Source organism: Pagrus major, chromosome 13, assembly GCF_040436345.1.
Source record: "Pagrus major chromosome 13, Pma_NU_1.0".
In the NCBI taxonomy this organism is placed as follows: Eukaryota; Metazoa; Chordata; class Actinopteri; order Spariformes; family Sparidae; genus Pagrus; species Pagrus major.
In genome coordinates this window covers 2,039,947-2,096,152 of record NC_133227.1, presented here as the reverse complement: position 1 = coordinate 2,096,152, position 56,206 = coordinate 2,039,947, and the positions used below count along the sequence as shown (strand labels likewise).

At 41.4% G+C, this 56,206-nt stretch overlaps 4 protein-coding genes across 4 annotated transcripts; 2 read left to right on the top strand and 2 right to left on the bottom strand.

Annotated features, from left to right (window-relative positions):
* Positions 1 to 2,786: 2,786 nt before the first annotated feature.
* On the bottom strand, positions 2,787 to 5,364 carry LOC141006561 (endonuclease domain-containing 1 protein). The gene is made up of 2 exons (XM_073478765.1): positions 5,127 to 5,364; positions 2,787 to 3,473 (listed from the first exon to the last, which is right to left on the bottom strand). Exons 1-2 carry the CDS (start codon positions 5,310 to 5,312, stop codon positions 2,865 to 2,867), a joined length of 795 nt encoding a protein of 264 aa, XP_073334866.1. The 5' UTR covers positions 5,313 to 5,364; the 3' UTR covers positions 2,787 to 2,864.
* On the top strand, positions 3,350 to 31,119 carry kdm6bb (lysine (K)-specific demethylase 6B, b). The gene is made up of 22 exons (XM_073478766.1): positions 3,350 to 3,422; positions 14,225 to 14,360; positions 17,728 to 17,766; positions 18,724 to 18,847; positions 20,124 to 20,180; positions 20,516 to 20,720; positions 20,848 to 21,093; positions 21,196 to 21,351; positions 21,447 to 21,731; positions 22,488 to 25,117; positions 25,256 to 25,382; positions 25,642 to 25,747; positions 26,272 to 26,477; positions 27,341 to 27,471; positions 27,560 to 27,628; positions 27,702 to 27,850; positions 27,946 to 28,060; positions 28,149 to 28,336; positions 28,904 to 29,045; positions 29,124 to 29,250; positions 29,368 to 29,538; positions 31,074 to 31,119. Exons 4-22 carry the CDS (start codon positions 18,729 to 18,731, stop codon positions 31,095 to 31,097), a joined length of 5,253 nt encoding a protein of 1,750 aa, XP_073334867.1. The 5' UTR covers positions 3,350 to 3,422; positions 14,225 to 14,360; positions 17,728 to 17,766; positions 18,724 to 18,728; the 3' UTR covers positions 31,098 to 31,119.
* Positions 31,120 to 37,399: 6,280 nt separating this feature from the next.
* tmem88a (transmembrane protein 88 a) lies at positions 37,400 to 40,567 on the top strand. The gene is made up of 3 exons (XM_073480075.1): positions 37,400 to 37,562; positions 38,806 to 39,116; positions 39,535 to 40,567. The coding sequence occupies exons 2-3, from the start codon at positions 38,823 to 38,825 to the stop codon at positions 39,820 to 39,822; spliced, it is 582 nt and encodes a 193-aa protein (XP_073336176.1). The 5' UTR covers positions 37,400 to 37,562; positions 38,806 to 38,822; the 3' UTR covers positions 39,823 to 40,567.
* A 2,209-nt stretch (positions 40,568 to 42,776) lies between these two features.
* On the bottom strand, positions 42,777 to 49,733 carry pcolcea (procollagen C-endopeptidase enhancer a). Its single transcript, XM_073479933.1, has 9 exons — positions 49,516 to 49,733; positions 46,986 to 47,094; positions 46,634 to 46,892; positions 44,630 to 44,754; positions 44,377 to 44,513; positions 43,619 to 43,932; positions 43,457 to 43,534; positions 43,203 to 43,373; positions 42,777 to 43,091 (listed from the first exon to the last, which is right to left on the bottom strand). Exons 1-9 carry the CDS (start codon positions 49,602 to 49,604, stop codon positions 42,961 to 42,963), a joined length of 1,413 nt encoding a protein of 470 aa, XP_073336034.1. The 5' UTR covers positions 49,605 to 49,733; the 3' UTR covers positions 42,777 to 42,960.
* Positions 49,734 to 56,206: the final 6,473 nt, after the last annotated feature.

The window sequence follows — 56,206 nt, the reverse complement described above, 5'->3', positions numbered from 1 at the left end:
GTTGAGTCTGTCACAGCCATGTGATTCCATGACAGTATCTGAAATAATGATTATTGGAGTTTGAAATATGTGATGTTTGTTCCAACTTTAAAAGGAAGAAAATAATAACGTGGCTTCTCAGAGAGAATATGAACAAGATGAGCACACAATAAGATTGACAGCTATCCTTTATGACTATCGTCATGGTCACTATCTGTGGTGGTTATTGTCCTAGGATTGGTGGTAAAGGCTTCACAAACTTTTTTGCGTTTGGTTGTTGCTTTAGCTTATAGCTAGCATTCCCATAAAATGTTTGCCTCCTAAATCTTAGCTTTTCAGGATTTCATTTTCTTCGCCACACAATCCAAATCCTGACTTTCACTCCATGAGGTCTTCAAGTTATCTAAAGGATTGGAATTTCACAGCCTAGAATAACTCGGCAGCAACAGTTATATGAAGGGAGCCGTCCTCTCATCTCTGTTTGTTCAGCTGCTGGACACAATAAATCAATATCACAGCAAATACACTGGAACAGACTGATGCACTGGTCCTGTTGGATAAAGCATTTGTGTTAATGCACGGCTTTCCACTCATTCGAGGCCTGAGGTGGAAATAATTGAAAACCATTTTGGTCACAGATCCATTTATTTCTGTAGTGGTGCATACGCTATTTTTAGACCACCTTGCTGCCCTCTTTACCTCTCCAAAGTCACATTTTGCACTCTGATTAATTGTTTGGTTGTTTTTTGTTTGTTTACCCAATTACATATTTGGCATAATAAATACCAGGTAGCGCACAAGCAAAACAATAAAGATAAATAATTTCAATAAACAACCTCTGCCTGCAGCTGTGTTGCAAGTAGTTTTATAGGATTAATGTACAAAAGGAGAGAGGGAGAAGCCAAATGTGACCTTGCCCTAGTGTACAACATTTTTAAATGAGGCTAGTATACGTCCATTTCTCAAAAACTTTTCAATAGTTTTCAACACCAGATTTGTACTTTTGAATTAGAATAACTGGCTTGAGTTATTGCTGCAATAAGAAACAAGTTATTAAACCCTGGTGGGTCTAATAACTCTTCTGGTTAATGTGCACTGTATTAATACAAATCATCGGCGTTATAACTTCACCACATTCATATTAAATAGATTGCACAAGCGTTTAGATGACTGATGCATAGGGTAATGTCTTAGCATTCCTCTTTTGCGCTCAACTCAATTACCTCTGCAGATAATGACACACTGCTGGTTTCCATGTGAGCAGTGAGGACAGAACATATGTCTCCTCTCTCACTAGATGGCAGTGTGCAACTATAACATGTAGAAAGAAAGACAGGGCTCTGACAGCTCGGGAAGCATCTTCCTGTTTAGAATTGCAAATAGAAACGTCAGTCTGAAAACTTTAAAGACGTCAGCGTCACATGAATAATGAAAAGCGAAGCATGCTTTTGTGATGTTATATTCACAGAGGTAATATTTGAACTTTTTTTTCAATTTTTCATTGAATACCAACATATTATTCTGTCTTTAGATAATGAAATATAGATGGTGACTCTATCTTAAGTTTTTAATGTTAGAAACTTATAATTCTAATTCTGCAACAAATACATGACTTCCATCGATTTTTTATTACATTCAAAAGCCTTTTATTAGTAGAAGATTAACTACATGATTAAAGACAGTAACCCTGTCAGACAGCCATAAAAGTCAAATCCAATTTGTATAACTGCACCAAACATTCAAACTCACATTTGCTCAAGAGTACGATGAAAGGAGGCTGTTTGTGAGCTTATCGCAGCTTTACACTCAGGCTTCACAGGAACCTAAAGTGAATGACTACAGGCGAGCTTTACAAAGAAGAGGACTGGTTGTTTGACATTCGCAGGGTTACAAAAAAAAGAAGTAATTTGAAGCAGCCCAGATTGCCCTTGAAAGTGTAGTTTCACTAGATTACAATTAAGAAGTCTCCCTCGGTTGTCTATACAAGCCTGCGGATGATTTGTTTGAATTGTTTAATGCTGCTGGACTATGGATTTCTTTGTTAAGAGCTCGGGTTGGATTTTTCACGACAGTCTACACGATGTAACTTTATGTGTGTTCCCGAGTGCCTCGTCTCAGTGCTTCTCTCTGCGTCGCCAACAGAGAACAACAGTAGCGAACAATAGTTTAGAAATGGCGTCTGTTAACATTGAGGAACTACGGAAGCCCTGAGGGGCAAGTGAGAATATTTTTTTTCTCATGATACATTTACCTCCTGTGTGTACACCAACACTACCCGGTGCTTCAGGTTCCCATCCCGGACCGCTAGATGCACGGCTAACCTAGCTAACTATAGCTTTAGTGTGACCAAGCGTCTTTGGGTTCACTTCAATAGAATAACAAACAGGACGTAGAGATGTAGTGACCAGCTGACAGGATGCCAATGGATTACTTGAAGAATTAAAAATAAATATCATGTCATTTGTATTCAGTTACTGAGATATTAATGTAATCGGACCCAACACTGCACATTTGTGGCTTTTCACTTGTCACTTTCAGTGTGCCATCCCTTTAGAAAAGTCCAGTAACTGACATTTTCAAATGTTCGGTGTGTAACACAATAACAACACAGAGCAGTAAATTAATTTATTTTATTTTTAACGAGTTTCATAACCTCCCAACAGAGTAGCTCTCCTGTAAAATGTGTGTCATGTTTGTCAGGAGAGAAAAGGAAAGAGCTCATTGAACAAAGACGTTTTTTTTTAGAGATTTAAGAGAAATTTAACTTTCACATTTTAGAGGATTATGACATTATCTTATTCATCACCCCTGACTGGGGGAAAAGGCAAAAAAATATCTGACATTATCCAAGTGAACTGGAAAGTAGAAACCCAGAGGGAGAGCTTTCAGATAGTGTGCTGGAGATACAGAGGAAGAGGTGAGGGAGAGATGCAGTTGTCGTAGAAGATCTGGAGGTTCTGGTCCACATCCATGCTGTTCTTCAGGAGGATCTCCAGCTCCTGCACCGGCATCTCGTGCACGCTGTTGCCCTCTTTGGCGTTCTTGGCCATGGCCGCGTGCGACGGGAAGCGGATGCGGACATCGTGCGGGGCGTTGCGGTCGTAGTCGGTGCAGCAGTAGGCGGACCACAGGTCCTCGGGGATGGCCACGCGGTCCTGGTTGTTCCTGCGGATCATGTTTCCTCTGGTGGTGACCCCGGTGACGATGAAGGCCGTGCCGCGGCAGAAGTTGTTGAGGCGGACCCGGATCCGCTCCTCGTACTCCCGCCAGGGCCCGATGTTGAACTCCCGGATCTGCGGGACCACGTTGGTCAGAGTGTAGGTGGCGGCGCGGTCGTGCGGGGTGGACTGGTGCTGGTCTGGGTTCAGGTGACCTCGCTCGTACAGGACCACATCAGAGTAGTCATCCAGGACCGCCTGGCTGTCCTCAAACTTCATGTGCAGGTAACCAGTGGGGAAGGGCAGCATGTTGCCATTTCCATCGATTTCTGCCAGCTGGAGACACACAGAGCAGTTACTACTGTTTGTTTTCTCATAGGATGGGAGACAACACAGTTTCCTCTGGACTCTGGAGGTGGGGTTGCAACAGTATGAGATTTGCACAGCACAGTTGTCATCATAAAATATCTGGATTCACATTATTAAACAAAATTATAGTTATTTTTCCGTCACAATGACACTTAAAGGAACACAAACAGAAAAACACCTCATTATAGTTTCACAAAATGTTGTAACATGTAAATAAATAAGTAGCCTGTTTTAAATGACACCTGTATGGTAGAATTCATTACCGTAGATAGGCAAATGTGGTGCGATAACCGTCAATTTCCATACCACGGCATACTTTGAAACCATTGATGGAATGTTATGAGGTAGATTTACTTAAAGAGTAACTCCACCACTTTTACACAATTTAAAGTGTTTTTACAGGTTTGTTCTAAAGCATACGTGAAAAAAGGTGTAAAAATACGTATGTGACTCCAGAGGAAGCTGCCTGTAATCTGATAACCTGCCTCCAGTGATGTCACTCAATGGCATCAATTTGCATTATGGGTAATGTAGGTGCAGGGTTTTGAAAAGCCTCCTCCTGTAACACTGTTGGACTCATTATAATTACTCATTATGAACAGTAAAAAACAAATAATCAAAATCGATGCAGAACAGAACCAGAGATATTGCCTCTTTTATTCCACACATTCTTCTTCCTTTTCAAATCCTGGTGCCTACATTTCCCACAATGCAACTTAGCGTGAGATCACTAGAGGCAATTTATCAGATTACATGCAGCTTCCTCTGGAGCCACGAAAGGCTTTACACTACTTTCTTCATATATGCATTAGTTCTCCCCAAGACCTGTTGTGCCTTAATTTAGTATTTTCATTTTTTGATACTTTATAATTCCTTTAGAGGCACTTATTTGACTTATTACTCCGATACATTTATTTGATTACTTTGCTTACTAGTTACTTTGCAGGTTACATGCAGAGCCAAAGTAGCACATTTTTAAATAAATGTATTTTTAATATGATAAAAAAAAACCTCTGATACCAACAATCAGGAGAATGCTAAATATTGGATCGGATGATAATTGTTCACCTCATAACTATACAGTATGCATGTATGTTTACAGAAAGTCTGAGACCTCAAGTGGAAATACTTCCATTTTGCATTTGTTTTGAATTTAATACTATTTTTTCATAAAATGATAATATGAGCATAGCAATCCCTAAAAGTTTAATCTTTTAAAAAAAAAAAAATAGTATTAAATTCAAAATAAATGCAAAATAGAGGTTTATTGTACTTGGTCTCAGTCTTTCCGACCTTACCGTATGTATAATTTACTTTTACTTGTACTTTATACTTAAAAACATCTACTGCCAGAACATTACTTACGATAATTAAGTGCATTTAATATCAAATACTTTAACTCAAGCACTTGTACTCATGTACCATTCAAGTGGGTGCATTTACTCTTACTTAAGTAATACTTTAACACAATATCTTTACTTTTACTCAAATATGACTTTGAGGAACTTTTTACAGCACTGTCCACTGCTGCAACCCTACTCTGGAGTAGGCCTATTGCTCACTCCAGCTGCTGCCAAGCCATCTATTTTTTCTAATATGAGTTAAAGACAAGTCTCTGACCTGTGGCTCGTACATCCAAGGGTAGTCCACACGTCTGTCTCCCTCTGTTTTCTTGAAGGTATAAGCTGAGTAAACTGGAATCCTCTTGTGTGAGTCATACAGGGTCACAAAACGAGGTTTGTCAGCGTAGCGTTGGCAGATCTTCTTCAGGCCGGTGTCGATGATCCCCCGCGGTGGTGTGCCCATGTACAGGGAGTCCTTGCATCTCTCTATGTGATTAAAATCTAGGACAACCGTTGCTGACATTAGAGGCAGAAAACATACGATCAAAAGAGCCAAAACTAAAGGTGCAAACATGGTCACGGTCAAATACGTCTCCTCTGTGTCTCCTACTGCGACTTCTGCATTGACAATGAGTTTGCAGTTATGATTTAAATGTCACAGAGCAGATATGCAAAGCAAGTAGTGTGACTCAGAGACAGGCCTCTTAACACTTGTGGGAGTGGATGTGCAGGTAACTGCATCACTCTAACCTACAATTATAAGATCATATTGAATTAAAGCCACTTTTCTCTTGAGTATAATCATCAATCTTTATGTTTTATAGCTTTTATTGCTCTTTTTGGAATATGGCTACTGTAAGGAAAACTCATGGATCTATTGTGGTTAGGTTTAGTACATCATCTCCATGGCTAAACTGACACTGAGTTCTAAATGAGGTTATGGTTTGGTAGAGTCAAATTATGAAGCAACAAGATGCTGGATCAGTGACTCCTCCAGGTTAGCAGTGCTGTATGTCAAGTCTTTCTACAATGACGTATGGCAGTGACGTAAGCATATTCCCACTTTAGGGGAGTTTAGCTAGAAGTGAAAGTCACTCTAACAGAAGCCTGAATTCTGCTGAGTGTGGTGATGGCGATGACACACAGGACATTGTAATGGGGCATTCAGAGACGTGTTATCAACCTGATGGTAAAATGCAAAACTGTCTAATCTGTCACGGTGATGAACAAAAGGCCTAAAGTGACCGGTGTGGCTCAGAGGTACTATGCAGTGTGAATGGTGAAGATAAAACATTAAAGTTTAACTACAACCTAGCGACAAGAGTGTACGTGCACTTAAAACAAGATCTGCCCATAAATATCTGCTCATGGTTGCCTTCACATAACCAAAGTTGACATGTAATAGAATACGTAGACCAATGATACCAATGACCAATGATCAGAAATAATATATATTTTATGTTGTAGATGTTTTATAATATGTGAGATCCAATTGAAGCCAGTCTTGTAAGGATAATGATGAATATGAAGAAGCAAAATAAGAAAATAACCCAGGACTCAATAGAAATTGAAGAAACTTCATTTGCGATGAAGTAGAATTAGTTTTTTTTTTTTATAGCAAATGGTTCAATGTTCTGCCAGAATGGGTGCTTGACCTCTTCTGGCAGCTCACTGCACAGAGCAATTCATCTGAAACTCCCTTCCTGTTTCCAAAGTTCTTTCTGTCTGTACTCCTTCATAACAGCCTGGACACCGTCTTTACTTGAACCAGTATTTGATGACTGTGGCTGCGCTGTTTTCTCCCTCCAGTCCTGCACGGGACACTTGCATGTTTTCTTAATTTTGCATGTATCATTTGACAAGAACGTGTCAGGTGGGTTGGTGGTTTCATTGACCTTTTTATGACAGAAGAGTCACTGACCGATCCTCTATTCAACCACATGTCCTGTCAGTGTCTCTGATCTCATTAAACTGTGAGGAAGATGGTGCGATGGGGAAACAAAGTGCACCATACCACTAGACTACAGAGCAGCTTCTTTCCTCAGGCTTTCAGACCCATCAGCTCATCCTCAGCACTCCACCATAAAGAATAGTTTTCATTTTTATGACTTGTTCAATCCGGATAATTCGGAATCCGACCCAGTGACAGGACAGGCTTAAATAAGAACTACAAGAACTCTGTAGAAATAGTCAATCCTCTTGCTGATAGACTTGTTGGAGAACATCTTCACCAGGGCCAGATGGGTTCAGATTTTCCTCACAACGGTCTTCATATACAATAATGTCAATGATTCACCTACTAGTATGAAGTTACTATTATTTACTGATGTTCAAATTGTTGCCCTAAACGGTTACGACTTGCTCCTCTGAGAGCTCAAGGATGTTGCCGTCCAGGAACTACTATTCTGCTGGACATGGACATGATATTTTTTAAGTCTGAACTTTCTGAACCTTAGACATTTTCTTACCTCCCTTTTACTGATAATATACTCCCTTCTATGTATGGTCAGTTCTTACTAATCCATTTCTTCACCATAATGACTCCTGACTGCTGTCCCATCACCATTATCTCTGCGACACAATACATCCTCGTCTCTATGTTACAATAGATGTTTCTTTAATGCACTACTTATTCTGATTATTGCTAAGTCATCTATTCAAGTTACTGAAAATATTTTCCACTGTCTCGTCTGCTAATGTAGGCCATCAGAATTAAAATGAGACTGCTTCACATCTAGTTAAAGCACCATTATATAATTTTTTTTACCTAAACATAACGGCTTCAAAATCATTTTGATGGCACGGTGTCTTGCTATAGGGTGAATGGTGTCTCTGTCTCAGCCACTCCGCCCCTCTATCACTTGTTCCTGCACTATGTAACTTCAGCGAGAGGGTAGGATCACAGCGTAACATACGTGTTTACTACAACATACAAGTTTTCAACACATAACATTGTTATGACGTAATGAGTTTAGTTTGTAGTTAGCACCTACATTACATCTGACAAATTGTTGCAGACCCGGGATTTGTATTTGCGACAGTGGTGTTGCACTCAGCACCTGTGGGGGGCGCCACAGCGCACAAAATGGCAATTTCTTTACTTGGGTGATTGCTTTTAAGATACATGGAAAGGTGCAAAAAATTGCACAGATGACACATTGAGTCTGCTGTACTTTAACATGCCGGAGTGCATGAAAACCAGTAAAGGAAGTGAGCAGAGAAACTCTTAGGTGCACTAAAAGTCATGCATGAACAAGGCAATCATAATTATGAAATTATCATATCAATATCCACTTAATTAAGTATTATAGTAAGTTAAATCCAATTTAAATGAAGACAATTGGAGAATGACTGATGGGGTCAATGAAAGGGCTCAGCAGCTCATTCTGCAGGGCTGTGGGAGTACTCTGACTCAAGCCACTGATTTAAGTGTCTGAAATAAAAGGAAATAAAAATGTGCTGCAGATCAGTGGCTGCGGTTTCTGCTGCTGTCCCACACTCCCCCTCTTCTTAAGTCTCTCGTATGCAAATGGAAAGTGTTTGTCAGATTAGCCGGAGCAACAATCCTTCACTGCCCTAATAAGTCAATTTGAGTGACTGAGTGTTGTTATTCATCGAGGGCCCAGCTTGCCTCTCTGATCTAATCTTGAGTTATGACAATCATAACTTATGTAGCTGAGGCCGATGATGCAGTTATGTGATCAGACATTTCTCAGCTGTCAGCATTTTTACCAATTAAAATTATAAATTCAGACCAAGTGCAGACCCAGCTCAGCTGCCCTCTGCTGCCTCATCTCCAGTAGCAGAGGGAGAGCGTTTTACTGCTGCTGAGTTTCATGTCGTCAGTTTTTTTTTACAGGAAATGTGACTTCTGGTTATGACTGTCCATGCTACAGATTTTAATTTATGTGTTTCTTGGGGTGAATTAAAGATGTAAATCTCAGATTCTCAAGTCCTTTACACACATAATTGTAATCAATCTTTATAGCTGAGTGTTTCTCAGACCGCCTTTGTAATGTGATCAGCTATTAAATTCAAAGACACGTCAGTTGAGAGACATGTCTGGCTGACCCGGAATCAGCCCATTAGACAATTGAGTGTGTGAGGGTGGTGAGAGATTTAATAACACATTAAAGAAATCAGTGTTTAATTCTAGTACTGCATTAACAGTGATTTAAAAATGTATAATGTATGAATGAATTTTTGAATGAATATGAAGTATTGTTCTTGACAGAAAACAAATTAACAAAGGTGTACTTTATGTTCTCCACCTCTTAAAATCCAGCATCATGCAATAACTTACATTGACCACTGGGCGGCAGCGTAGGCTTGTTTGTTACTTGTTCCCATTTCTTGATCCATGAGCATAAAAACATACATTACAAGTTTTTATTTTAAAGCCCAGCAACATGGCTGCATTGTTGGGATAACACTGTCATTTTTTATTTTACAAGTACTAATCCAAATTGTTAAGTATTTTAATACTTAGTGAGAGAAGTTATTTACATTGCCAGAGAGTTGTTAGGCTGTAGAGTTGAATTCTGATCCAGATTTATGTTATTAGTACTCGACATGAGTCATTTTATGAATTTCTATTTAAAGTTGGCTAAATCCTAACTTCCTGTTCTTTTTTTCGTCTCTCTTTGGTCTTTTCTTGTGCCACTCCGCATACTCATGACAGGATTTCATTAGTACAACCTGTGTGGGTTAATAAGTGCCAAATTCTGGACAAGTCTCAAATAAATCCCAAGTCATGTTATTATTAGATAAGTCAAGTCAAGTTACGGCTGGTGTCAAGTCAAGTGGAGTCCTTAGTTGAGGCAAGTTAAGTCCCAAGACAAGTCACTTTTTCCCTACCCAAGAAACTTGGGGTAGGGCTAGTCTTACCTGCAGGATGTGGTCTTTATAAACAGAAAAGATAAGGTATAAGTACCTGTCTAACAATGAAATTATTTTAAAAAATCAAACAAGAGAAATGTTATGAAAGCTTTATCAATTTCTTCTCGATTAATAAAAAAATAAAAAAAATATTCCCTCCCCATCATTTTTTAAGAGTGAAATACTGACAGCCAGACTACAAAAAACTAAACGGACAACGTAAAATGAGCACAGACAAGTCATTAGAGTTGTAATGTCTCAGGTCAAGTAGAGTCAAGTCACAAGTCATCAAAACAGAGACTTGAGTCGACTTGAGTCCATATCTCTGCAACCTACTGGTGAATAAGTCATGAACAAGACATCACTTTACGATGGGGAAAATATTCTGAGTTGGAAAAAAAATAATTTAGTGTTACTTTACACTATTATAACTTGTAGTTTTGTGTTTTGTTACATAGGAATAGAACATATTTAAGAAGTGTTAATAAGGGAGAATGACTATTCATGTGGTACTACCACCTTATAAGGCGCACACTAAGAAAAGCATATCAGTATTGTACAACAACTTCTTTCCTTAAAATCAATCAATTCAGAGTGTATTGAAGAAAAACTCTTAATTGATGGCCTAGCAGTTGAATACTGTCATGTAGAATACGGCATTAATATGCTACTTATATGTATGTTGATAAGACTCTAGTTAATGGTTAACAGTCTTGGGAAGTAGCAGTAGTAAGTAGCAATGGGATTATGTAATCAGGATACTTTTTTAAGTATCCTGATTACATGGATTACACTACTCACTACATTTTTAACAGGTAATAAGTAACTTTATCAGTATCCATTTTTGAAAGCAACCTCCCAACCCTGATGTTAATATGTGTTCCTGAGTATAAAGTGTTGCTGTTTCTTCTGATGACATCGTAAAACAGTTGCTGTACCATCACTGTATCATTTCATCCCGAGCGTGACAGCTTTTTTGCTTCTCATCGAGACAGAACAGATGCTCCCTTTACTTCTAAACTCCAGGAGACAGTTTCTAAGCCTCCACTGAGCCACCAGGGGGCTCAATTTAGCAGATATTCTCAAGCTCTGAAGCTGTCCCCACTTAGTTCTGCACCAAAGCCTTCTGATTGGTCGAAATACCCACATGGGGCTGAGCGTTGACCAATAGAGTTTGGGCTGATCGGGGGCTGTTGCTAAGGCACTTGAGAGGTAAAGGAGAAAAAATCTGTCAGCAGCCTGCTTCCACCATTTCACTCTGGTCTGCCTCCTCATGATCAGCTCTCCCTCCGTCTCTGCCTCTCGCTGTGCAGAGCTCTGCCGCCTGCTTTTTATTGGCCGCTGATGGGTGAAATGAGCAAGAGGAGAGAGTGGTGGTTTTGCATTGTGAGCCACAAAGAGTAGACCCTCCCTCCATGAACCCAGAGCTGTAGCCCCACCTCCCCTGGTTATCCTGTCACTTGACATTTGAGCTCAGCCAACACTCGCAGCCCTTCTGTCACCATTTCACTCCCCCAATTCATGCAGAAAGATACCTGGGTGTTCAGCAGTAGCACACAAATGGAGAGAAGCCGTGATGTGGTTTAGTGATTCTGTGATCTTTTCCCCCTTTAATTAAGTCATTTAATGTCCTATTTTGGAAAACATTAGCAGCATGATATGTGTGTTTCTATCATTTTGCTGAAATAAGTGTAAAAAGCCAGAGAATGTTGCATTCAAGTGTCAAACAGTTGCAGTATTATTGGGAGAAAACATGTCGAGAAGACTCTTTTACAGCTGTGGAGGGATTTACAATATCTCCTCTACTGTACTGGCCACGTTCCAACTCTCACTTACTCTCTCTCACACACACACACATATTGTATACACACACACACACACACACACACACACACACACACACACAGAGGAAGAGGGAAATAAAGAGCCCCCCCATGCCTCTGTCTGCCGCTTCTCCCCTCCTCCTGCCTCCTCTACTTCACTGCAAACTGTGATAGAGGAGAGATCCTCCCCTCTCATTGGCTCTCCTCTAGTGATTGGCAGCTGGCTGGGGCCCGCCTCGCCGGTCTCCGTGCATGGATCGGTCGGCTGTGAGAGCCCGAGCATCAGAGAGTGGAGTGGAAACAGGAAGAAGGAGGAAGAGGGGGAAGAAAGGAGACAGAGAGGAGAGAGAGAGGATCGGGTGAGAGACAAGGTGGCGAGGAGTGAAAGAGAGGAAAAGGGGAGCAGAGAGGGGCGTGTGGACCAAAGAGGACAAAGAGAAAAAAAAGAAAGAGGTAAAAAGAGAGGAGGGGAAGCTTGACGTGCTATTTGCTTGTGGCTGGATGTAAATGTGTGTGAAAGAAGTGTGTGTGTGTGCCTCCTCTGTTCTGTGTTTGTCTACATCTGTTGATTTTGTGTGTGCTCTGTGTGTGTCATTGTTCTGAACGATCTGTCTTGGCTGAACATACTGCAGTGTGTGTGTCTGCAGACTGTGCTGCACGTTCATGCATGAAGCCCACACACATACACACACACACACACAGAGGCATGCACACACACATGCAATGCTCACATGCAGAGACAGAGTGCAGGAGCAGAGATGTGAAATGGTGAATGTAGTGAAGGGGAGCTGCTGCGGTTACACTTGTGTTGTGGTTACATTTTTGCTTTGTGGAGCGTTTAACTGTTGAATATCAGCCTCTGTGTGTGTGTGTGTGTGTGTGTGTGTGTGTGTGTGTGTGTGTGTGTGTGTTGGTAGAAGGTGTACAGTAGTAAGTAAGCTACAGTGTGGCCAAGTGTGATGATTAATCTCCATTTAGAGTAACGTCCAAACTGTGTCACTTAGAGTACTTCACTCTGCTGAAAGTTCAGCTCCGTCTCTTAAACACCTCTCACACAGGGTCCTTTCGGCTTTGTTGTGTTTTTATAAAAACACTCGGCTCAAATATCCACCTCAGACGCTCGTGTTTGAGTTAAAAATGACTAAACAAAGGCTATATGTGGTCACCATCGCTAACATACAGCATGCACCCAATGTATGCTTTCAGTCGATATGATTGTCACCACCTGGATGTGAGATTCTAGGTTACAGTTCCTCGCACAACCCAGCTGCCTGACGCGCACACACACACACACACACACACACACACACTCATGCGCCCACACGTGCTGCCACTGTCTTCTTCGAACCTGTTAACCCGCTTCATTGTCTCCTGTTCGCAAAAAAACTCTACATATTGCATTGTTTGCAAAAGACACCCCTCTTTTCTTGCTCTTGACCTTGCCTTGGTACATTCCAGTACCCCTCAGAGGGCTGTGCTTTATGGAGCATACACCGGGAGAAGCTGCTATTACAGAGAGGGAGAAGGGGATAGAGCAGGGAGAGGGAAGCGGGGCTGCAGGGATGTTATTTTTAGAAATGTGATTGATATTCGCCTCATACTGTACGTTCTTTCTCTGGGATTGCAGCGCTATTTCAGGCCCCAATCCAATAAAAATCACGCGTGTACATGCGTCCAGGATGTGTCTGTACACTGTCGCTTCTCGCTTCCCCCTCCATCTGTTCTCTTCATGTTAGCTAGCCATAGGAGCCACCAGAGACGGGCCTGGTCTGGTGCAGCCCACCTTTCCTTTTATGGTATAGGATCAGTATCCTTACTACTTACACACACACACACACACACACGCACACATAAGGCTTCAGCAAGACATGCACATCTGCAGTGGCTCTCTGCAGCTAGAAAGCAGTGTGAGATATGCGAGAATGTGACAGGCTGTTGATGTGAGGACACAGGAATTAGAGAGTGTTTGCAGCTCTTCACTCCACTCCAGCATTTTTTCTATTCAGAGAGGAAGAGAAAAATGTGGAAGTGTAAATCAAATCCTATAGACGCTCTACATTTGCCCCCTTCCCTCTGACTTCCATGTCAAAATCACACGCACACACGCAAACGCTCCCCTCCTTGCTTGAGGCCTTGCTCCCAGCTCTGGGCTAAATGATATCATCGGTTGCCAGGGATACAAGGACACAGCGTGCAGAGAAAAGGGAGGGTGAGGCATAGGCAGAGCCATACACATAGCCTGGAAGATAAAGGAAGAGAGGAAGAGAGGCAGGGATATTGGGTATCAAGAAAGAAAAGGAGCCTTGTTGAAACAAGTCGTGAAGATAGCAGAGGTAACGGGGCAGGGCCACGGAGAGGAAAGACCGGAGAAAAGAGAGCTCAGCAGCCTGTCAAAGGTTACGGGCCCATCCTTCCTCTCTTCTCTTTCTTTCATCTCGGTTCACTCTCTTTCTTTGTCTGGGGAGGCTCAGGTTTGCAACAGTGTACATGTGAGTGAAAGCATGTGTTGTAGGACATGAGAGAGGAGAAGAGAATGGCAGCAACACCTGAGGTAGAGGAGAGATGCTGCCCTTGATTTGAAACAATAAAAACCTTCCTGTCTTCTACATCTGTGCACCAACTGACTGTGGTATTTCCTCACTCCCTCTACTATGTGTGTCTGTGTGTGTGCCAGCGAGCGGAGGATGAGCGTGTCTATTTAAAGGGATCCGAGACTGCACGGGTCTGCCGTCTTGCTATTCCTGACTGGCAGCATCATCAAATTTAGACCAGAGTCTGTCTCCCCCTCTTCTCTCAGTGCTCACTGTAAGGTAAGATTGGTGACAAGGATGCACGTGCACACACAAACACACGCACACTTGACTAAAATAATTGTCTCAAATTTACACTCAGCAAGCAGAACTGGTGTGGTGAAACTGTCAAAGGTTAGACAGCCTAATGGGGGTTTCAGCAGAGACATGAATGGATGCATGGCTATCCCTCTGTGGTGACAGACACATGACCAGGGTTTCCTTGGTGACAAGAGGGAGGGAGGGAGGAGTGCAGACAGCAGTAGGTGTCAACTAAATACCCACCAGCATATCAAATTTTATTATTTGTAAAGCTTCTTTTTTTGTCCAGATTTGTCACTATATAAGTCAGGAACAGAATTGTAATAACTTAGCAGTAATACCCACATTTAACTAGTGGTGGAAAAAGTACTCAGAGCCTTTACTTAAGTAAAAGTACTCTATGTGCAAGGTGTTATATATTTATATAATATTATACTATTCTGCTTTAATTGCTAAAAAAAATACATGTACAGTAAGAGCCTTTTAAAGATATAATATGTAACATTTCAGCATTACAATGTTTAAAAAAACAGTCCTTTGTTATTTATTGTGTTGAGTTATGTGCTTGAAAGTGCAATATGTAAGAATTTTAGTTGAAAACACTCAAAAATTCAATAAAATATCAACAGAATGTAAATAACAGCTCTGACATTATACTGTCTATGTATTGCGTTGCAAGGATATATACTGAAGTTAGTATGCTAACCGGCTAGCCCCAACCCATCATGCTCTAAAGCTCCATTGCTAGGCTAACTGAGATAACTAGCTAACTCTCTACAGTTAGTGGGTTAGTCTAGCAATCGGTTGCCCCCAATTTGTTTTGAGTATGAATCCGACAGGTGGTACTTAAATGTAATTTTTACATATTGCACCTTTAACTTTAAGGTTTAAGCTGGAGACAGTTAGCTTAGCTTAGCACAAAGACTGAAAACATTGGGAAACAGGTAGCCTGGGTCTGTCCAAAGGTAACATAATTCACTAGCATCCCTAACGATCTCTAATTAACCTTTAATAAGTTGTTTGTGTAAAGATATATATAACATTTTTCACATTCCAATATCTAAAAACAACTAGAGCTCTGTTAGATGTTTTGTAGAGGTGTGTACTTACATTAAGCCAAATGTTTGAATGTATGAATGAAGCTTTAAAACATTAGCTTGTCCGTGAACACTTTGGACTTCATCAGCAATGGTGGTTGTTTAACAATGAAGACAACAACTTCCATGATCCCACACTGCTTGCGTCTTTTGTTTTCTTTAGACTGAAAGACCTCTCGCTGCAGAAATTAGATACTGTTTGCTTGTCAGTTTTGCTTTAAATATTTTGTATACTACCGGGTAGATTAGTACTGCGTCATATTATACAAGCACGTGATATATAGCAATCAAATAAATGTAGTGAAATAAAAGTACAATATTTCCCTCTGAAATGCAGTGGAGGAGATGTATTAAAGTAACATAAAATAGAAATAGACTTGAGTAAAGTACAAGTGTGTCAAAATTGTACTTAAGTAAATGTACTCACATTCAGGGTACATTCCTGCACTGCAGTGTTTGCTTTTCTTTAAGTTACCTCAGCGTTCACCCCAACAGCAACTTAACCCCTTTATGCGCATGACATCATTTGGCCCTGGAGCTGAATTCCAGATGTATGGAGCTAACCCCGCACAGATGGGTTTAATATTGGAGGCACAGAGCCATTGTTGTGCAGAGTCAAATTTAAGCTGCTGTTGACTGACGGCTCCCCCCACAACACTGTAGTGGGCAACAGGGAGGGCCTACAGCAGATGGTATATCTGCAGCCTCTGTAATGTTGCGCAAATACTCAGAAACTGAGGGTTAAAAGCACAGTGATCTGTCATGTCAAAGAAAGAGGAACAGTGTGTCTACACTGTTGTAACACAGTGAAAACTGTGAAACACAGTTTACACGTTGTTGGCATGGATTAAAAACACAGTGAAGTGTTGTGATGTTAATCTAAGATGGGACACAAACGCAAACATGCACGTCAGACAATAAGGTAAAACACGAAATAAAGCTTTAACTCAGACGATAAAGAGGTGATTTCAGCTGAAGCAGAGAAAACTGCTGTCTCAAAAAAGCAGATTTTAGTGGAACAGGAGGTGATACGAGGATTAGAGTGGATATAATCAGACATGCTGTGTCTATTGTACGTGATGGAGTACGGTGTTGCATGTTAGTATAAAAGCATGCATTCTTCCTTTACTGTAGGTTGGCAGTGTAACATTGTACGCTCATGGAGGTCTTTTGTGTCCTCTTCCTACTCTAAAAATAAATCTGAATGCAGTTGACTGTAAAAAGCCTGAAGCCACAGCAGTAGGAGCCGTCTGGCTTCAGTTGCTCTAGCAACTGGTTGGAAATGAACTCTTGAATAAGTGGCTCACTTAGCTCATTCAGCACTCGCAGAAAGGTTATTATAGCACAGCTGCAACAGTCTCACCACAAACTAACCTGTATGGAACAAACATGCAGCACGGGGGAAGTGGTGAAATGTTGCACAGCAGATCTTCTTCTATTTATACATGGCTGTGGAAGATGAATGCATGTACAGGTGCAACTTATCTCCAGGAGGGCAATGTAAGTTCAGCATGCAAAGTTGATCTTTACAAGGACTTCAGCATACTGAGTGTGGAAGTGTTTGGCTGCAGCAATAAAGACAGCAATGATTATTATGATGAAAGAGATGACTGTATGCAGTCTTTATCAAAGGGAAATAAACCAATAAAAATGAAGGCGTACAGAAGAGGCTAAATGCTATAAACACTGAGCTCACATTGCCTGTAGATGACTGCACTCGCAGCTGATGGACTGGATGGAAGATGGCTGCCGTTGATCTGAGACAAAATTCACCACCAGTTCTGTCAGAGAGTTTAAACTATACAGTGACAAAAGTCTGACAGAAGCCCACCCTGTTTTATTCTCCGCTTTTCTTTGTTCTTTAAGCGAGGTTGCCATGGTCCTTCGTCATGGTCCCATGTTTTTTTTTTTTTCTTTTTGAATGGCCACTGGCTGTGGTGACTGCTGGGTAGCAGTGATTAGAGTGGGGCTGAATGCACAATGCAGCTCTGGCTGACTGATGATATGACCGCTCAATAGATACAGTGCAGCAGAAAAATACAGCATGAGACAATAAAATCTACTAGAGATACACAGAATCAAGCTTTGGTCTGGATGCAAATGACAGATCCACATGGATTAAAGGCTTAATTGGTATTTAGCCAAAACTGTAGCAATATACTGTGTAGACATGCAATAGAAATACGTTTCTCTCGCTATAATCATGTACGGACTGTATCTCTAATCCATGTGCTGTTTCTTGCTCTCAGGTGTGAAGTGGAGGGCCTCCCAAACACAGACCAAGACTGGTAACTACAACATTTATGTGTGTGTGTGTGTGTGTGTGTGTGTGTGTGTGTGTGTGTGTGTAAGCTGGTTTACATGCAGACATTTGGTATGTGCACCCCACCATAGCACTTTACAGTACTTTTTTTTTTAATAAATACAAGTTTTGTAGTGCAGTACTGCAAAGACTGAGTGTCCAATCAAGCTGCTCTGTGAAGGTATAAATCATTGTCATCAATACAGTGTGTGAAAACAAAGTTCAGCAGTTACGCAAATGTCACAGGTAGTAGAATGATGAGACTTTCTTCACCTGATGCTGTAATTGTATTTGACGTCATTTGATTAAAGGGTCCTTCCCCTCCTGTTGGCCTTTTAAGTAATGAATCAGTGAGCAGAGCAGTACTCCGAATAATCATAAAGGAATTAAAGCTTCCCTTAATTTATGTCATACACTGTGAAGATTAAGAATTACTCACAAATTAAAGGTGCAATATGTAAGAATTGGACACCTGTCAAAGTTCACTCCAAACAAGTAGTGGGCAGCATATCCCCAGATAAACTGCTTAATGTTGCTAACTGTAGCTGTCATTAGCTGGTTAGCTCAGTTAGCCATGCAGCTAGTGGTAGAGACTGAGAGCCTGGAGTGGTATTACAAGACAGACCGGGCCAGGGCTAGTTGGTTAGCATGCTAACTTCAGTAAATATCTCTGCAAAACAGTACATAGACATCTTTGATATAATGTCAACAATGTTATTTCTGTTGATTATGTTAGTTCATTTTTTGAATGTTTTAAACCAAAATCTTACATTTTGCACCTTTAATATGATTGTACAGTGCAGAGTGGTGGGCATTATCATTGCATAAGCTAAGATCTGATGAGATAATAGTGGCAGCACTCTGATTTGGTATTCATTTATTCTGTTCATTTATTTATTCACTATCTGTACATCATACGCATTAAACAACATCTGTGTTTCAGGCTGCATGTATCACCCAGCAGAGCTGTACTCTGGCCGTAACACATGGGACTCCTATCCAGCTGGAGGACCTAACAGAGGACAATGGGCTCCTGTAAACAGTCGCCCCTGGAGCCACACACAAAGGTCAGCAGCACTTACACTTTCAACGTTGTTATCTGTAAAGGGTCAGAGGTAAATTCACAGGTGCACACGTATCATTTCAGATGCAGTGGACATAGCATATTTCTTAAGTAATCATGGCATGCAGTATGATGTTTAGTCATGAACACCAACCAACACTACCAATTGTTTAAAACATAATTAGTTTTCAATATTGTTTAAAAAAAAAGCAGATACAACAACAAATAGGTCATGCACACCTAGAGAGATGAAAATATGTCTGAAGTGTCCCTGAAAAATGTTTAAACTCAGTGGGAGTGGACAGTGGAACAACTTCAGGCTTGAACTTCCCCCAAAAGGTCACTCCAGCAGGTGGGGCTCCAGCCTTTGTTGTCTGGGTTGATTCAAGATAAGCACCACTTTAAGGGACCGGCTGATTAACTGAAACTGTGATGAGCATATTCATGAAAAGCTCTTACTTCAGCTGCAGCTGTGAGCATGAGCCCATCTGCAGCTTACACAAGCAGGATTCAAATGAATGAAACTACAAGTTCTTCAGCTGCAGCTGAGAGAAGCCTCAGTCGAACTATTCAGCTGCAGCAGTTGAGGTTGGACCTAATGAATGTGATTCTATCTTTAGCTGTCTGGTTGGGGGTGTGGTAGTAGTGACAGTTGTGATTAAGAAGTGTGACTCCCAAAGAAGCATAACACTAAACTGTAAAAAAAAAAAAACTCAAATAGAGCTGATATACCCTGCAGTGCTGATAAGATACAGTAACCTAGGATGGTATGTTATATGAAGACGCAATCCAATTCAGCTCACAATTCTTATTGTAAAGTCAAATTAATGACTTAAATACTAATGTTTCAAATATCAAATAAAGGGTTATCCACTTGTCTGTTTAAAAAGTTCAATAGGGTCACAATGAAAATATAACCCTCTGCATTGGGATGTGGCCCTTTAACCAGAAGTGCTTTATGAACAAGATATACATATTTGCTTCATATGCAGTGTTCCAACACATGCTGCATTCACCCATTCACACATAGACTGGTGGCAGAAGCTGCTATGCAAGGTGCCGAACTGCTCGACAGTGGTTTCTATACAAAGCTAACCCAGTCACAAAGTTATTGGGAGCAATAAGCTGGGGATTGAACCACCAACCCTGTAATAAGTGGGCGACCTGCTTTGCCTACTGAGCCAAAGCTGCCCCCAGTACACATGAGCTGCATAGTTTCGACTCTCACACTATTACCTTGAGCTACTGCAAATTTTCTGTACTTTTCTCCTTTACTACAGATGCCAAGACGGGCGCAATCAATCGCATCATCCACCATCAAGTCGTCTTTATAATAGGTGAGTAAACCAGGACAAATATCACTCAAACACTGCATTGTAAATGTGTATTTTGCAGCTTATTGCAGAGGTAATCTTTCTTAAATAAGTTATGTACTGAAATGGTTTTGTTACTGAAACCACTTGAAAGCATGGCTTTTTAAAACAGTTGGAGAGCCAGCTCCACTTGTACTTGCCACTGAAGCAGCTGATCAGTACAACACTTGATGGCACCATGGATATGAATATTCACTTGGCATATAAAGTCTCATTTGTGTCCTGCTGTGGCATCATTGTTTTGAGTCAGTATCTACATTATGATACGTGTTCCTTAGTTCAGTGGGTCTTTTCCTTAGGGGGGAGAGAGCAGTGAACCATGTCCAGGACAAGAGTATCTCTAAGGGGCACAGACAGCCTCTACGTCTTTGGGATGGCAAAGAACGGCCGTTTGAGGCCCAGAACTGGCATCACAACTCCACACGCTCATTCCACAACCGAGCTGGCACCAACAACAGTTATCTAACAGGGCCAGGAGACCGCTACGCAAACTGGGACAACAATGTCAGCAACTCTGTGGTAAGCCCAGGAGATCTGGAACAACATTACTTTCAAAGGAGTTTGAATTTTTATTGGAACTAGAAGTGTGTCATCATTAAGATTTAGACTCTTTTCTATTTTTGACCAACAGCATGGAGGTCCTCGCCTGCATCGCAACAACAGAGAACTCCAGTCCCCACCAGAGAGATGGGCCCCCTCAGACTGCCGCAGGAGCTTTCCAGACAGGATGATAAACAACAGACCAGGACCCTGGAAACGGCCAGCCCTCCACCAACGGCGAGACCAATTGCACCAGCACAGTCCACCTCCACAGCACCCTTTATCCCCGAGGGAAGAGTGTCCGCCTAAGAGAAGAAGGGACTCTGGCCCTGATCAGGTAACGGTTGTTGGCTTTTCTGTACACTGCCTTTCATTTCTGTGCTGTAGCACCACCCATTGGTAAAATAGTATGACAGGATATTTATGCTCCTCTGTGTAGTCATCTCATCCTGGATCAAGGCACATACCTTTACTTGCCCATGCCCCATCACCACCTCGCCACCACCGGTCCAACCAAGATGACTGGAAGCCTCTGAATGACAGGGGGGGTCCTTGTCACTACTCGGACCACAGGACCTCAACAACACAGCAACAGGTAAGCTTGTATCATGAGTAAATGATTACTGAAAACTGAGCAAACATGTTGATCGTTGTTGAGTTCTGTTATTGGTTTGGTTTGCAAATTTGCAGGAAACCTCTAAATTGCGAGCTGGAGGACATGGCTTCAGTAACAATAATCCAGCAGCTCTAAACCAGAGTTGTGGCAGCAGACCACCACATCATGGAAGCAGAGGGAAGGTCGACCGGAAAATCTCGTCTTCACCAGCAGACCACACACGTGTGCCTTACAGCCACCAAAACCATCATTATCACTATCAGCGGCACACAGGCCACCCCAGAGCTCTGCAGCACAACCAGTCGCTACACCCTCTTGAGGAAAAGGACTCACGGAGCTATCACCACAAACAAAGCACAGTAAGAATAACACGTTTAAATAGCATGAAAAAAAAATCTGTGTTTTTAGGTACATCTATGTTTTTTTATTCCAGCAGTACAATGCACCCAACCACACCGCAAACAAAAGTACAGGAATGGCTCAGGTAACATGACAAAGAGCTCAAGGTGTCGACAGGGTCACCAAATTCCCTAGATCCCAATCTGATCGAGCATCTGTGGGAAATGCCGGAACAAATCCTCTTCCATGGAGACCTCGCCTCACAACCCATTTCACTCAAAGCCGCCAACACCCTGGTGTCAGACATCACAGGAACCACAGTACACCCCCAGAGGTCCTGTTTCCATGCCTCAGTGAGTCAGAGCAAAGTCTGATCCACAGTGGGGTTTTCATGGATCAGACCTGTTCTGGAACCTCCCACGGATGCTCAAGCGGATTGGGATCTTGGGAATTTCAAGGCCTTGAGCCTTTTCTCCTTCCTCTTCCTGAGCAGCTTTTGCAATTTGGCAGGGAGGGCCACTGCCATCGGGTAGGGCTGTTGTCATAAAGGGGGTGAACTTGGTCTGCAATGGTGTTTGGGTGGGTCGCGATGTCAGGTTGCATCCACGTGAATACAAAGAGCCAAGGTTTCCCAGCAGAACATTGCATTGTAATGAGATGATCAATGATTTTTCTCTTCACTTCCTGTCAGTCCTTTTAATGTTGTGGCTGATCGGTGTATATGGTTTTGAGTTTCCTGAGCAAAAGTCTAAACTCATGTAATATTTTCTCTGCAGGAACCTCAGCGCACTCATCAAAGGGTCATTATAAGGGATCCAGCCACCTCTAAGTCTTCTGGTGCAGACTCTCCTCCCTATTCATCCCTCCTCTGCAGTACTAAAGATGGAGGTTCTACTGCCAGCAGTCCCCGTTCTCCTTCCAGTCCCTCTTCATACACGTCGGCCATTGGCAGAAAAGATCCATCAAGCATTCATCAGCCTAGCCCTGGCCTAAATGGACAGCAGAAACTCCAGGGAAGTCCAAACCACACCCTGCGACCTAATCTGACATCTACCACGTCTCTCACATCTCACGCTGGTCAAAAATCCAGGTTTTCGGATGTCAAATACAGAAAGACCTCACAGCCCCTCTGCTCACGACAGTCCCCCCACAGCAGATCAAGAGCAAACAAGCCAGAGAAGGAGTTGGAAGAACACAAAAAACCTGATAAGATGGTGAAAAAGGAGAGAAAGGGTGACGTTCAAAAGACAAACAGAAAAGGTGAAGAAAGAAAAAGGCGAAAGAAAAAAGATGAAAAAAGGTTGGCTGAAAGAAAAAAGAAGAGGGATAAAGCAGCAAAGAGGGAAAGAAAGTTAGGCTTGAAAAGTAAAGCCACGGACAAGGAAATGTTTACTTCCATCTCTACTTCCAATTCCTCAGGAGATGCCAAAATGAGTAAAATGGAGACTACAACTCTGTCCCCCGAGAATCAAGGCCAGTCACCGTCCAAACACAAGCACAGGATGAGGAGTGAACGAGGAGAGAGGACACGCAGGCCGTCCGCAAATACTCCTCATCCCAGCTGCACTTCACCACAGCCATCCTCAAAATCTCAAAATCACAAAATGCCCAAGAAGAACAGCAGTCTCCCAAAACCTTCTCTCAAGAAACAGCTAATCCAATCTCTTCCCAGTAACACCAGTCCCAACCAGACCAGCAAGAAGCCCACCATCGTCTCATCCCAATCGGAAAATGGACCAAAAGCAAAGCCTGATGATACACTCCCCTCCCTTTTATTTAAAGCCTTAGAACCACTCACTACAGCTTGTTCGATTAGCTTAGAGCAGCCCACCCAGGGCAAATATGGTGGCCAGGGAGGGATTCTCAATGCCCCGGACCTACAGCCTGTGGCCGTGATGGGAAATTTTCAGGAAATGGGAGACAACCTTGCAAATACTCCACCTGTTCTCAGTTGGCAGGGCTCTCCAGTCTCAGTTCTGGGAGAAGATGAGGAGGAGCTAGAAAAGGGAGTGATAAGTAGACCTGTCCTCCAGCCAAGCCCCACCCAGTGCTTTTCTCCTCCTCCTGTTGACAGTGAAAGCTTTGATGATTTGAGTAACGAGCCTTGTGAAGATAAACTGGCCAATTTTTCCCCCAACGGTACACCTGAACTCTGTGATCTCCCCTGTGCAACGAAACAAGATTCTGAAGAGGAAAAGAAAGAAGAGGAGGACAGCTTTGGGAAAAATTCTGGCTCTCTTCTCTCTGAGCTTCGCCACCATAAAACCGGTTTGGATGATGTCTTCAAGAGCCTAGCCACCTTTCTTGGAGGCCAGAGGGTCACATGCCGAGGTGGTCCATTTGGGGGGACACCTGCTGGCACTGCCAGAGGAGTGAAGTACTCCTCTTCTCTTGAATTGGGGCCAGAGATCCACTGTCACGAGCATCAGGATTTCTCCCCCAAGTCAGATCCCACACCTTCTTCAAAACCTGATAATCAATCACCATCTCGCACTACCTCAGACACGCTTTCAAAATCCCACAGTCCGACAGATCTGAGGGAGCCTGTAAAGGACGCACCACTGAAGGAGAAGCAGGAAGAAATTGAGCATGATGTAAAAGAGAAACCAGAGGGTAAGGACACAGAGATCCTCACTGCGAGAAGAGAGTCATCGCTTCTGGATGGGTCACTGAGTGCACAGCTGAGGCTGACCGCAACACACACAGCCTCTTTCACCAGCCTCATTACCGTCTCTACCAAGGAGGAGAGAGGGAATACCGAAGAGACACAACACATAGGTACAGACAGAAAAAGAAAACAGAAGGCTGAGGACGGAGGAAGAGAAGGAGAGATCAGGATTAAGATAAAGACAGAAGAAAGCAGCATAATCTGTCCTAAAAACAAAGCAAATGAAATAAGTGGTGTGGAAGAAAAGGATGTGTCAACCTCAGTAATCTCCAGAAACTCACCCAGACCCCTGAAAGATAGTACGAAGGGCCAGATTCCTCAGGAAAATCAAACTTCGCATGGCAAAGAGATCCAGAGAAAAAAAGTGGACTCTGTGAACACTGAGGGAAAGATACTAACAGAGAAGAAGGAGGACAGCGGCGAGTTAGAAAATATTTCCTCGGCAGCGGCAAACACAAATACCAAGACATCTAGCTCAGCGTCAACAGTAACAATCAACACATCCCAATTATGTGTGTCCACACCAGCAAGTAAACCTCCCAGCTCATTAGCTCCAGTTGACCCACTGAAGCTGAAAGCATTGTCCATGGGCTTGTCTAAGGAGCTAAAGATCCTCTTGATTAAAGTGGAGAGTGGTGGAAGACAAACATTCAACATATCCGAGGTTGAGGAGCCAAGAATTCCGCTTTCCAAGATTAGCATTGAAAACAAGGCAGCTGAAGTGGTCAGAGCATGCAAGTGAGTACTCTGACAAAGATACTCCGAATCTTGGGCATCTCATTAATTCATAGCATTTCTAAAATTTCAGACTAGGTTCTACAGAAGTTGTTTCACTTGATGCATTTTGTCTTTTATTGCTCTTTTGTCTCTTCCCAGAGGGACAAGGGTGAAGGGGAAATTCAAGGAGTCGTTCCTGTTTCAGGCCTTCTCTGTTAAACCTAGAATTTCCATCGAGATCCCCATTCCTCGAGAGAAGCTCAACCCCCCTACACCAAGCATCTATGTGAGTCCATACAGATTAGCATCTTCAAAATGACCCAGCCCATCAAGTAATGTCATCCTAAAAACATCATGGTTCTACAGATGGCAATGTTAGTCCGGAGGTTGATACGTCCATCAATCTCAGGTGTACTAAGAGGGTGACCATTGTCAACATACACAGCATCAGCATGCTGACCCTTAATCTTTTTCTCATGTCAAGTTTCAGAATTTACTCCTTTGCTGCATTCAAATGTTCACAGTAACATTGTTTTCTTCGGCAGTTGGAGAGCAAGAGGGACGCCTTCTCTCCGGTTCTGCTCCAATTCTGCACTGATCCCAAAAATGCTGTTACTGTCATCAGAGGCCTTGCTGGCTCTCTCCGCCTTAGTAAGTTTATACACCATACTCATCTCAGCTAATTTATCCCACTCCATTGACTCTGTTTAGCCCAACAGAATTTATCAAATTCAATTCACTCTAAATGAGTTTTTGGTGATTAGTAACTCATTGCCATCAATTAGAGGCGTTTGCTTTGGGAAAATTGAAAGAAGAAAAAGAGAAAGAGGCACTGATGATTCAGATATAAATGAAGAATATTATAAAAGTGTTTGGTTTATTTTTGCTGTAGCAGACATTTCACACATGATGTTTTAGAGATTTGATAGTTTTTAGTTATTTCTATAATTAAAATATGCAAAGGCCATCTTTGAGCTGTCTGGGCCACAATTCTTTATGCTCCATATTTGAATGAAGACTATTTATTCCCATCCATGACGTGATGTTGTGCCAGTGGAAGCTTATACTATGATTGAATTTGAAAATTCCATCTATGTCATACTTGGTTTTGTGCTTGGATATTTGTGTTTATCTGATAATTATCTCTGTTATCTGCTTTCTTTTCCCTATGTGAGACCTTGGTCTGTTTTCCACCAAATCCCTGGTTGAGGCCAATGCGGAGCACGCGGTTGAAGTGAGGACTCAGGTTCAGCAGCCCGCTGATGAGAACTGGGATTCCAGTGGTTCGGCGCAGACGTGGCCATGTGAAAGCAGCCGCTCCCACACCACCATCGCTAAATACGCCCAGTACCAAGCCTCCAGCTTCCAGGAGAGCCTGCAGGTAGACATTTTCCCTCATGGCAAACACATTAACACGTGCACACAAATGATTCGTGGATAGTGGATATTGATATGATATGATATGAATTCAATCTCATCCAAGTAGAAAACCAGATATGTTTGCTTTACAGAGATTGGGTCTTGTTCGAGAAGCACCGATATGAATGTATTTGTTCTTCAGTAGCATAAACAAGGCATTTGAAGGAGAAATTTGCAAGATGGTAGAGCTGTTTACTGAAGTTAGCATGCTAACCAGCTAGCCGTGGCCCGTCCTGTCTCGGAAGAGGCGATAGTCTGATAGTCCCCCTGTAGCTGTAACGGCTAATGGAGCTAATTAGCTACTGACAGCTAGCTACAGCCAAAGATAGCTACAGCAAAGAGTAGCTAAAGTGAGCAGCAGTTGTTAATTACTCTGGCGACAGGCTGTGAATTCTGGCCATATCTTACACGTTGTACCTTTAAAGATAATTTGTACTGTCACCAATCACAAATCTCTCGTATTTAGAGTAGTCTCTGGGTATGAATGAACCTCATCAGTGTCTCAGACCTGTTGAAAGAGTCATGTGCAGATAGTTTGCCTTTCTGCAGGGGACTAAATAACTGATTTTTTTTTATATCAGGGACAATGCATACATTACACATTTACCTCAAAAATGTGAAAAGATGCTTTGTACCACATTTAGCCGCTAGCTAAGTTCCATCTGTAGGCAGCTGATATGTGATGCCGAAAAAAACAAAATTGAAATAAATTCTATTTCTCTTCATTTTTGTCCAGGACTAACCTTGAGAGTGAACTGTGTAATGATGCATACCGTTTTGGCTGTTGGCCAACCTGTCAGCTAAGCTCATGCAGATGTGTTCTAGGAGGAGAAGGAGAGTGAGAATGAAGAGGAAGGCGAGGAGAGCAGCAAGTCTTCAGACGAATCAGCCTCCTCGAAAGCCCAGAGTAAAGCCGCTGCCATCTTCAGCAAAGTCCAACCTGTTAACACAAACAGGTTAGCGCGAAACTGATTTTATTGCACGAAGAATTCACATTTTTATGATGTTAACAACACTCAACTCAGACTTTGTTCTCCTCTCCAGCTCAGACCAGAAAATAGCAGGAAAGGTCATTAAATTTGGGACCAATATTGATCTCTCCGACCCTAAAAGGTGAGATTTTTTTTTAAATGCACTCTCTGAGGATCCTTGTTGTTTCTCATTACCCGTCTTGTTTTTTTATAAGGTGGAAGCCCCAGCTGCAGGAGCTGCTGAAGCTGCCAGCTTTCATGCGTGTGGAATCCAGCAACAACATGCTCAGTCACGTCGGTCACACCATCCTGGGCATGAACACTGTGCAGCTCTACATGAAGGTGCCGGGCAGCCGCACACCAGGTCAGTCTGTCTGACAACACAGTGAGTGAACCTATGACTTTAGTAGCGGTGAGGTTAATGTTTCAAATGAAGGGGTCGTGACTGTTTCTCATCAGGTCATCAAGAGAACAACAATTTCTGCTCAGTCAACATCAATATCGGCCCTGGTGACTGTGAGTGGTTCGCTGTTCACGAGCACTACTGGGAGGCCATCAACAAATTCTGTGAGAAGTGAGTGAAGAGGCTGTTGAATTTAACAACAGATGTAGCAAGATGCCGCAATATCTGTGCATTAATATGATGCTTTTTTTCCCCTCAGGCATGGAGTAGACTACCTGACAGGGTCCTGGTGGCCAGTCCTGGAAGACCTCTACAGCTCCAACATTCCTGTTTACCGCTTCATTCAGAGGCCGGGAGACCTGGTGTGGATCAATGCGGGGACTGTACACTGGGTCCAGGCAGTGGGCTGGTGCAACAACATCGCCTGGAACGTGGGGCCACTCAACTGTAAGTTAGGAGGACCAAAAACTAGAGAGAAATAGCAGCTTTAAGGTCCCGTATTGTAGAAATTGAGATTTCCATGTCTTAATTTTTATGAAAAAACAAGTCAAGGTGATTAATTAATACTGCGAAAGTATCAAAATGCACAATCCACAGAGACCGTATTCAGAAACTGTGCCGTCAAGACTCCCATAAGGTTATGATGTCACACCTATAAAGTCAGCGCCCTCAGTCACGCCCCCAGCACGGCGGTGACTGCTCAGGCCTGTCAGAGCTGACCAATTGGAGCAGACTGGGCTTTTTGGGAGGGGGTCTTCTTGTTCTGACAAAGGACAAGAGGTGCTGCAGCAATGGACAGTATGAGAGAAATATTTTTTTTAACATTAAAGCATGTAAACATTTTCTAGAGGACACCCAAGATAAAAGTATGAACCTGAAATTGAGCATAATCTGGGAACTTTAAAGCTCGATATCCAGGTGTTGTTCTATATCTCAAATTACAAATGAAATGTGCTGTTTAATATGCCGCCTACTTGCAGCCTCACCATTGTTTGTGTGCTTTTGCTCTTCCAGCGTACCAATATCAACTCGCCCTGGAGCGCTTCGAGTGGAACGAGGTGAAGAAGGTTAAGTCGATCGTCCCCATGATTCATGTCTCCTGGAATGTGGCTCGCACCATCAAGATCAGCGACCAGGATACCTACAAGATGATCAAGTAAGATGTCTCTTTGTGCGTATCTGTGAATGTGTGACTGTGAACGTCTTTACATCTTACACTGTCTGCTCCTGTCAGACACTGCCTGATGCAGTCCATCAAGCACATCCAGATTCTGAGGGAGCAGCTGGTGGCTGCAGGGAAGAAGATCTGTTACCAGAGTCGTGTGAAGGACGAGCCAGCCTACTACTGTAACGAGTGTGATGTGAGTCCCTCCTGCCCCGGCCTCACTCTCTGTCCATACAGTAAATTTGTTCATTTGTGTATGTGGTGTAGATGCATTACAAACATAATATGAACCCTAGTAATGGTATCTGTGCAGGTGGAGGTGTTTAACCTGCTGTTTGTGACCAGCGAGAACAGCAGTAAGAAGAGCTACGTGGTGCACTGTGAGGACTGTGCCCGAGCTAAGAGCCCATCGCTGGCAGGAGTAGTGGTGCTAGAACAGTATCGGACGGAGGAGCTTATGAAAACCTACGACAGCTTCATTCTGGTCAGTCTCACCCTCTAATCTTACATGCCAACAGTGATGCGTGGGAGGTTCTGACTTTGAGAAAGGTCCTGAGGCTAGATCAGGTCCTAAAAGGAGTCCATATTGCTTTGCGATGAGTTTGAGAAACAGTGATTTTGCATGTTTTAGTCCCTTATGTAAAATTTCTGTTCACTTTACATGACACTTGATCATTTTCCAAAGGAAACCATAATATTTTAGATTAACTGCCTCTGTCATTTAACTTGTCTTTTCATTTCATTTTAGTTCCTCGCAATGGTTCGGTTCATGTCAGTGTGATCCGAGAATCAGCTTTAAGAGCCTTGAAGCTTACTTGCAGTTGGTGATCCACTGCAATGAATACCTGTGTGTTTATTTGTTGTCCCAGTTAACGTCTCTGTACTTTGTTCTGTAACTGCGAGCAAGGACCGTTTTAAAAATTCCACTTTGATAGTTTTTTAAAGATATTTCAAAACAGCATTTTGCTCGCAGTTGTATTGTCAAAACAATCATAACCCTACTTTCAAACAGCAGTAATGCAAGCTAACGTTTAGTTTAATTTAGTATAGTACATCCAGAGGTAATTTCAAGGAGGTTTTGCCCCTTCAGACATTGTGTCCTTAACATGCTTGAACTTACTGTGCCTCTTTCACTGATGGCTGCAGTAACATTTATTAAATATATATGCGATCTCAATAATACATCATCTATTCTAACACTATATATTATATCATTTGGAGGAATATGGGGAAAAACATGATTTTTTTGTTGACATGTTAAGCTTGTATTTCTGCCAAAAAATTAGATTCATTTAACTTTACACTTTCACCCCCAAATCAAAAATACATACTTTTCCTCTTACAGTACCTATAGTGCTATACAAGAGGCTAGCTAAGCTAACTAAGATAGGTAACATTACAGTTTAAATGAGGAACATGCCATTTATGTTTACATCCCGCGCTGTCACAAGCCTCTCATCCGTGAGTAGATGCACGTTTCCTTCTGTGTGGTGATACGGAAAGAAAATAGTTCTGAAAGTAGTTGTCTTCACAGCAAGGTCTGTGGATTATCTTGAGAAACCGGGTTGTGATTTCTGGAAAGAGACAATGTTGTTAAGTTTTTCATTTTGAGCACCTCAAGCTGAATGCCATCTAGTACCATTGTATTTAAGGGAAGGCAGACATCTCTGCCGACATCCCCAAAACTTGGCAACACAAACAAAAACAATGTAGATAGATAAATGGCACGACAGGTAAGGGGAAAAATATGTATTTTCATTTTCATTCTCACTCTCCTTCTTCTCCTATATATATTTTACAGTGGAAGATACAAATAATAGTCAGAAGTTAGAGTATGTATTTTGTGCATTTTAGATATTTGGTCGATGAGTCGCTCATATTGTATCTAACTGGTAATTGCTTCTTCGTTGTTTCCAAATCAGAACTTCATGTGCAGACGCAGACACAATACACACACAAACTGCTTTGTCAAGCTGCCAGCTGAGCCCTGTCTCTCCCTCTCTCTCCCTCCTCCTTCAGGCTCCGTCACCCTTTTCAAAGTGAGGACTCCTCCCCGGTGTCTTTCAGCCATAAACCAAAACTCTAATGGCAGCAGCACAAATGTTGTCTTCAAGGCAATCTATTCCTGAACACCACTCTCTCTGAAGAATCAGCCAATCACGTTTACTCAGTATTGTTTACATCACACAATAAGGTATGGATACTACAGCAAAGTCCAACTCTAGCTCACTGTCTTCCCCATACCAGCTGCTGATTGGACGTGTGTTTTGAAATAGAATGACTAGACTGGTACTTCTCATGAAAAGCATTTCAGACATGTACAAAAGAAAAAAAAAATGTGAGCACTGCTAGCACTGAAAATCAGGTTATATGTTCAACGGACACTGCTGTGATTCAAAAAGCGTCAAGTAGCCGGTTCTGTGTATTGATTCAGGTACTTTTATGCAAATTCAGTAGAACTTTTTTACACCAATCTAGTTATTCTATATGTCCATGAATTTGCTGTGATTCTGTTGTACCAGCAGGGGAATGGCTTCACAGGAGAAGTAGCTGATTGTCACATTTGGCATCGTATTGGTTCCTTGTTTTTGTTTGGTATTCAGGTAAACTCTGACATTTGTAATTCCTGTCTGTATACTCTTGGAGGTGCTATTCCAATCTTATTTATTCTCGTTAGATACTTAAAGAAAAAGTTTTACCAGCCTAGAAGTACACCACATTGGCCTTGCGAACTGTATTTAGAGGAGAGGTAATTCGAGGATTAAACACCCACAAATTTTATGTAAGTATGAAAAAAACAAAAATCAAAAACTTTTATCAGTTTCTCTAAAATACGGGTTTACTAGAGGACTAATATGGTTTCATTCTTTGTTGGAAATCAAGTATGTAGATGGAAACTTCAAACATTTTGTTTTTAGTCCAGCTCAATAGTTGTTTGTGTGGTTTCTTTGATACACCCACAGAACAGACACAGTGTCGTTTTTTATTTTTGGAACGGGAAAACAATCCCAGTTTTATACCTCTTTTGTTGCTATGTTCTCGTTTCTAGATGACAGAGAAGATAAATAATTGTAAATTGTGAATGAATTTATGGGATACACAGTGGTGTGCATAGATGGGCTACAGAGGGAGTTGGAGGAAGGGGTGGTCGCCATTGATGTTTGTGTCAATGAAGTGTCTGTTACAGTCTGAAAAAAGACCAAAGAGACACACAATCATAATCTTATGATGCAAAAACTAATGAGGCCAAACAGATGAGCGGACTGAACAGTGTTCTCATGGTGCCCCGAACATCTGTTTTGATGGGCCTCAGCTTCGTGCACTGCCAGGGGGATTCATTTACTGCATTTCCACTATAAACTGTTGAAGAGCACATGATTTCAGAACTGACAGGAAAAGCCCAGTCATCGTTTTTCCCTTCAAAATAAATGGTCTAATTTTGTTGAAGCTTGGCTTTAAATGTTGTTATAATTCAACGGCAACAGAATTTGTACTTCTTCAAAGCAGAGCCCGACCGATACTAGATTTTTGAGGATGATACTGATATTATAATTTGAGATTTTGAAGGAAATCAGATAACCATACATCAATCCATGACTTTTTTTTTTTTTTCAACAAAGATCATAGGCTGTATCAAACAATATTGATGCAGAACCCCTTATGTAAAGGTGCCATATGTAAGAATTGACCACCTGTCGAATTCATACTCAAAACAAATAGGGTGCAGCATATCGCTAGAATAACTGCTAACTGTAGCTGCCAGTTAGCTCAGTTAGCCGTGCAGCTAGCAGTTTAAACTGGGAGCTTTGAGTCCTGCATTAAATACAATCATCACTCACTTCGCTGGATTGTATTCACATGCAATGATTTGGTTGCATGTCTGAAGCCTATTTACTTTTTTCATTTAAATGAATGTTGAGCATTGCTACTCTATAAGCATTCTGATAAATAACAACTTTCAGATCCTACTCCTGCCCTCATTAGTCTGTGCACACCATTCACTGTACATACTGTATCTGTTTTCAGGTTTACTAGAAGACTTATGTAGTTTTGTTCTCAATCAAAAATCTAATTTGTATATGGTCAAATTTGTCCACCTCAGTCACTTGTTTTTGTTGTTGCTATATTATAATACACCCTAAAAATATCCTGTTTCACTCCAGTTTAAATTACTGCAATGGGAATTTGATTCCCACTTTTATACCTCTTTTTGTTGTCAGTTTCTGTTTTTTGGATTACAGAGAAAATGGAAAATTGTAAATTGTGACATTATTTATACTGTACATGGTTGTTTTCTTATATATTTATTGCATATCAAATGGTACTTCACTTGATAAGGGGCTACAAGGTATTTTAAAAATGTAGTAAGGTCATAATGTGTGGATAGGGGAAGTGCAATCAGAGGGCGGTTTAATTATCATGGTGCTAGACCCCTCCTTGCCTCAATGCCCCCTCATTAACAACATAATGATGTATGAGCAGAAGTCAGTGACACAACTCAAACCGACCGGTTGGTGCTTCGAAACCATTTCAACACAGTTGCTCGTAACAGAAATGGAATGATGTCTTTGTACTGTATCTAACAGATGAATACAAGATCTTTTAAAATGTTTTTTTCCATTGTATGAAATTCATTATCTCGTGAGGCATTAGTGATTTTATGATGAGCATTAGCAGTAGTTGTAATTCTTGACACTTTTGCAGAGACTTTTAGGGATGTGACTTTTGATGACGTGGAGGTTTTCGGGTTTTTATGTGTCTTGTCCTCATTATTCGTATTATTTGAAGGATGTAATAATGCTCTTTTTTCCTCTTGACTTGTTTGATTTATGCTGCACTTATTGTTTCAAAAAGAACTCACATAGAAGAAAACCTGAGCCAGACCTGTCTTAAATCCCTCTGTGATTTTTCTGTGACATATTGTATTGTTGTTCAAGAAAATAAAATGTTTTGATAAATTATTCAACAATGAGTCGCTCCCTTTGATTTTTGATATTGGCATCCCCTCCCTTCTGCTATATGTTACTGCTTTCAAAATCCCCATCACTATGGGAAACAACAACCTCCAGGCTACCAAACTACACAGTAATAATGGCAATAACACTAGCCTGGTCGCTAACGGTATGAACCTAAACAAGTCTATCTCTACAAATGGCCAAAATGGAAAAACAGCTTTAATTTCAAACCATGTCTTTATCCTTGACGGCACTGTAAATCAGGATTGCATGTATAAGTCATGTATTTGTTTCTGTTATTGTCATACACATATATCTGTTTGTATCTGCTGATAACTCATAGGCTGTTTGCTCTTTGTGGTCACAGTTCAAACATGAACATGTTGCAGCTGCTCTTTAGTCACACTCTGGTGGCCACTGGGTGGCTCCACTGGCCCAGTTTGGTGAAGGCTTCCTTCAGAGTGGATGTTGATGCAGGAACAGAGAGCATTTACTTTTGCCTCCAACATGTTCCTGATAACACCTTGTCAAAGCAGGATGCAGCCGCTCCATTTAGTGAAGAAACATAGTTATCTTAAAGTAACAAACAGTAATCTGAGTAAAATATCAAACTCATGATATCTCTTTTTTCTTTTTAGGCAAATGTGCAACCTTGATAATTTGAATTCATACTGTGCCTACAGGTTTTATACTACCATGATACAAACCAGCTAATAAACTAAAAGTGAATAACAAATGTAGAAAAACATTAAACTGTTTTTTTTTTTTAAACAAATAGCACCAATATCCAAGGCGGCACACTCAGTCAGACTGTCTCATTACCTTTTCTACACGAAACAAAAGTTTGTTCTTCCTTGTTGCTATTTTAGCCTCATATTACGTCTTAATCATCAGGGTTAGAGGACATGCGATTACTAAACTGCAGATGCAGGGACATGTCATCTTAAACGTGGACACGGCAGCGGATATCCTGGTTCCAAGGACAGGAAGGCCGCTCTTCCTCTACCAGCCCCCTCAGACATTGACATACGCATATAAACAGCACACTGTGGCATTGTTAATGGCAAAACCACCCCTTGCTCCTACATTTTTTCTCTCAGAGCACTAATGCCACAGACTCTTTGATCATCTTCCCATGTAACGACTGTTAAAATCGCCCCTATTCTCACCAGGGAGTGTATATATCTAAGAAACAAATAAACAAAGGTGTCCGGAGTGGGATGAAAAAAATGAGCTTTCATATCGAAATACTAATTTCACCCTTTGAACTGAGCCCCTCTGGTTTCTTATCAGTCCCATGATAGCAGCTTTCCCCCCACCAAATTAGTCAGCGTCCCCCCCCTCCTCCCCATCCTCATTTCCTTATGTTTTCTGAAAGCGGAGCTCTGTTTTCCATCAAAAGGTCAAGGGCCAGTCCTCCGTCATTCCTGCTTCTCAGACAAGTCTGAAGCAACTCTGGCTTGCCCTTTACCTTCTTATTTAAGAGCTCTGTGCTTTTGCAGAGCAGCTGAGTCGTGCTGTCTCATTGTTCACAGCCTCATCACTACAGGATACAGTGTGAGTGTGACTGTAGCATGGCTTGAATCAGAGCTGTTCAATTACGAATTTCAGTTGGGCCTGTTAAAACCTTTTTTTTTAGCTTTTGGTAATGAAACAAACCAAAATTAAATCATAAGACACAATCAAACTCTGCACTTAAGCACTCCTCCCCTGTGATCCCGAGTGTTTGTCCGGAGAGTTTCTCATTGTGATGCCTCCAAATATTATTCTTTAATTACTGCAATGCACTCATTTGGAAATGGCGGTAAAATAGACAGGCACTTGCCCAAGTCCAGGCAGGGTGAAACTCATGGTTTTCATTTACGTCTCAGGGTTGAAAGAAGTACAGAGCACTTCCCCACTTGTGGCTGTCAATAGCCAACTATTTTGAAAAGCTTCATAGAGTCATATCCTGCCTGATCAGAACAAAGATAAGAATGGAGCAAGATGGTTTTACTTGTTAGCAACTTCCATCATCAGCTCCATGAAAACCAATGTTTTTTAATTTATAATGCTATGCATCTGAGGACAGTTTAGGAAACACTGATGGATATTTTTCACCATATTCTGACATTTTATTGACCAAGCGACCAACAGATTTAAGGAACAGTTCACCCAAAAATGAAAATTCAGTCAGTTTCTACCCCATGCTGATGGAAAGTCTGGTGAAGTTTTGTAGCTCACAAAACATTTCTGGAGCTTCACAGCAAAACAGTGTTGTCGCATTCTCCTAAACAACTGAAGCGGATGGGGACTTGTTTTAAAATGCAACAAAACAACCTAAAAAAAGCATAAAACGGCTTCATACACTCAAGCTACGGAAGGCCCCAGATCCCAAATTGATTTTAAAGATGTTATTTATACTCCAGGTGTGAGGTTGAGCTCATGCACTCACTTCAGATAGTGCTAACGATTGTAGCTTGGCAGCTACAGTGAAGGTATCGGCTTTTAAAGGGTGTAAATAATATATTTTTTTAAATCAGTTTGGGTGCTGGGGGGCTTCAGGATTAAGCCGAACGAGCTGTACGCAGCCACAGCCACTTCAGTTGTTTAGGAGGATGATGCAGCACTGTTTTGCTGTGAAGCTCCAGAAATGTTTTGTGGACTAAAAAAATTCTCCAGACTTTCCATCCGCGCGTGGGTGTGAGTAGATAATGAATGAATTTTCATTTTTGGGTGAACTTATCAGTTTAATCGACAATGAAGTAACCATTAGTTGCAGCCCTGATATGCACTTTATCTGTAGTTTACATATTTTGTTATGAATCAGATTTTTAGAGTTTGCCTTTTTTTAGTACGAACATTAAAATAAAACCAACTGAGCTGTTTTGGCTGTTGAAACACACTTTATCAGTATCTGACAGCGGAGTAGAGAAAGTCCTCAGTGAGGGTGTAAAGTGTTGTGGATTGGCCAGCATACCCTGATTCCTCTAATCTGTCCAAATAAACACTCTCCCTCCCTCCCCCTGGTTCCAGGGGTTATCTCAGACACCCTCCACTGCTCCCCTGCCCAGACTCCAGCAGCAGCCTTTAACATAGCCCAGCCTACTCTCTGAGCATTTGCATCAGAGGCAACACAGGATACACACTCACACACACAGGCACACACTGGTAACCACTCAATCATATCGCAAAACTGGAGTCGGAGTGAGGAAACAGAATGTCAGGGAAGGAAGCGCTGAAGCCAGTGGGAAAGCAGAATTTGCCTCAAGTCTGCAGAGCTCCTTTCTGACCCATTTCCACGAGAGGTCTGAGGGAGACGTTCAGACTCAGAACAGGCAAATATCTGATGATAGTTTTGGAAATCAGCCAGGAAACGAAAGGAGAAGGTTTTAGATTTATTTGAGTAGTAGAAACTCAACCTACATTTGGATACCACCCTCAAGATCTGGATTTTCACAGAGAGAAGACATACATCAGGAGGAAATTCTTCAAATTCTCTTTGTCTCTGACCACTCACCGCTCTACAGGTCTCTCAGAGTCCCATCCTCTGCTGCCACTGACACATCGCACAGTGAGTACAACAAACTACTTACACGTTTCTTATTTGATTAAACCATGTTGAAGATCGAAAAAAATACTTTACCTGACCCTGAGAAAAGTTTACTTCAAGACATATGGTACACCGTTTTTGAAGAAACAACCTGAACTTTAATGTTATTCAGGGATTCTGGTGGGTCAGTTTTGATATCTAAAGTTAATCAATCAATTGACAAGAAGGATGTGTGGATGACATAATCGAAAGGGAAGTGTTTGAGCTGCTCCTTGATTGATTGAATGAAAGACAGACTCAAACAGAACCACTTCAAAATGAAAGAAATGTTTTAACCAGATGGTTTGTGGGCCTCAGGATTGTTGGAGAACCAATATATGAAAATGTCTAGAAGAAAAATAACAATAATTTTACTTTTATCACGACAACAAACCACAAGTTAACACATTCCTAACAATAAAAAGTCCTCTGATGGTTTCATACATCCTTGGTTTCCCTCTGTGTGACGCTGTTCATGCTTAAAGGTTCAGTCTAATATCATACAATGCCCATGAATGCTGTTTGAGGGTAGAGTTTCTCTTTATGGAGCATAACAAGTGACCTAATCATGGACAGGGGTGGTACAAGTTTAGTGAACTGTAATTTACTTAAAATGACGTTGACAGGCGGAAACTCAATGAAAGATTGCTTGTAAAACACGTGTTCACATGATGCTCGGCAGAACAACAGTAGCCGCGAACACAAAAGGGGGAAATGCTGGAACTGAATCATTTTCTCGTCACTTTAAACGTTGGTCTGAAGCAGCTGTTACTTTTTTTTGTCCCTAACATTGTTCTGAATCTCAGATCAGTGTTAAGTGGAATTTTTCAGTTTTCCAGTTGCTCCTGACTCATTGTTCTGGGTGGTGGTTGTCCTGGACTTTGGAGGTGGGGCCAGTGGAGCCCATTTCCTCGCACTTAGTGCTGTGAAGTTATCTTTGTTGACTTTCCACACCTTTCACCACATTATTTAAGACGCTCGATGCTTAATGGATTAACATACTCGAGCTTTCCGTGTTTTTGGTGGGTAGACTTGAGAAATCAGGGCATTTCAGCGCAACAGAAAATAGACAGATTGTTTTGTGGATATGGTTTTTCAACATCAGATACTTAAAATACTTGGCACAGTCTGATAAATATACATCATCTCAGTGCGCAGATTTCCCCAGTCCTAACTGCTGGGTTAAAATAACAGATTCTGACAGATTATTTTTCCTTTCCTGCAGCATAAACCACAAAGAACATGAGTCTGTCACGGAACGGCACGCTGGAGAAGACAATCTCCGAGCGGGGCTCCCCCTCCAGAGCGGGGTCAGGGGTCGTGGTGCCGCCTCCGTACTCGCTGGGGGGCAGTGAAGCTGCTGACACCCCCCTGGAGTTGAGGGGCTCTCTGGACTGCTGGGCCTGCTCTGTCCTGGTCACTGCACAGAATATGATCATCGCACTGATCAATGCCACGCTGGCCAGCGTCGTGTTCGGCATCATCCTCACCCCTGCTCTCGTCATGATCATATTCGGCTTCCTCTGCCACTCCACGGTAAGATCCCCTGTGGAAATATCTCTGTTTTTCTTCTCTGACTGACACAAGTGTGAGAGGCTGTATATTGGAGTAGCTGGTCGGACTGGCCCTGTGCTCCAGTTCCTTTTGTACTAACAGGAAATGATGTCGACTGTCAATCAAACTGTGAATTCGGGAAGGCCACAGTTATGTTTTTCTAGAGATCTGATACTGTTTTCCAAGATCTTAGCAGATCTTTCTGGAGCTGAATTTTAATTTTTTGCAGCTGTGACTAAGCTTCTTTGGTGCTTTTGTGCAATGCATTGTGGGGAAAAAGTGTATCCCAACTGCACATGATAAAAAGTCAAGCATATTTAATGCATACTAACTTTGAAATTTGACTTAATCACTCAGTTTTCCAGTGTGAACACAGTAAATGCCCCCTCTTACTCTCCAGGTGCAGCCCCATGGAACCTCCCTGTACTGCTCAGACCTGCTGGATGACACTGGCTGTGTGGCTCTGCTGGTTGTGGGCTTCCTGCTGCTCACCCCCCTGCTGGTCCTGGCTCTCGCCGCCTTCTGCCGCCTGGCCCGACACCTCCAGCTGGGCATGTGTTTCATCCCCTACAGCCGCGCCGTCTACAAGAACCTGCCTGCCTCACGTCAACGGCGGGGTGGCTCAGGAGGCTGCTGCGGCCAGCAGGGAGCCTCAGAGAGGGAGGGGAAGGGAAGCGTGTGGGTGTAGGAGAGGAGAGGACAGGACAGGAGGATTGTATATGGTTGTAATATGTATCCCTGTTTAATGAGGCTGGATTATTTTTAAAAGTAAATTTCCACTGTATTTCTTTTTCTAATGCCATTGTAAAAATCCATCATATTTCATCGTTTATAGTCATTGTGTGGAAGTCAATATTGCATTTTTTTGTATACAATTTCAATGTATTGAATGTATTTTATAACTTTTTTACAATTAAGTGTCACTGTACCTGTCAAACTTTGTGTTTTACACCTCTAAGAGAAAAAGGTGAAGTTGAAATAAGTAGAGTAGATGGGTAAAAGTCTTGAGTCCTATCCAAGCTTCCACACAACATCATCACAGTAAGCTTGTGGATTTAGACTGTATGCATGTAAAGGTGTAGCATTACTTTTGTTAATTTGTTCCACAGACACTTATGGGGCACTGTTTCCTCAGCTTTTCACACATGGTGCTTATTGCAAACCTCAAGTCCAAACTAGTTACGACTGTCAGTTTTCATGGCAAAGTTAGATAAATAATTTTATAGCTGTTTCCAACATCTTAATGACTGTTTACACAGAGTTACACATGTGCTGTCTGGCTCATGAGTTATCATCTCTTTACTCACACTAGCTATATGAGTCCTACTTAGAAGCAGCATGCAGAGATGACAGGTTAATGGTAATAGTTTCATCATTGCTTCGACACATCAAAGATAAATTATAATAAAGTACTTGATGTATTATTCATATAACTTTCTAAAAATGTGTTCTTGTAACCTAAAAATTTTTTTTAAAAGTAATAATACTTTTCAAGTCAGACCAAATAAGTGGTTTTGGTTTCAACTAATGACTCAAAACAAAGGATTTTGGATTTATTCATTGACCTCTAGTGGTGACTTGTAAGAATTGCATTTTTTTATTGCAAATTTAAGATTCTAAATTACATAATGCAATTTAGCAACACTACAGGTCTTAATGTTGAATGTACTTAAATAAAGATATCAGTATTAGTACTTTGAAAAGATAAATACATGAATAGATCTCGTTTGTGATGAATGTTTTTGTTCCACCATTACTCTTCTGATCTAAAGACAGCAGAAAGAGAGCAGTAAAGCAGTGATAAAAGAAGGTTCGAAGATGTTCAGGGCTAAAGGCAAACTCAGAAAACAGATAGATATGACTACACTCTGTCTTTGGAAACTTCAGTATCTACCAACAACATGTCTCCCAGCTTCATATTCATTTAACTGGTATGTCTTAGAAAATGAACTTGTTTATTATCATTATTTAACATCCATAGCTCATAGGAAGCAGGTTTTTCTGTGTTCGGTTTCTATCATGTCCGAGTGCTGTTAATATTAACCGCACTCAACTACATTAAAATTGACTGGAGAAAATTCAAGAAGAATAGATGACAGCTACTGAGATCTGCTAAGCTAGCTACCATTAGCAGGAGTTCAGCTTTTGATTTAGCTGCTGCCTTTATTAATTATGTGTAATAACAAACAGAATAGCCAAAGTGTCCATTCATCAAAATGTATTTGATAGTTTTCATGTAGGACCCTCAGTTAACAGCTATGGGAGGATCATTACTGAACCTCAGCTTTAGTTTTAGCAGCACAGTGTTGCTGTTAACACATATTTTGTAACAGGCTAATGATCACATGTTGTTACACATTACAATTTAAGACATTTTTATGACATTTCTGTGTTAGATTAGGGGGGAAAACCCTACTAAAGGTACCAGTAAGTACTAATTAAACTACTTTGAACAGTTAAAAAATAGAATTGAATACAATGATTTACAGTTATAGCAGTATTAATAAGAAACAGTCACTGCAATAGTAGCCTCTACTGTAGTATTTGTAATTGCTCACTTGTTTTTGTCTGCAAACTGCAAAAATGAAAATGTGGTCTGAAAATATTTAGAAAATTCAGTAAAACTTTTAAATCTCAGATCTTTTTAATTGTTTTCATGCAGTTCATCCACAGTTCAATGGCTCTTACTCGTGCTTGAAATTCCTACTTCTGTCAGTGCTGCTGAGATTAAATCTCAAATTAATTAGCTAAATTATTTTACCTTAGAGGTCTTTCAGTTGATAATTTGGTTACATTGGCTGCCTTTAACTACCTTAAAGATATTAACTGTACATGTTTGTGTAAGACAGCTTTTATAAATGACTGCAGACACTGAACAAGAGCAGCCAGAGGTCACCTCGGTACAGTACTTTCAAATCTCTGTTACAAGACATACACAGTAAAACTCACAGCACCTCTGCTATTCCACACCAATATTCAAGAAGAGTGTAGGAAATGCTGCCATACAGGAGCATGTCTCAATATTTCCTCTAATGTGATTTACTTCAACTGGCATTTTGCTGCTGTCAGATGAGTTAAAAGTGAATCTCAGGTTAATGAGCCACTCTCTTAGTTTTCATGACTGAATAAACAGAATAAACACACTGACCTTAAAGGACAACACAGTTTCATACTGTTTTACTTTGTTTATATGTGGCGGACCCTGCCACCTTTCTGGTTTCAAACAGTGTTCTGGGGACCTTATTTTCCTCTAAGAACAGCGTGTTTCTTTAGTTATGGAAAAAATAAATATTTCTGAGTTTGTATTATTACCTCATTAATATTGTAAATATTAAAAGTCTGAGTTTGAATTTCTTCTCCAAAACTACATAGTGCCTCTTTAAGAGTGAATGTACTGTTCTCATTTTCCTCAATTCAATTTAAAAGCAAACATTCTGGGATCATTTATCACCATGTGAGACTTCATTAGTGGTGGTCAACTCATGTCACAGGATTTTAAATCTTTGACTTGCTTTGGGAAAAAAAGTTGCTGGCAAGTTTAGCTTGAGTGCCATCACCCTCCAAATCCACTAGGTGGCAACAGAGACACAGATGAGACAGAGCGAGCGCTGACATGTCAGAAATAAGTATTCAGTCAAACCATTTGAAAGAGATATAAAAGCTTTATTCTTAGATAAATTACAAACAAAAAGTTTGGCATGTGTTTGAATAACTTCCTTTAAAATGGTGGGTTAAACGTTTAATGATATATTTTTACTGTATTTCACATTGTAATGTCTGGTGTTGGATATGTGTCCTGAATTTCCTGGCCTGCTCGGACTTGAAGTTAACAGGGCTGGTTGCCGATATTCGTTAATAGTCTGTGATGTGGGCCTTTGTATGGAGCTGTGAATACACCGGGCTGCAGGGTACCACGTCCTTCTTCATCCACTTGACCCATGATGATGTAGTTGATACCTATCAGGAAGGGAAAAAATGAGCACAAAGATTGTTCAGTGTTATAAAGAGTTTTTGAGAAAATGTAAATGCTAATTATCTGTGGTGTACGTGTGTCCGAGACGGTTGTACCTCTGCGGAACAGCGGGCACTTCTTGCACTGTGACACCAGCTTAACCGACATGGTCTCTCCGACTTGCGTGATTGTGAGTCGACCTGCCTTGTAAGCCTTAATGAGGGAGACGCTCACATGAAGAGTGCCTCGGGGCCCGGGGGAGAGAGAGGTCACCTTGCCAGTTAGCACTGGAAAAAAAGAAGGGCTCTGTCAAAACACAACTTTAACTTTTACAATTACTTGTTTTGAAAGTGAACGTCAGGAGACTTACCGAATTCGCTGGCACAGTAAGCGGTCTTGATGGTTCCTTCTCTTTTACAGGCTTTGGCACACAGAGGATTTTGAGGCACTAGAAACATAAAAAGAAAGTGCACATTAGTTCTACATCTTCTGCTTTAACACACTGGCTCAGTGTGAACACAGCTGCACCCACCAGGCCTCTTTCCATTTGTGACAGGCGGCCTTCTGTCCTGGCCTGTGGTGCCCTGTCCACGATTTCTCGTGGGCTTCATTGGTTTGGGCCTCACAGTGGGAACGTATTTGGTGGTGGTGGGTGGCTTTGTAGTGGTGGCGGCGGGTTTGACTGCAGGCTTTGCGGGGATGTGCCTCGTACCGGCTCCTCTGTCAACTGACGGTATCTGAGAGCCACGTGGGACGCTGACATAGTTGGCGAGGAACCCATCAGATGTCACACTGAGGTCAGACACAAACTGGACCAGTAGCACATTGCCGGTGGTCATAATGGGCCTGGACAGGAGACAGGTAGAGGTGGGAAGTTAACGTAGTAAGGTTAAAGTAGGCTTTAAAGGTGCACTATGTAGTTTTAGGGAAGACATTTTAAAGATCTTCATTTACCCTTTTTTATGCCTAAACAAACCAAATAAACAAACTCTCTTTGTTTTCATGATTCAATAAACTGAATTAACAAACTGACCGTAAAGAACAACACAATTTCATACTGTTTTACTTTGTTTATATTTGGCGGACCCTGCCACCTTTCTAGCTTCAAACAGTGTTGTAGGGACCTTATTTTCCTCTGAGAACAGCTTGCTTATTCAGTTATAGAAAAATTGTATTGTTACCTTTGATAATACTGAAAACATTAAAATTCTGAGTTTGGATTTCTTCTCCAAAACTACATAATGTCCCTTTAAAGGCCAACAAACATCTTTAGAGACATCTGCCACTTACTCTGGGGCCTGATCGCCACAGTATTTTCCAATCAGGCGTGAGTCATCTTTCTCGCCACCATTGAAGAACGCCACATAGTCAAAGCGGCAGTAGGTGTCAGCCTCCAGGACGAACTTATCAAACCTCACCTGGATTACCTGGTACCCAAACAGAAATATGACATGAAATGATCACTTGCTGTTTTCCTTATAGAGTGTGTAAAAGGCTTTGGAAAACATAGTATTTGCATGCTGAGAGAGAGTGTGTCGCCCACCCTATCAGGCTCCACAGTGATGAGCCAGGAGCAGCTGGTGCCCGGTGGGTATTTCTTGTCGGGCCAGTTGGGCGTCATGATCTCTCCCTGGGCCTTGGTTATCTTCCCCCCACAGACCTGTTGGGCTGAAACAAGTCAAACAATGAATGAAGATAACAGCACAAGTATGCAAAGAACTGATTTGTTCTCAGAGGCAGAGTCAAAAGTACACACAAGAGAAATGCATTTTGCAAGTTCAAGGGCCCCCAGATAGCAAAATTAATAAACCAGATCTGGCCCACAGTTAATTTCTATCTAGGTGGACTGGATCTGGCCCAGATTTGGACCAGTTCTGGTTTATTCAGTTCGCTCTTAGCTGACACGTGGCCATGGTATGGCCTGATTGTGGTCAGATCTGGCAAAGGAGTGGACTGCCCATATGGGTTGGATTAATGTGTCTGGTACAATTTTGCTATGTGGGGCATAACATCAGTTATCATGCATGTTTTTCCTTCTTTCTAATTCTCATGCATTTTATTCTTCTGGTGTAGCAGATAGTAGAGATATAACAGGAAATGTCAGGAGAGAGAACAAAATTCCCCAGCTGAATTCAAAGCAGGGACATCATGATTCATGGTTGGCACGTTAAAGGGAAATTCCAGTATTTTTAATCCTGGACCCTATGTTTCGATGTTTTATTGTGAAAATGATTCATACTAACCAAAAGTTTCGGAATCAATCTGGTAGATTGCTCAGCTGTCAGCCGCTACATGGCTGCAATGGTTGCAGCGTAATCCTTTGGGGCAACTATGATCATCACAGTTACGTCCATTAAAAGTGCTAGTTTTTTTGACACTTACAAGAGTCTGACAACATCATAGCTGCCACCTGAGGCTATATGTTGGACCAATTCTAAAACATTTGTATGAGAGAATACATCATTTACACACCAAAACATGTGAATATATGGCCCAGGTTTAAAAATACCAGAATTCCCCTTTAACCTATAGGTCAACAGGGTGCTCCTATGTATAAATAACTTAAAAACCAAAGTCATTATCAGCAAAGAACTTACTGTACCACTTTCAAGCATACATTACTTAAATAAATCTTAAAGTTTCATTTTCTGGCCTTCACACTGAAAAAGGATTGCTGTGATCCATTAACTGAACAAGATTTCCAGATAGAGTGTTGTTTTACAGTGCTAGCAAGTTGTGTTCACTCTTGATGTTTGATGCAGATCCCCTTTCAGCATAAACTGCTCCATGTGGTTGCTTGATACATCTTTTGAGTAACAACTCCATGAGCTCATGCTCAGAGAAATGCTGCTAAATTTATCAGCAAGGTTATGAGCTAAGCTGTTCGGGAGCAAGATTCAATCGACTTTTGTAAAACAGAGGCTGGCAAGTTGAGGGAAAGCAAAGCTGTTTCCCTCAAATCACTTCCTTTTTCTCTCCGTGTTGTTCTCTTTTGGCAGCCTGCCTTTGGTTTCTTGAAAAGCATGACAGTCTTTGGATTCAGCTGGAAAAGCATCAGTGCAGTTATCACGTTGGTACTTAACCTTATTGCAGGATTGGAATAAACCATGCAGTCATGAAAGGCTTCAAAATGTTTTAAAATTGCAGAATAATCCATTAAAAATATAATAAGCTAATGATTTAAGAATTAAAAACAAACATGGGGAAGTGCAGGCTATGTGAAGTTTGCTTATAAACACTACAGTGACTAAGGAGTTGTGTGTTGTTTACAAAATGGCTCAATAAAAGCCTGAAATATCCAGCACCACCTTCAAATAAAGCATCATTTATAAGGGTTAAAAAGTTGCAACTGCTGCTGGCTAAAAAATCATTTAAAGATCAGTTAAAAGCCATTAATGAGGGGAAACTTTAGGTTGCCATGTTGTGAAAACTCCCACTGGTTACTATACTTCATGGTGTGGTGTAACCCCCATGCAGGCTGGGCATATTTGTATACATGATAAAACATAAATAAAGAAAAGCAACCCTCGTAACTGTCACCACATACCATCCACATATGGTTCGGCTCCAGTGAAGTAGGCCACAAAGCCTCTGCCCTGCGTCTCTCCATCAGTCACCATCTCTAGCATCATGGTATTTGTGGTCGAAATAAGAGAGCCAGGCCGGAAAGTTCCACAAAATCGACCTAGTTTTTGCACCAAGTTGGAATGGCCGTTGTAAACATCCAGATAGTCGTAGCGGCATTGTGAATCAGCCTCCAGGTCAAAAATGCGGAAGGAGAGCGTGATCACTTTTCCCTCTGGGACCTGGAAAACCAGAGGGATTGTACATTAGTCAGACAGTGAGAACGAGTGAGGACGGAGTCAGCATTTAGACATGTTGCAGGGTGAGTGACTCACGGTGATCCGCCAGGTGCATTTGCTGTTGGGTTTGTAAAAGCTCGGGAAGCCCTCACTGCCAACAAAGCCTGAGTCTGCCACCAGGTCTCCTCCACAGTAGAACACCGGCCTGTGGAGACAATGGGGAGAGACTGGTGGGAGTGGACACTCTCACTGGCATTGTAGCTCTATGACACAATAGAATTGCGTTAGTACAAGTCCACTGAGACGCTCTCGAGTATTTCGACCGGCTTCCTTTAGCAGTCTCTAGGCCATTGGTGTATTGTAGAATTTACTGGATAAAGTGAGTGTACTGAAAATAAAGAAGGATTTTCATTAGTCAGACCGCAAAGTTATTAACTGCCCTCTACTGGGTGTTGATACAAATGTTTGCTTGCGTTTGATTTCCCTAATTAAAATCTGTAATTAGATGACCTACAATGAAAGCAATTAAGTAACAGTCAAACAATCATCAAGTTATTTGTGGTAACTCTTAAGCTCCGTAGCAAGAACATTAGTTTATATGAAGATGATTCAATAACACAGATCCTTGTTTAACCATAATTATATATCTCAGTCCTGAAATATGACAGCATTTAAAAAGATGTGTTGCCTCACGTTACTGGAAAAGTCAAGTGCTGATTGTTCGTATGGAGCCCCAAAGTGGTTAATATTAAATAAATAAAAGAGTAATTATTCAAGATTAATTTATTTCATCATTTTACAACAGAGTTGTACAAAATTATGTTCGTAGTCCCTGCGCTCACAAAAAATGATAAGAAATGATATGGATGGATTCATAAATATTAAGTCATAAAACTATTTCTATGAGGATGAGTTGAGGAGTCTCACAGCCTGAAGAAAGAAACTTCTCGGTAGTCAGTGGTACCTCAGTGGGTACTTCTGTATCTCTTGCCTGTTGTCTTTTAGTAACTTTTGGGCTCTGTGCATTATAATTCTAAAATAAGTATGAAAAAACAATTATTTTTGACATAATTATCAATTTGCAAAATAGTAACATTACAAAATACGTACAGGAAATTTGCAATTTAAAATAAGTATCTTAACAAAAAACTCACTTGCAATCCGAAAAATGTAATAACAGTGTTTTGGTACAAAGCTCTTCATCATGTTATTTGGACAGGAAGGGTTTTTTTGGTCTGATTTTGTCGACCCTGGGTTTTCTCTTACGCACCTCTCGATCCACAAGTGTGCAAAAGTTTTGTTCAGTGAAATAACAATATGTATAACTAAAAAATATATTTAAAAAAATATGAAAATTAAATAAATATATATATTAATGACTTGATTTCTAACTATTTCTTCATTTGTTTCACAAATTGTTGGTTCACTTATGTATTTTACACACCTTATTTGCACGGTTATTTACTTAATGGTTTTTAAATTGATTGGATATTGAACACTTTGGGCTTCCATAGACATGAAGTGACTACACAGAATTTATTTTCTTTCTATTATTCAGATATAAGCAATGAACTATCCAAGAAAACTTCTGACATAATATTATGAAGGGTTTAGTGTTGTCATCAGGGACCTCGCATGAGCTCTAACTGGCTTGTGATGTTATAATCCTAATCCACTACAAAGCTGTAAAGCACTGATGGGCAAGAGTGCCATAAGATTTCCTTTTGTAATTTCACATTTTAATAACTTTTCAGCTTTAAAACCCTGTTAAATATAACAGTACGAAATAGCTCACAGCAGAAAAATGTGTCTGGATGGGTGCCATGGTTAAAAAGTATCTACCACTGCTTAGTCATAAAAAATAAGAATGGATGAACCAAAAAGATTTTTAGTTCAATTTTTCAGTCATAGCTGGGAAGCACATTTTACAGCTGAGAAAATATTCCAACCTCATAGTTATTCTGCTACTTGATGTCATAAATTATGTTGCTTTCCAAAAGTCCAGACACATAGAGAGCTTACTGAATGAGGGGAAAATTTCCTATTTCAGACTTTTGCCAGCAGAGGTGCAAAAGATCCTGAGCCAAGAGGAAAATGCCTGTTATAATGAACTTTTTTTTGGCATTTTGTTGTCATAGTCTGTTTGTGGTGTCAAGAGAGAGAATGTATGTCTTTTTCATGTTTCACAATAAAGAAAGAAAAGCATTTGACTCTTATCCCTCCATCGTGAGGACATAAACAGAAAAAATGGTTCCTGACAAACAACAGACTCAGACAGCAGAACCCCAGCAAAGTCAGACGCTTGCTGATTACAGCCAAGATGTCCAGAGTCAGAGCCAAGTCACTGTGATTCGACCCCACAGGCAGAACCAAAGCATTAACATCTGGCTGAGCCAGTGACTGCAGACTCAGCACGCCTCACATCATGAGCCAAAATAGCAACAGGACAACTCTGTGCCCAATCAAACAGTGAAGTGGAAAGAATTTACTTACAGAGGCAGGAAAATATTCAGAGTTTTTCACTCTAAAGTCGCAGACTAAAACTGTGACTCCTAACCTCTGCAAAGTCACAAATTAAATTCAATAGGACACATTTCTCAAACACAAACACTCTCCTCACACTCACCTGGTGTAATTGGTCTGTTGAGCCTTGGTCCATCCTAAACTCAGAGACAGGAACAAGGAGAAACCCCAGATGCAGCCCACATGCATCATGTTGCAGCTTGCACACAAAGCAGACTAGTGCAGAAAAGGGGAAATGGTAGCAGGAGGCAAGAGGTGTATGACAGGGGGGAGGCCGCTCGCTCTGGATGGGCGGAGAGACTGAACGAGTGGGGAGGAATCAGACGGACGAGAGAGTTCTAGAACTCATCCGTTCTAGAACTCGGACGGAGATGCTTAAAAGGACAACGGCGATGAGAAAGAGCCATGAGGGGGGATGACGTGAGCGGGGAGGGAAAGAGGGAGGAGAAGGTTTTAATCAGAGCCAGATGTTGCTCCATAATATCCCCAGTTTCAGTAGAGCAGAGGGGGCATCGAGGAAAGAAGGGCAGGAGGGAGCAGTGACAGGAGCTGCGGCAGAGGCTTTGCAGACGTCCAGAAAGGAGTGCATCTTTTTACAGATGCAGATGTTTCTGGTTCTTCACGTGGTTGAAACTTACAGGAAAAGAAGCTTGAATTGGGTGGCTTTTAATCCAGTAAAATCCATCCTGAGTGTCTGGCTGGTCATTATGAAGAGTGCACAGGTGGGGCCAGAGCCCCAGGGTCTGTGGGCTGCAGCACTCAACTGGTCGGGCCATAAATCCTTACATTCCACAACATGTGAGACCTTTAATTTAGACAGAACCTTTTCTTAAAGGTGCAATATGTAAGAAATTGGCCAACTGTCACACTCACACTAAAAACAAATAGGGGGCTGCCTTAGTTAGTTGGCTCAGTTAGTTGTGCAGCTAGTGGTTTGGACTAGGAGCTCAGGGTCCAGGGGATTGTTAGTGTTTACACCAGAGATGTGGACTCGGACTTACTTGAAACTCGACTTGGACTTGGAAGTTGAAGACTCGTGACTTGTCTTGATTTGAGTCATTATTGTACGCTGTCAATGTTCACATTACAAGTGTCTCTTATATTCTAGTTTGGGTTACTACTAGAATAGGTTTACGTGCTTTAATGCCCCAAAAACACATCACACAGCACTCCCCCTCTGTCTAAAACGCTCTGTTTCAGCTCCTGTCTCTTTAAGGCCCCCCTCCCAAAAACGCAGTCTCCTCTGATTGGTCAGCTCACACATGTCTGACCCAGCACTGCTAACAACAACAGAGCAGCTGTGCTAAATCAATTCTTAGGTGCCAAACTAGCTGCTAGGTATAAATCATGCAAATGTGCGACATGATAACTTAGTGTGATGTCACAAAGTCGCAGAATTAAAGGCGGGACTACTGATGAGGCCTTTCAGGAGCAGTGTTTTCTGTGGGGGAGGGGGGCTTCTTTGACCTTTTTAACTTTCAAGATTTCTAACATGCACAAGAACCTATGAAGGAAAGAAAAAAAGGACAAAGCATACCAGGTCTCCTTTAATGAATTGACTTGAGCCAGCTTGTTTAAACAAAACAGGATCCAGGATGAATTCCAATAGGACCTGAAAGAAGAAGAAGAATCACATAACAAATGATCTCTGTCCTCTTACCGTGTTGCCACAAGCCCCAGGGGCTCCTTGGGCTCCACAACATCTGAGCCAGAGAGCATCTATCGCCCCCACTGTCCACCAAGGCAAGAATAACACTCTGGGGGGGGAGTATTCTCTCTCTGTTAAGATCCACGAATGAGCCAACCCTCTGGCCCACATTACTGAGGCCTGTGGAGGGGATGCTGTTACAATAACACTACAGAATCAGCCACTTTTACAGACTGCAGAGCAGCGACACCTTGATCAAAGTCTGGGGCGAGCAGGACGGACAGCTCATAAAAGAGTTTCCACAGAGAGATCGTGTCTCAGGTTGCATGTGCCATGTGACTTCAGCTGACTTTTAACACTTGAAATAGTTCTGGTGCCACAGGTTAAGAGAGACTTTGGTGCTCATAGCGAGCAGGAGAAGTGAGCATTCCCTGGTCCTGCTGTGCTGTGTTTGTGTTAACCCAAAGTCCTGATAACAGGCAGCAGAAGCAGGAATGCGATGACGTGCTGAGTCTGCTGGGGGGCGGACAGCGTCTGACTGTGCAGCCACTGCCATTATGTGTGGGAGTAACAGTGACCTTTACACTTAGCAGAAATCCAAGTCGAGGGTGGAGGTTTTCTGCAATAACTCTTCCTGACGAATCCTCGAGTCGAGCTGGACGTGCATTCCTCTTGGAGAGTCAGAGGGGGAGTGGATGACTGTTGCAAGTGGGGGGGAAGTGGTTGGAGAAATCAGAAAAATGGAAAACAAAGTTAAAACGATCTGACAGAGAGGCAGTTTAACAAAGTGAGAAGTTGTTTTTTGAATCACCCCTGCAGTTAGGTCACGTTCATGCTTACATGAACTCCACTCACTCCCTCTGCAAATTACGCCCCTATTATGTCCGAGATAAAAACACCATTATAAGTGACACTGTGCTGGAGAGAGGTGGAAAACAGTGAACAGTGAACGAGTCATGCGAGCAACTGTGTGAATCCATCTGAGAAGGTGACAGACCGAAAATGATGATTCCCTGACAATCACAGACCCGTGTGTTCTCTGTAATTGTGGCTCTGTCTCTCTCCGCAGTTTAAAAAAAGGATCTGTCTCCCAATTATGCAGTGCAGCACAGGAGGCCAAATTTTATGTGACCTCAGCAATAAATAGAAACACCAGCGCGGAGATTAAGATGGGGCTGGAAATTGGGCTATCCTGCTTTTAATCAGAGAAATCCTTCAAGAGCGTTACAGACGGAGCCAGGCACCAGAAGACACACGTCATCACTTTCTAACAACATCCGAGTTGTCTCAAAGGGCAAATCTGCTTCTGTCACATTTAAAGAGGAAAAGTCAGTGAGGCATAATGGCTTTTTTTTCCCAGATGCAAATCATTGTGCACTCCGTGAGAAAATGTGGTATCGTGCTCCCAGCAGACGGACAACGTGCTAAAAAGCTCGCAGCACCTCATTTGGCATTAACAGGATGTTGTATTGAAGGGAAGCAGACTTAAACTCACTGTGGATACATGTATTTATATAACTGTGAATATGAAGCATACAGTATCACACCTAACGATGTGAGCCTTGCATCATTTTTCATGGAAGCTGCTCAGGAGACACATTAGTGTTTGCCAGTAAGTCCGGGGGTTATAATGACAATATCATACCGGGTAAAGAAAACCTCCCCTTTCACAGTGGAAACAGCAATAAAGCAGCTCCTTTCCTCAAGCAGTAGGAAAAAATATGCTGTGTTTGTTCGAAAAATGAAAAGCGCTGGGGAAATCACAGACATCCGCATAGTCATTGCTTGCTTTGTTTACTATATAGATGACTCACTGTCCAAAGATTTGTGGTCAAAGAAGAGGAATTGTTGTTGCAGTGAGCTACTTTTTCTACTTGTGAATACATTAAACACAACATAAGATCATAGAAAAGTCTCTTTCCACTGCAGGCCTGGTTACTGTACACTCTCTGTAGTAGTCTATAGATCTAATTGCAATCAAACTAATCTGAATGTTTGGGATAAACTGGAGGGTAATGTGTTACTTTATGGGTTGAGAAAATTCTCCCACTTGTTAAATAAACTTCTTGTATTCTTCATGTTGGATTGGCTGGAAAATACATTGTCACAAAGCTGAAGACAGGCTGTTTTTCTAGGTCATGAAATAGTTTTTAGAGATACATGGTTCACACGGGGCAAACATATGACTCCCTTAAAGAATATGATGCACTGCTGTTGTTGGGTACAACCCAAAAGTCATACTTGAGTAAAAGTTAAGATATCATTCAGTACAGCACCATCACTGCAACTATAAAGTAGCCTATTTAAAATTAGCTTTAACATCTACAGCAATATAATACAACATAAACTCATCATATATAATAAATATAATAGTAAAACACTGACAGGAAGCATTTTACTGTACAGTAAGTAATTCTAACATACTTTAATTTTGCTGATTATGGCCTTGATTATTTTGCTGATTATGGCCTTGATATATATTTATGATGACTAAGCTGACATCTTTGAATGAATCAATAAATGAATTAATGACTTTATTTTTTGAACCAAAAAAACAAACAAACAAAAGCAACAGTGTCTGTAAAGGAGCAGGTAGAAGTAAAATTTATACATCCCTACCCCTTTCTCACTTTTCTTCTTTTAACTCATATATTACTTCAACAAATTGCCTCGGCCTGTTCAGTCATCCTCCTGGATCCACACACTTTACATATATTATAATTTGTATCAGATATTCTGTCAATGCAAATTGTAAATTGTGATCTTGTTGTTCTATCCTGTACATGCAACATCTATTGCATGTCTGTCCGTCAGACATGGGAGAGGGATCCCTCCTCTGTGGGTCTTCTTCAGGTTTCTTCCATCATTTTTTTCCCCGTTTAAAGTTTCTTTCATTTTTTTTTCAATATGGCAAGTTTTTCCTCACTCGAATCGAGGGTCTAAGGACAGAGGTTGTCGTTCACTGTACAGATTTGTAAAGCCCACTGAGGCAATGTGATTGTAATTTCGGGCTATATAAATAAACTGACTGATATACACACACTCTTCTTAGTTGTACGAGTGTGTGTGTGTGTGTGTGTGTGTGTGTGTGTGTGTGTGTCACTGGGCCCAAAATATAAATAACATAATTTCCCTCCTGGAGCTGACTGTTGATTTGGTGACACCTGGTGGAGAAAACTCGAAACTACAAGTCGGGCGGCGGATCTGCTGTGTGAGAGGTGGGTTCAGTTTCCACACCACAGTATTCAGCTACAGTGTAGTTTCATTATTTCCAAAGGGCAAACCATTTACCCACTCGCAAATAGTTATATATTTCAACTAATAGCGATGTGATTCAACCAGACCAGACACCGTCAGTCTCAAAGCGACGGTAGCTTATTAATATTCGGCTAATACCATTTAACCTAGTTTAATTTTGGTGTGCTGTGGAGTGTAGTGTGCACTGTGTATATGAAGCGTGTTTAATATAGAATCACGTTAAAGCGTAAGAAGAGCAGGGAGAACGGTAATTATCAGATTTAGGCGCAATTAAGCCGCTTTATGTAGGCTACTTCAAAATAAAAGTAGCCGGAAGTGACTCTCACTTGTGGCTCCTTTCAAAACAAACTGTAGCTTTGTTGCCTACAGGTTTTTTTTATTATTTATTTATTTATTTATTTTTTTTACTGCTCTCATTATTATATGCTGGCAATGGAGTGAATCATTATGCATGACTGTGAGGCCATGAAATGTTAGGATACAGCGTTTTAATAACTGCCCTTTGAATGCTTTTAACCTTAAAGTCCTGCATGAGCCACAGTGGAGGTTTAATAATGTTTGTCTCTGAGGTCTGCACTGTTATGCAGTGATATGCAAACCCTGCACGCACATGTTGACACACACCATTAAACTTGACTGCTTTATAGATTCTAAATGATAATGTCACTTAAAGTTTCATCGTTATCGTGACCTCCAGCGCATTCGTACTTTTTGAAAGGGGATTATAGTTTGTAACAGCGGATAAATGGGACTAAGTGCAAATAGCATTTGTGTGCATGGATGTGTAGACTCGAGTGGTATCAGTCTGGATGTGTAGGTGAGCGACTGTAGAAACAGACTGTGTATGACTCTGGATGAATGCAGAAATGTCCACTTGTCTGGCTCCAGGTCTCCATGTGTTTTAGAAACACATGTCATTAGGACGAATTAAAGAAAGACATGTATCTTTGTATTGATAATAAATTTATGCTTATTCATACAGGTCAGATAAGGTCCCAGAATTGCAGTCAAAATTGCATCTGCCCATTGTTGCACACCCACAAAGCACATGAAGCACACACAAAAGTACAAGTTGTCATAGGTACTGTTTTTCCAATATACATATATTTCATGATGTTCATCAATATAATAAGACATTGATAGATTTACACTACAATTATTTTATGTACTTTAGTTTTTCATTCAGTCTCCTCTCCTTTACGTTGAGTCAACCTTGCTTAGTTTCTAATCCCATACCAAATGACAGCACAATAAATCTATCAATAAATAAAAGCAAAGGTAAAGAAAAAAAGGTCAAATAAAACTGAGCACATTGCCCGTGATCCTCCAGTCCTGTCCCTCCAGTAAGGCCAGACGACCAGGGGCAACATTGGCCTTCATCCCAGAAACCCCAGTCCCGAAGAGAAATCAAAATCTTTCCTCAAAAATAAACAGATTTAAACAAAAAATATATCTTGTAGATAGAAACGGCAATCTGATGTAAACTGTAGAATCTTTCCAAGCATTCTGGACAATTGAAGGTAAAAATACTTTTTTTTCCCCCATTAGCTTCCCATTTTCTTTACCTTTTACCTATCAGTGCTTACACACATAACATTTCAGTGACATCTGGAGTTATTACTAAATCGATGCAAAAGAAAAAAAAACACAATATTTGGTCCAAAAATAAAACATGTTAACATATAAGAAGCAGAATATTGTATGTTTATAGCCATCCACTGAACATTCAGAGACTCAGGTTCCCTCCTATCGTTGCATTCGTGCCATTTGGGGGTGACGGTTCCCCACTCTGTACATATAACACGCTCTGTTGAAGGATTGGATCTTCTCTTTGTTTCCTTCCAAGTTTGAATCACAAGTTCACGAGTTATACTTCAAACCTGGAAGG

Excerpts from the sequence above, each read along its gene's own strand:
- kdm6bb (XM_073478766.1), top strand. The coding sequence starts at position 18,729 with ATGTATCACCCAGCAGAGCTGTACTCTGGCCGTAACACATGGGACTCC. Across the intron at positions 20,721-20,847 it reads ACGCAAACTGGGACAACAAT|CATGGAGGTCCTCGCCTGCA; the intron begins GTCAGCAACTCT and ends TTTGACCAACAG. Across the intron at positions 29,251-29,367 it reads ACTACTGTAACGAGTGTGAT|GTGGAGGTGTTTAACCTGCT; the intron begins GTGAGTCCCTCC and ends GTATCTGTGCAG.
- pcolcea (XM_073479933.1), bottom strand. The coding sequence starts at position 49,604 with ATGATGCATGTGGGCTGCATCTGGGGTTTCTCCTTGTTCCTGTCTCTG. Across the intron at positions 46,893-46,985 it reads AATGCACCTGGCGGATCACC|GTCCCAGAGGGAAAAGTGAT; the intron begins GTGAGTCACTCA and ends CTGGTTTTCCAG. Across the intron at positions 44,755-46,633 it reads AGCCGAACCATATGTGGATG|CCCAACAGGTCTGTGGGGGG; the intron begins GTATGTGGTGAC and ends GACTTGTTTCAG.
- tmem88a (XM_073480075.1), top strand. The coding sequence starts at position 38,823 with ATGAGTCTGTCACGGAACGGCACGCTGGAGAAGACAATCTCCGAGCGG. Across the intron at positions 39,117-39,534 it reads GCTTCCTCTGCCACTCCACG|GTGCAGCCCCATGGAACCTC; the intron begins GTAAGATCCCCT and ends CTTACTCTCCAG.
- LOC141006561 (XM_073478765.1), bottom strand. The coding sequence starts at position 5,312 with ATGGGCACACCACCGCGGGGGATCATCGACACCGGCCTGAAGAAGATC. Across the intron at positions 3,474-5,126 it reads CTTGGATGTACGAGCCACAG|CTGGCAGAAATCGATGGAAA; the intron begins GTCAGAGACTTG and ends GTGTGTCTCCAG.